We start from the raw sequence: 61774 nt of genomic DNA on the forward strand, positions 1-61774 counted from the left end.
GCTTCAAATATTGATGTCAGCAGGAGATGGCCCATTTCACAAGGAAGTTACCGGGGAAAAGAAACCTAAAAGAAATTGTGCAATTTTGAGACCAATATTTTCTGGTAGCGAAGAATGTGCATTGATCATATCTGGCAGGCAGAAACCAGAGACAGCTAGAACTGATAACAACAGCAAATCAGATGATATATGTTTATTCATGAGTCAAGATATATAAAGATTAGCAGGCCACTCAGCACCATTTATGTTGAAAATATCACTGTTGAAAAACTATCTAATTCGACTCCCATTTACCTTGGCTGAGTCTGAGTTTTTTCCTACCAAGTCAATCAAAACTCATTTGACTTAATGAAAAATTGACTGAATCGACTCTTTTTTACCTTGGTTGAGTTCTCATCCGAGTCCAAGTTTTGAAACAATTGAAAATATTATAAAATAATAACAGGACAACCCCAAAACTCCTCTCGAGTAGAGACCATGACCTGTATGACATGTCCTTTTGTTTTAATGCAAGCCATTAAAAGTCCCCATGAGACTGAGCCCCTTCATCTATTTGGTCTCTAATATTCCACAGTAAGTGGTTCTGGGATCATAGGAACGCTGCACGAGGATATGTCGATTTGGATAAATTGATAAGGACGTCCGCCATGACAGTTGGGAACCTGAACCTTTTGACAGGATATCCAACCTACTCAGTTATGGCAGACAGAAGCTGCACACACTGTGGTCAAGTGCAAGAGTCCTCACACAATGAGACCTGGTTATGGTATGGTTTAATGTTAAATTTGCTCTTTCACACATGTGCACACACAATGAACATTATGCCTTGGACTAAAATCTTTTAAAATGAATAAAAACTAATAAAATGACTAAATTTCCACTATGAACTAAATAAGGCTGATAAGCATATCCATTTTCTTTCAAGTGCAACCCCTCAAGACGAAATATGTCTAAGTAACATCAGAGTACTTGCCATTGGGAAGCACATAAAAATCCTTGCTCACATTTTGTCAGGATGTAAGCCACCTAATTGAAACTTTTCATTTATTTGAGTTTGATTTTTCCAGATAACACATGTTTTAGAACAAAGTGATAGTCAACCTTATTGGATTCCGTTCCTACATATGACCACATTCTCTATAGGGGCCTCTTGTCTCTTCCTTCTCCGAGTTCAGGTTATGGAAGAAGGAACTGAGAAGGAGGTATCAGCAACAACTGTTTTTATTACGGACAGCTCATGATGTCCATATCGATCTATTGTACATCTCTGCATGTAGCATTGGGTACAAAAACTCTGGGTTTATACTAATTGTCACAGCACATTGCAATTGACCCAATTGAAAGTGAAAAATGGAGATTCTTTAAAATCTATCATAACCAAGTTACCTCAACGATTGATACTGCCACTGTTCAATATTCCACTTTTGCGCCTAGTCACACATTGTATTCTTTGTCTCACAATAATGCATAGAATTCTAAGGCAGATTTTCTATCAATGGGACCTCTAGCCCAATTTGCGTCTCTGGAGAGGCATATATCATGATGAGTTTTTCTTATAAACTAGTTACATCACTACTTGATCCTTTCAAATATCCAAGGATTCTTTAATAGCTTCCAATTGACGAGTTCTACGCATGATGCATAACTGAAACTTCATTTACGGAAATAAATGGAGTGTTCAGTCTTATGAAAATAGGATATTGAAAACCTTTACCTCATTTTATCTACTTGAATCTTCTGCAAACCTATTATCCACTCACTTTACAGTTTTCCACTGTTAGGTATCTCGAGATTTTTGCTCTTTTGTTTTCCTTTTATGAATTAGTTTCAACAATTTTCTACTTTTGGACCAGTTCAATACAAAATAAATATCAGAGCAAATTGAGGTGTTCAATAGAAAAGTCTGCTACAACTTTCCTTTGATATTTTGATCATATCATTGATGTCATGGAGGATTTTCTTCTCTCCAATCTTGACTACGTTAACTCAACCAATAGATCTAACCTACTCTTCTCTGCTTGCTCGGTGAATGTTTTGGTAGAAGACATGATTTATTGGAACCGGGGTTTATTTGTTTTTAAGTGGGTACGTAAATGAACAAGAAATTCCTTTACCTGTCTAATATCTAACGGATCAAGTGAAATCCAATCCACGAAATAATTTGAACTAGGGGCAGCATCATTGTGGTTTCATCTCAAAAACTTTGCTTTTTTTTATGAATTAGTTTCAAGTTTCAACAATTTTATACTTTGGTCCACTTCAATACCCAAGAAATATCTAAGCAAACCATGGTCTTCCAGGGTAAACTCCTGCTACAACCTTCGATTGATACTTTTATGCAATATTTGCCTTGACTATGATTATAATATCATCGATGCCATGAAGAATTTGCTTCTCTCCCATGCTCACTACATTAACTCAAGCTAAAAGATGTAACCCAATGTTTTTCATACTTTCCAGTAAATCATTCTACTTACTTTTATGTTAGGAACACTTAGGGGCCGTTTGGATACAAGGATTTTAGAATCCAGGTTTTTAGCTTGAAAACAGTGTAAATGAGGGTTCATGATCAAGCTGTTGTATGCTGTCCTGACAGCGTTTCTAGGATTTTAAGTGAGAAATTCGGGTTTTAAAAATCTCTCCCACATCCAGAGATTTCTAAAACCTGGAAATATGGGAGGATCTTCTACTCTCTTGCCGACGGAAAGAACGGCGAGAAGTAAAAAACAAGTCAAAAACGACGGCTGGTCTGCTTTTTCTCTTGTCTCTTAGCTACAATTTTGAAGAAATCCCGGATGCTAAAATCCGCGTATCCAAACGGCCCCTTAGTGTGTTCTTGAAAATCCTTGCACGGAAGTCTGTCCCCTATTTGCTACTATTTATGCTGCTTATTTCTTAGCACAATTCGGCTTTTTTCTCTTACCTAATACAAGTAGCTACATATCCTTATGGACCCATCTATTTTTTGCATCCTAATCATGATGGTTTCAAATTTCGGTTTCGGAATGCTATTCTGTCCTCACCGAAACTGAAATTTCGGCCGAAATCGGACGAAACTATTAAAATTAATATTTTATTCCATACCAAATTTCGGCTGAAATTTCAGTAGTTTCGGTCGAAATTTGGGCTAAACATTAAATAATTAAAAAAATTGAATTTTTTGGGGAATTTCCTTAAATTTCAGACGAAATTTCGAGATTTCTGTCAAAATAAAGTAACGTTTCGGGTATCCTCAATTTCGGTTTCGGGGATGACTGAAACCCAAAATTTCGGTTCTTAAATTTCGGATTTCGGTCGAAATTTAAAACCATGATCTTAATGAATGAATGAATGAACTATGAAAAGCATGTAATGTCTTCTTTTTACCTTTTAACTTGATCTTATTCATAGTCTTTTCATCATGCTCACTCCTGATTCATGCACAACTAGAATTCCAAGCCACTAACACCTAGCTGACACAGAGTCAGGAACATCAAAAGCTCTGTTTGACTGAATAGGAACATCTGTTTTCTGAGGAAGGATTTTCTGCAGAAGACATTTAATCCATACTTTATGGGATGGAAGATGGATTTTTGTAGTCATGATAATTGGTGATCCTGAATTGGTTACCTGCTTGTGCCGAGAAGGAGAATAAAACTACCAACTAATGGAGTCACCATGAGATACTAGGCAGATTAAAGAAGATCAAATGGGTTAAATCAACATTCTCGCAAGAAATGAACAGAAAATTAAGAACTTGTACAAGTCGTCACAAATTCTGCAGCCGATATTTGTAAACGATGAACATTATAAGAATACCACATCATTCCCTCTTGAGTCAAGCGCAAAATTTTATTTGCATTCTCTGAATTCTCACTGGTTACCACCAACCACTATGCATGACTAAAGTAAGTACTATGGATAAACATCATCACTTAAATATGTATGAGAATTCAAAGTACAAAAGCAGGACATGATTCATTAAATTATTAAGAACAACAACTTTCACTTTAGAAAAGACAGTAGAACAATATGAGGAAGAAACTATGTAAACAAGGCTACTTCTGTACTAAACTGGAATTCACATCAGAAAATTACAAAGATGAAAAGCCCCATGTAAGCTACAGTTAAGGATACAATCTTACAGAAACATTATATAGCATTAGGTCAACTTTCAAAGCCATTATTCATATACGAATTTCGCAATCACGGCCAGAAAAAATACCTAGAAACTTTATCCTAGGACCAGGTAGAGGATATCAGGTGTCTGTAAATACAAAATGGAACCATTTGAACTAACAGAACATAGTCTAGAAATTAAAAGATATCGCATTGACATAGATATAGCCGACAAGCATAATGATTTTGAGTGAAAGATCTGAGCATTGCAGTTATATAACAATAAAGAAAAATCATATTCATGGAGAAATCCAAGTATGATAAGAGCAGCAACAATACAACAGATGAGATCCAAACCAGCTATAACTACGGGGCAGCAAAATTATTCATAATTGCGAATATGATTGAACATCTTCCAGTTGTATACAGGTCTACAGACAGGTTTAGAAGCCAGAACTAGCCAATAGTTATATTCTTATTGAAGAAAATTATCCATTGAAATATCAAGCTCTTCTAGTATCAATTTTGCATACAAGGAAGTACACAAGGAGCCTTCACAATTTACTAGAGACAGCAAGGAACTTGGTATGACGGCCCTGAGCAATAATCTTCCCAGTCTTCTTTTTCCTCAGCTCAACACTGACAACTCCAACTGCCTTTCCAACCCGTAAAACCTTGGCTTCGATCTCGATCTCTTCCTGAATCAAGTACCATAACACATGTTTCACATCAAAGAAATTCCCAAATTAGTAAATATAAACCCTACATAATGCCTAAGCCCAAATTTTGAGAAGTAAAAAGAAAAAGACTAATATGAAGAATTTAACCAAATTCATCCCACCTTCAAGCTGAAAAATAACCATCAGTGATGCAATTCAAGAAACACCCATAGAAAAGCAAGGATGGGTAAATAAATGTATTAGTAAAATTCAATTTAAGAGTTTCTTAACCCAATCCAACCCACACCCCAAAATCATCAATAAGCAGCTGAATGAGTAATCCAACACAAACCCTAAACCCTTAAGAAAGAACACATAAACAATAATAAACCCTTTCAAGGAAATACTCAATTCCCACCCAATTCTCTCAAAACCCAACACAGATAAACAATTAATAGCTCAAGCAGCCATTAAAAAAAAACAAAAACTTCTGAAAAATCCATCAAATAGCATCACAAAAGAGAAAATATCTAAAAACAAAGAACACTTAAATGACAAATTCTGCAAACAAAATTAATAGAAACAGGGGGAAATGATACCCACACTTTCTTAAAGGTTGTCACAATTTCTCAGAAAGAATCAACCAAATTGAAAATAAATTATAAAAAGGGAAATGATCAAAACCCACATCGAGAAAAGCAGCATCCAAGTAAGAAACACTGATTTCAATTGAAACACCAGATGTCTGAGATCCAACGGTGAAGATTGCTGCCGATCCAATCAAATCTACCAATGATGCTGTTGCCCCACCATGCATAAAATTACCAGTATTCTACAAAAAAAAAAAAAATCAAAGCATAATCAAATCTACAGAAAACCCAACAAAAACAACAAATTATAGAAATGGGTTTCTTTTAGAAACCCATTAAAATCCACTTATAGAAATGTGTTTCTAAAAAGAGAAACCCATTAAAAAAAATGTTAATCTTTACCAATAAACGAGGAGGAACTTTCATTGAGCAGAGAATTCGACCAGGCTCGATGAGATCAACATGAATTCCATGAATGATAAAAGGGTCATAAAATTTTTCAGGAAGAGAATCGACTGAAGGAGGGACACTCTTCTCACCAGCAGTCTCCAAAGATTTTTTTATTGACTTCAAATCCATTTTTTGCTCAATCCCTCCCTTGTTCCCCTTCTCTTCTTTCAGATTTCTTTATGTAGAGTCCCTTCTCTCTAAATTCATGATTCTGATCCTATTTGGGAAGGGAAATGTTATCAGCACCACTGTATTTTGATGAGGGCACTCCTCACTTTATTAAAAGTATGGTATGGCCCGCACCATAAGATGATCCAAACCGTCCATTACACGGGCCACAGCATAAATAGGTTGTGCCCCAAAAATTATTACCATACGTTGATCCTAACCCTCTGATCGATAGAGGGTTAGGATCAAAACTTTAGCATTCAGATCGGAGGGTTAGGATCAACCTATGGAAATGATTTTTGAGGCACAACCTTTTTAGGCTGTGGTCCATCTAATGGACGGTTTAGATCATCCTATGGTGAGGGCCATACCCTACTTTTAATAAAGTGAGGAGTGTCCTGATCAAAATACAATAGTGCGGATAACATTTCCCGGGAAAGGGAAGGCTTTATGTTGTGAAATTATTATGATGCCCCATTTTCAAATTGTCCACAGCTAGAAGGACACTGGTTTTCTGATTCCATGTTAGAAAATATTTACAAAATTACTATATCAAAAAGTACGGTATGGCCCGCACCATAGGATGATCCAAACCGTCCATTAGATTGGCCAAAGCCTAGATAGGTTGGGCCCCAGAAGTTATTTCCATAGGTTGATTCTAACCCTCCGATTTATCGAGGGTTAGGATCAAGCCTCTAATATTCAGTCCCTCTATAGATCGGAGGGTTAGTATCAACCTATGGAAATGATTTTTGGGGCACAACTTTATTTAGGCTGTGGCCCATTTAATGGACGGTTTGGATCATCCTATGGGATGATACAGGCCATACTGTACCTTTTAATAAAGTGAGGAGTGCAATCATCAAAATACGGGAGTGCTGATATCATTTCACTATATTGCCTTATATTGCCAAAGCAAATCCTAGGTATTTGGTTGATGCGCGTCATAATTCCAGAAAATGAAGATTTTTTATTGATTCTGTGGGGCAAAACATAGACTTGAATATGAATGCGGCCAAAATAAAAATAAAAAGGAGTCAACTAGGGGGAGTCCAAGAAGATGAGGCAGAGGGAGTTTTGAAAATATGGGAAAAACTTAAAGCTTGAGACTTAAGAGAGATATTGACCACATAGAAACATGGGTCGGTGTTTAAGAATTAACTCCTTTGACCTTTTACCGAAAAATGGTCAGGTCTGGGTTGAGTCCAATACATTTTTTTAGCCACAGCTCAACCCCAACCCCTCTATCAGAGAATTGATATAAACAAATCAATCAATGTTGAGGTCTGAGGTTCAAAAGAAATGAACAGATAGAATCAATGTTTTCAAGGTCCTGATATATCAGCTATATCGGACCAGTTATACACCCATGGATACAGTGAAGTTTAAATATCGATATATCTCGGCCAAGATATCGCATTGTTTAAAACCATGGATACAGCGAAGTTTCCTCAGATTCATGTTCGAGCTTCAGATTTTGAGAGATTTTTTAATTTATTAACATGTCCATGATTCAGATAAATTTGGATATCTCATTGACACCTTGTGAGATTCTAAGACTTTAAACTGGCATTAAATGGTTCTTGTGAAGTTTTCCTTGGATTCATTTGGGAGCTTCATATTCCTAGACAGATTTTGTAGTCCACAAAGAAGTTCATTTATCAGATGACTACTATCATTATATATGTAATATGTTAGAAGGAATGTGAGGCAAGCCCCCTTGTAATAGGGAATAATTCTGCAAGTAAATTTTGAAAATGTTCGACAAGAGTTTGATAAAAATAAATAAAAGGGAAGGATAATACGCACCCCTTTTAACGCGAATTGTGGGCAAACTTCAACGCTTTTTCGTGCTAAAATGGGTGTGAATTATCCTACAGTGGGTGCGAATAAATCATCGCATAAATAAAATTACATGTGTTTTTCAATTTACAACACGTATATTTACTATGTATCGAAGGGTGGTTAACTCCACGCAAATGTTAGATCAGGATGAGAGTTTATTTTTTCAATAATTTCGAATTTATCACGAGAATTGCAAATATTATACGAGAAATTTGTAAATTAAATATGAAATTTATCTCTAATTCAAGATGAAAAAGATTTGTGTTTAATTCATAGAATTATCATTTAATCTGACAAGAACTTTTCATTCATTTAGGATTTTTAAGTTAAAAAATTAGAAAATTTCAAGAATTATTTAATTATTCAGAGAATTTAGAATGCCTAATTTCTTGATGGAAAGCAGGTCAAAAAGTTAAAGTAGAAGGGCAATGAAGTTAGAAGACTTTGCTCATTTTTTCATCGACTCTGTTTGATTGCATCACTTTCCTAAGAAATAACCTAGAAAGTACGTGGGTCGCCTCATAGTGGGCGGACTTTCATAAAGAAAATAAACAAGAATGTGAGACCAAGCTCAATCATTCCATGAGATAATCGTTGAAAAAGAAAGAGGAAAATTAGACTCAGACTCTACGGGTCGTCTTGACCCACCCTTCGCCCATTTTCCAGGTTCTTTCCTAGAAAAATGGTGTAACCGAACACAGCTTTGTGGATTTGAACTTTAAGCATTGGAGGGCAAAAACATCTAAATATGGTGTCACTTTCTAGATGAGTAGGTAACTGGTAGTATCAGGATCAACAGAGATAGTCAAATTCCAAGGTCCCGTAGGGGGACATATATGTGCAATCAATGTTGTGTTTTTTTAACTTTATAATTAAAATACGGTGTACCAGATATCTGTAAAACGTAGATAATGCGTTGATGAAACATTTTCGATGCGGCGAGATGAGGCACTTACTAAGTCGCTCTCTTTAAGGTGAAATTGAACAGACTTCAGGTTGCCGATGCTTGCCGATGCTACAAATGAATCCGATCACAGACATGACATATTCATGAGTGCAACTTGAGCCGATTTGAAGCGAATCCTAGCCTAACCCGCATTACTCAACCCAACTTTAGCCGGGGTTGAAGAGGCTCGACCCTAATTCAACACATCCGATTTTCCAAATCGGGCTGGGCTAGGCAGGGTCAGGTGCGGGTTAGGTTTGATGGGGCCCAAGGCAACACACACACACACACAAAGAAATAAAAAGAAAAAAAATGTACTCTTAAGATTTTGAAAATTGCAATAAAATCATGATAAAATTAAGGGGGCGAGATGGGGTTCAATTTATGGATTTAAATTTCAGTTTCAGTTTCGGCGAAAAAAAGTATTATTTTATTATCTCCAAAATTTCAGAATAATACTATATTAAATAAAATAAAATAAAAACAAATTCTGAAATTTAGGAAATTTTGGCCAAAATTTGACAAATCTGAGAAATTTGGTTTCGGTCCCAACTGAAATCCGAAATTTTGGATTTCAGCCGAAATTTAAAACCATGGTTAAAGTCTCAAATCGCCCCCAAGACATCAGTCCAAACCCACCCCAATGTTAAATCGGGTTATCTTTATCCAGCCCTGATCCAACCCAACCTAAAGAAATACAACCAAAGCCGAGCCGAACTCGAAACCGGGATGAAGCAACTTTAGCACTCCCTCCTACAGGTAAAATCTCATCTTTTTTCTTTGTTGTCACCCCTTTGGAAGATTTATCTTCATATAATAGTACTCTTCTTCATCTTACTTCGAGATGAAAATCTTAAAGAGCGCAATTTAATAATGGCACGAACCTCCATACATGACAGCAAAAATCTCTGGACTGAAACTGAAATACAAGTTCTCATGATAATAACCACAACAACAGGAAAAATTTGCAATCTGAAGCCACACCATGCCCAGTAGCACCAAAAGCTTATCTCTTCTCAACTCCCTCAATTAAGACTGTCCGTTAGTTCACTTCCCAAAGAAAAAGAAATATCAGCAGGGTCTTCGTTGTTGTGGACCAGAGAAACATGCGCTCCACTTGTTAAGGAATTAGAAACCATACAAAAGTAACTGGATCCAACCAAGTTCAACAGTAAGTGGACATGGTTTTGTGTCCAGTTTGGTTAAGTTGCCTCATGTTTGTAAAAAGCACTAGGTTTGATCTCCGTATATCCCAAAACTTTAAATTTTAGAATTCATATTTTTGTCACAGCCCTCATATCACAATCCTCATGGGTACTCTTCACCGGCGTTGAGAACAAGTCCGAAATTGGTTTAGTAAGAGATTAGAGCACACAAATTAGAGTGGTAGGTTCTTGAGTACTATTAGTGCTTTGTTAAAGCATGCTCAACTGCATATAAATCTAGAAACATCTTGTTTTAGCCACAACAAAATGATGGATTTTACCAAATGGTGAGCTTCAACCTAATCACTTGTGATTGGTTTTGATCTGTTTAAGATTAGTTTCAGAGGCAAGAAATCGAAATATCATACCATTCAAAAAATACCACAAAATTATCACACAAAAATCATGAAAATTCATGATATTATTTGTTGTCCGAACTTTTTCTTAATTTTATATTTTTATATATTTTATTTTGCAGCTTTTTCTCGATATGAACACAAAAATAACATCCGAGATACACCCTTTTTGATAAATTCCTGAGACAAATATTTGTGACTGGTTCTAAGACTCGAGCAATCTAATCTTTTCACGTAGAGGGTATGCCTTCTTGAAGCTCCTACAAAGCTAAAATGCATCATGGGATAAGAAAATGAGAATCAACAAAATCTAAGAAAATTGATACTCTAAGGGATAACACAAGATCGGGAAAGCTAATAGTATTTTAAACTTGATTACACATACTGTTGTGGATACATTGCTTTCTAGGAAAACAAAAAACAGAGAGGCATTTGCGTAAGAACATGACAGCAGCCTCTGTGGAACCAGAATATTGTTCAATTTGCCGTGTTGGAATGACCAAAGTGTAACTGAATTATACAAGAGTGTCAAATAGCCGACAAAATTTCACCAACAAAATAAAAGGGACTCCTGGTTACCATGGGAACAGATACCCAATAATGGAAGCCAAATGAAAACAAAAAATATCACGACAGAATACAGAACAATTTTGTATAGGCAACCAGGAGCTTCCAGCCCTCCCAAAAGAAAAGCAAAATTGCATGACAAATCAATGCCAAAAATTACACATGCTGGGATGGAAAGACAAGAAATATAAAGAATGCAGAACATCGGCCTGACCTGGTTTGTTGGCACCAAGCGCAAATGGCTGATGAGCCTTCATCAGAGATAGGGGGCGGTTCACCGGGTCAGAGACAACATAACCTTTCGCAGCGCCTGAACTGCAGTATACACATAATACTGGCAGAAGGGTTCATAATCTCCAGAAAATAGCTTGATTAAGTTGGTACGAATAAATGTAACCAAGCCCAAAACACAAACAAGTAGAAAGAGGGCAATCTTTTAATCCAAACCCATAATTCACCCTGTTTCTTGAATAGGATTCGGATTCTTCTCCTCCGACCTGTGATGGAACAGTTTCGCTATAGACCGTCTTTCACAGTCCTACAATACAAAGAAACGAGAACAAAAGGAGTCGTTAAATAATAAACTTCTTTCTGTTTGGTTATTCACTGCTTTTATTATTGTTGTCATGTCATCACAAGGATTATCACCTTGAACATATGGAGATGAAAAGGTTTCCCAGGATTCATCCTTCTCAGCTTCAAGTACGTATATGCAAAACTCAGCTGGTCACGAGGGGTAAACCGTTCGACCTCATTGAACCAAAGACAAGAGAACAAGTTTGACATTGGAGTGTGTGCTCTCACAATGAAAGACCCTTCTGGAACATCTGTTGACAACATAACAGAATTAGAGGCACAAATAAATTCTTCAAAGCTACGAGAATCGCATGATATTAGAAATTTGGGATTTGCTAGGCAATTTCGCGGAAAGCCATTTTGTGGCTGGCTTCTGCATGATAGAACAGCCACTTCAGGTGAATTAAATAAATAAGACAAACATTGCCATAAAAAGACAACCTGTGTGGTTGTTCTCACGTGCAAAAGCCAGCCATGAAATGGCTTTCTGCGAAATTGCCTAGAAAATCCCTAGAAATTTCAATAAGATCCGTACAGCTAGGCAGAAGTTTGTTGGGATCCGAAGCATTGAATCTTTTCAGTCCATCAGCCTGGTAGAAAGCAAACTGTTGGTCTATAATTGTATGGTTGAACTTGTTCAGCTTCTTGTTTTGCATCACCTCTTCCCACACACAGTGCCGATCATAGTGATTGGAGATTGCATATTCAGCACCATGGCGCCAAAGGAAGTATTCCAAGAGGAGGAGAGGGTCTCTTTGGAGTCGCAATTTACCATCCAGCCAGATTGAATATCTGAAGAAAACTTTATTTGGTTATTACTTCATAATCTAGAGGATGTTTGTTTGGAGAATTCACCTACCTACTGAAAGAATAAAAGATTTTCGCTTGGGAACATCTTAGATGATTTACACATCTTATTTTAGTTAAATCAGGAAGTACAGTGCACATGAAACAGATTTCAGCATTTTTTTATTTTGAAATCCTAATGAAAAAATAAATTCAGTTCCAAGGCCTTTTAGAGGGTTGGGAGCATTTTGGAAGATTAAAGAACCTACTTTTAGTGAAATCAGGAAGTCCAGTGCATAGGGAACTGTTTTTCTTGGTTTTCATCTTGAATTCCTTAATAAAAAAGCAATACGGGGTTCCAAACCTTGAAAAAGGTCAGACAGTTCCTCAAAAGCAATACTCACTCATGTCATTCACAATTGACAAAACACCACCATGTATGTGAGATGTCAAATGCAATTCTCAAAGCAAAAAGCAGATAAAAAGAACAAAGCCTTCAAACAAGTGTACATGTCAAGAACGAAGATGTGCAATTAATTTAGTGGGATATTTCTGACAACAACAAATGGTGAATATGAAATCAGTGTTCTTAATTACCAGATGTGAGGGTAAGGTTTCTTAGAGCTCTAGTGGCTTCTTAATCAATATTATGTGTCAAGTGGTAGGGAATTAGAGTTCATAATATGTACAGAAGTATTGAAATCATATTTATGTGATGCAACACCGTGAAGAGAAATTGAGGAAATGGGAGAGAAAAGACGAAAGGGGATAGAATTAGAAGAATAGGGGAAGAAGAGACGAAAATAACATGTAGAAGAGACGAATTTAGGGAGAAGTAGAAGAAGAAGAGAATAATAGACGAATTTAGGGAGAGAAGAGAAGAATATGAGAAGAGGAGAAGAAGAAGAAAACAGTAGAGGGGAGAATCAATCTTTATTAATCATCAAAAGTTACAAAATAAATTGTAAGGAGGCCTATATATAGGCAAATAAACAACCTAAAAGATAGAAACCTACTAAAATAAGAATTCCTAAAAACAATATGGAAAATAAAATCCTAAAAACTAATAACATGGAAATAAAATACTAGAAACTAAATAATGCGGAAATAAATCCTAATATCTGCATCATTCTCCCCTGCTTGAAAAAGAACTCGCCCTCGAGTTCTAGTCCACATGGGTCAAAGATGTAAACAATCTGCTGAAGTAATAGAATACGTAATCCGGCGGAAGCAATCATCATGTCTAACGCTCGAGACAATCGAGAGAAGCATCTGCAAGGGCGGCGGAAGAAGAGGAAAGAAAGGGCCCATGTAGACTCGTGCAAATAGAATCTGTGCTGGAGAAGGAAACTAGTTAGGAAGATCGCAACGTACTCCTCCTGGATCGGTGGGATCGGCATAACATCAATGGGCAGTACCAATCCATAACTAGCCTCAACAAGGTCATCATCTACTGGTATCACATCGGGCGCAATGGAATCAACAACAAAATCATCTGCTAGAATCGTATCCAGTATAGTGATATCAGACGGGCAATCCTCTTGATCAATCTGCATAACAAGTACCTCAGTGTCAGGACAAATCTCGACAATCTGCTCAACTGGCCCAAATATGGTGCAATCCTCCGTAATATATTCTTGATCATCTGTCTCAAGTAATGGCTCATCAAGCAAGGCACTCGCCTCTGACTCATGGTGGTACTCGGTCGACTCTGTCAATGGATCAACCTCATGCGGCTCTGCCAAAATATCTATCTCGACTGTAGAAGTGGCAAAATCTCTCTCTAGATGCTCGGCAATCGATGCGGCAGAAATTTCAGAAGCATTATGTGCAACGATGTCGATATCATCAATCAAATGAGTCTCTAACTCTGGATCGTCCATCTCAGAGCCTGAATCTGAATATGATAGAATCAAAGGCTCAACGTCGATGATCTCATCAATACTAGCATCGTGCTCTGTAAGAATAGCAGCAAGGTGCCTGAATCTGAATATGATGGAATCAAAGGCTCAACGTCGATGATCTCATCAATACTAGCATCGTGCTCTGTAAGAATAGCAGCAAGGTTAGGTGGGATGGATGAAGTAGTGAAGCGGCTCTGCAAATATGACTCGTGCATGTGACACTCGAAATATCGGTTTTCAGCTGCAATTTCAACGTCTCGTGCACGACGTGCTGCGACTTGTCGTTCACGGCGAGCTGCTTCTTCTCGTCGAGTGGCTTTTTCGCGTATCAATCTTTGGTCATACGTTGCTCGCTCACGTTTCAATCTTTGTTGATTTTGATAGTGGTATGTAAACTCATAACGAACATCCTCTCATCGACGAAATGGAGGCTTACACGAAATGGAGGCTTACAAAACTCACGACGCTCATTAATGAAGAAATTCCAATTCGACTTGGCTTCGCGGCACACTGTATCAGTGACTTTCGAATTTTTATTTGATGATCATTACCACAGTACCTATGGTATGCATTAAGTGCATGGATCCAGTCTAAACATGCATTCTCGACATCTCCATAAGCATAGGTACAATCATCAAAATCATAGAAATATGGAACCTGTGGTGCAGAAGAATATCGAGGGTCATATCTATCATAATATGGAGCAGCTGGCGGAGCCATAGGGATCTGTGGCGAAAACTGAAATCAACGGTCTGATCTATCTGACATGTCGAAAGAAGCACAACGCCTGTCTCAGATCTCAAATCGGATGACAGAACGGTGATGATCAGAAGGAAGGGCGCGATGAGATGGCTCTTGAAACTGTCCTGAAGACTGCTGTCCGCTGCTGAAAAATAGGCCGGATGCGCTCTAAAAGTTGTCACTAACAACTTTCGCGTTGAGGTCGAAATCCAATTTTGAGCAGAAGTAGCCCAAACAAGGAGAGAGAAAAACTAATGGAGAGAGGAGACAGGAGAGAGGAGACAGAAACAAAGAGCTGAATTTATTTTTATTTTTTTGCTGGGTGCCGAAAGGTAAAGTGGGGGTAGATAAGGTAAATACTATTTTATAAGGGGATTGTCCTAAAAGAAAATAAGGGGGTCGAAATCTAGTATTATTCATATGTGGGGGGTGCCCAAAGGAAGAAAGGAGGGTGTGAATATAGAAGTCTTTCTTGTTACCTGCAATTGGAGGTTTCCAGGTCAAAACAACTTAAGTTACAAGTTGTAAGTGGTAACTTGCTGTGCAAGCAATAATCCACCGGATGACTACTCTTTCAATAGTTACCTATTAGTCTTTTACTAACTATTTCGATAAGGTAACTTGCCTTTCCCTTTTTCTTGATGAATGACACGTATTGGCAGAAAACAAATAAACCCTTATCTATGGTAACTTTCCTTTTTTCTCTTTCTCGCATATGGGTAAGATACGATTCTTAATATCTTCAAAACTGGAAATTCCTTGAGTTTCCTTGTGCCTCATGAAATCTAGGTGTCCCTCCTCACGATTGCTGAAAAATTTCGCCGGAGAAGATGGGTACTGCCAGCGTCAAATTCCTGCTCCTCCTCCGGAATTGTTGGGTTGAAGGAAGTATTTTTCTGTGTTGCTGGTCTGCTGCAACTGGGGTTGTTTGTATGATGGAAAGTGGTGATGGGTGGCTGTTTTTGTGTGGCAGCAGGTGACTGGTTTTAGGGGGGATTAGGTGAAATCAATAGAAAAGTGCAGGGGGCTGATGTGGGGCTGGAATCCCAAGCCTAATCACTAGGGTGTCGGGTTAGGCTTTCAAGTGTTGGAGGTGGTGGTTAAAGGGGACTGGTTTCAGTTTTCAAGAAGGGAGTTAGGGGTTGATGGTGGTTGGTGGAAGGAAGTTTGCAAACAGCAAGGGTTCGGATACGGGAAAGGTGGAACAGCAGGGGTTTAAACTGGTTTTTTTTTTTTATGAAGATGGGGTTTTGTAGCGACTGATTGTTGGAGATTGTTCAAGTGGCTGAAAATCAGGTTTGTGAAGGGTGTTAGGTTGAGATGGGTTTGGATTATAGGTTTGAACAACAAGGATGGTGGCTGAGATGAAGGTTAGGGTTTCAAGAGGTTGAAGACAATCGAGTTGATTGGGTGAGTCAACTCAGCAGCACGAAAAACACCTTCTTCGCAGATTTTCTTTGCAGATTTTCGGCGAAACACGAGAATCTTCGGATTGAGAAGACTTGGAAAAAATCGCTAGAACTCTTGGATCTTTAGCTCTGATACCAAATTGATGCAGCACCGTGAAGAGAAATTGAGGAAAGGAGAGAGAAATAGACGAAATGGGATATAATTAGAAGAATAGGGGAAGAAGAGACGAAAATAACATGAAGAAGAGACGAATTTAGGGAGAAGAAGAAGAGAAGAATATGAGAAGAGGAGAAGAAGAAGAAAACAGTAGAGGGGAGAATCAATCTTTATTAATCATCAAAAGTTACAAAATAAATTGTAAGGAGGCATATAGGCAAATAAACAACCTAAAAGACAGAAACCTACTAAAATAAGAATTCCTAAAAACAATATGGAAAATAAAATCCTAGAAACTAATAACATGGAAATAAAATACTAGAAACTAAATAATGCGGAAATAAATCCTAATATCTGCATCATTATGTCAAATGTTCCATCTGCAGGTTATCAGGGAGTCGGGATGTTGTTGCATCCAGAATATAGCTCCTTCAAAAGTATGTTCACTTGGTTGGAAATACATTAAACACAAACCAAGAATAGATCGAATGGTAAAAACCCCTTTCTATCTTTTGATTAATTGCTCCTCCAATCAGGGATAAAAAAAATTCCACCAACCTTTGCAAAGAAGTTTGGTTTCTTATTCAGATTGACAGATAAGACTAACAACTTCAGCACTTGTTCATGAAGGATAAAAGTAACTCTATGCTCTCCTCACGGGCCTGTGTACTTTTAAGGATTCTTTGGAGGAGAGGTTTTTCATGGAGGGAGACTTGGCAAATATGATTGCTTGTAAGCTTTCAAGGGGCCTAATGGGTAAGGTTATATGTAGTTGCAGTCTTAATCTTGAGCGATTCGCCGGGCATTATCTAGCCTTAGTTGAGTGTGGATTCTCTGCCCAGGAGGTTTTTCAATCGCTAGGACTTTTCAATATCTATTGTCGAAGGTCCTTGATCTTGCTAGGTCCAAGGTGATAGCCCTGTCGAATCCCAATGGCCTTCCCCCAGATCCCATTTCAGGTCTTTGGGGCGCGTAGAGGTGAGTGATGCTTTTTTGAGAAGACTGGAATTCGGAGCAAGAAAACTCCCAGGAAGGCTGCCTATAGATTTTAATAAGCATATCCTCTCACATCAAAATGGTAGCGACTGGAGGTGCTCGTATTGTGGATATAAAAACTTCGGCATGCGCAACTCTTGTAGGAAGTGCTCTGAATCAAAAGAAGGAAATTGCGGTGGCGAAGGACTAGATCCCGAAGGTTGGAAAGTTTCAGCGTGCGGAGAATAAGGACGGTCCTCCGGGGATCATTGTGCCTTTGGATCTGGTGGAGAATCGAAAGCGGACCCTTAATTGTTGTCTTGTTGGCAGTCTGAAAAATAGCGCATGGCTATTGTAAGAGGTCTGAGGCTGGGCTAAACGATTCTGGGCCCTTCCCCAGCTTAAGAAACCGTTCTCCATTGGCCCATCGGCCATCTTGTTTTGTTTAGAATCTGAATCCCAAGCTGCATCAATCCTGAGGCGCGGAGGAGATGCCCTGGGTGGGTACCTTTCATCTCTTCAATCCTGGTACCTTGCTTTCGATACTGGTGCTAGGGCTATAAGAATTAGATTTTACGATATCCCACTCCATGCCTGGTCTGTTTCTACTGTGGAAGCCTTGGGTCAGCACTTTGGACAGGTTTTGGAGGTTCAGCTTTTTGGGAACCATGACCATTGTTTGACTTTTGCCTCAACCAAGATAAGGCGTCACAGTGGAATTCCTTGCCCCCATATATCAATCTTATGGTAGATTCCGATATCTATCTTGTGGGTGTTAAGGTGGTAGCTGAGGAGAATATTATTAATGAGAACTTGTAGGTGGTGGGAGAGCTTAGTGCCAAGGAAAATTCTGTCTCGCATGAGGGGCCTAGAATTTTTGCTTCCGATAAAGAGTCACCGGAGAAAAACATTTCCCTCGAAAAGGTAGGAATCTCTAAGGAAATTTATGAGGGCAAAATTGTCAGTGACAGGGAGCTGTTAGAAGGGCCCTCAAAGATTTTTGAATCACATTTTGAATTGCCTTTTGAAAAGTTGTCCTGGGTGGTAGAGAGTAGAAAGACATCTTTGTGTGGGCAGATGGGAAGGCGTGGAAAAGTGGCAAATCTGAAATCAGTAAATGCCGAAACACCTGGCCTTAAGGGGAAGGCTTTTCGAAAAGATATCACTGACAATATTGATTTGCAGTCAGTGGAAGACAAAAAGGTTGTAAAAATTAAAAAAACAAATTTAATAATGAGAACAAAAGGAATAAAGAAAAATTGAGGAAATCGAAAGCTTTTAGGGTTCATGACCAAGGAAATCGTGTCAATCTCCCTTGGAAGAGTAAGCGGCTCCGTGTTGGAAAGAGAGGCCCCATGCCTCAAGTCTCGCGGCCCGAGGCACATGTATTGGCCACTAGAGGTGGCCTCTTTTTTTTTTCTTTTTTTAAAGTTATAACCTTTTGACTGCCCCTTTAAAAGCAAAACGACAAGCTACTTCGCTGCCTATAGAGGAGAGTAAAGAGGAGAGTAGAAAGAAAAATTCTATATCCAAAATACATCACTTGTGGGAAGACTTTGACAATTTATCCATTCCCACCATGACCGAGAAAGGAGGGTGCTCAAATAGGAAAAGGAAGTGAGATCAGGTCTTTTCGATCAGAGTAGGAGATCTGGAGCTGTTGAAGGAGTTGGAATACGCTGAGCAAATGGCTTCAGATGAGTTTTTAATACCAAAAGAAATCTCAATGGGGCACTGGAAAAAGCAATGGAAACAATTTAAAAATGATGCAAAGGATAATGCAGAGGACCTTTTTAGGCTAACTGGGAAAAAACTGCCAAGGAATTATTTATTCCTCTCTATAAGCTTCCTCATTTCAAGTGGATGAGGAAAGGCGGGATCGGCGTCATCGTTGGGAAGAGGAGAAGGCGGCTGAGATAAAAGGTTGGAACAGTTGGTGGTGAGTCCGGATAAGGAATCTAAGCTTTCTCGAGATTTGTTGAACCTGGAATTTAGCCAGTTGGTTTGAGAGTGTCTGGATAAGGTAGAAGAAATCAAAGGTAAAGGCAAAGCTGTGGAAGAGAGTTCAGGGCAGCTGTGGAAAGAGGGTATATTTATGAAGAGATTGATGAAATGATGTCCATAGGACGATGTTCGGACAACAAAGAGTATGTTTGTGGCAATGGTGGAAAAGGATTTAAAGGAAAAAAGGGAGAAAGACCAAGGAAAAGGAAATTGGGGTGCGAGTGGCCATGCCTCCAGGCATAATTGTCAACCCATGACTCGACTCGTGACTCGATTTCTTAATTTTATGACTCGTGACTCGACTCGACTCGTGACTCGTAAGAGTTTTTAAAAAGAGTAGAAATTTAGTTGGAAAAAATATCATTATATCTCAAAAGATGAAGCACGTAAAAACAAATATAACCCAATTGTACATAGATAAAGCACTGAGCCAAAAATATCCATCTATCCATAACATTGTTACCTGGAACGGGGTTCGTTTCGGTACGCGGTACGGGAACGGGTACGGGATACGATGGTAGCCTGGTACGGGGTATGATGAGGGTATTCTATGTTGGTTCGCTATTCGAGGTCACGATCAGTTTGGAGAGCTAATTCGGACTCACACACACACACACACTCTCTCTCTACACACACACACTATAATTTCATATATTTTTAAAAGAATATCATTCCATAGTATACACTACATACATTTAATACACAAAATATAAAAACCTCATTTATGTCATACATATTTTTTCAAAAAGAAAGTTCTTGTTGGCATATATGAATATCCTTCCATAGTCCATACATACTACTTCCATTTAATAAACAAAATTAAAAAAAACCTCATGTATGCCCTACATTTTTTTTTTCAAAAATAAAGCTCTAGTTCCAATCCAACCCAAAATATATAAAATTTGTAGCTCTCTCCCCACCTCTCCCTTAGTCTATATGCATCTCTCTCTTTCTCTCCCGCGGGTCGTCATTTTTGGCGATCCGGGTCGCTAGCAAACCACATTTGGGATCATGTGACCCCGGATCGCGAGTCGGAGGGTAGATGGTGAATCCGGTAACTATGATCCATAATATATACTAAGCATGTAACTTTTGAAATGCCATTCACCTTTTCTAGAAAAAGTTTTTCCTGGAAAGTATTTTCCCCTACATCATGTTTTGATCTTTTGATGGGGTGGCGTGGGGCCCATACCCAAGAATAGCATGGGTAGGGTCCACTATTTTACCCTTGATCCGGTGAGCCCACCAACTTTATCCAAACCCATGCATACACCATGGGACCAACTTTTTTATTTTTTAATGGTTTGGACTAATTATTTTACTCCTCATGCTATGATGGGGTGGGGTCCAATATTCAATGACCATGCCTAGGATTGGTGGGGCCCACTGTCTCTACCCAAACCAATGCAGAAAGTGGGGCCCACCATTTTACCCATAATGTTATGGACGAGGTGGTGTCCACCATCCCTACCCAAACCTATGCATTTGACTGGAGCCCGCCATTTTACATCTCATGTTTTGATGGCGTGGGTCCCACCATTTTACTAGTAAATAACTACATGCTTGTAACTTGCATGAACGAAAATAATTAAGTTTTAAGTTCCTGCTTCCAAGTTTTCAACCATCAAAGCAAGAAAGCCCAGGCCCAACTACTCGATTCGACTCTTAAAAGTCATAGTTTTTTTACTCAACTCGGAGCGACTCGTGAGAGTCACCAGATGACTTGTAAGAGTTTTCGACAAAGGCGACTCGCATGGGCAACTCGACTCGAAAGCCCGGTGACTCAACTCGACTCGAGAGTTGACTCGTACGACTCGTAAGAGTTTGACAACTATGCCTCCAGGTAATTAGAGCGTAGATCTCTTTGGTGTAAATAAACTTCTCGTAGGTTTTTTTGTGGAGTTTGGGTCTAAGTTTGTTTTTGTTTTCTCTCTTAGTTGCTTTAGTGGGTTAGTACTTTTCTTTCTTGTGTAGTGGGGTACAGAAGTTTTTTGGGGTAATAGGTCTCAGTTCAAAGATCGGGAGTCTACTTTGGATGCTGGGCACTGGTATTTTGCAATCCCCATGGTTGTAGTGGATAGTTGAGGGTTCTCCTTGGTTCTTTACATCTTTCTGCTACTTGATTTTTAGAGTATGGGATTCTAACGGTTAGACTTGGCATGGTATGCAATTGGGATAATACTAAAGCTATATCCGAGTGTGCTTGAGGAACTTTGTTCCTCGCTACTTTGGGAACAGTTCCCTGGATATTTTTATCCTGTGTCTGAGTTTGGAAAATAGAAAGGTGCACAAATGACACGATGAAGATGCATGACTTGTCTCGGGTCACTTTTATCCTTTTTTCCGTTGTACGGTGCAGTCTAGGGTGCTAGAACACTTGGTATAAAAATGGTGGGATGGATACTCATTTATATCTGGTTTAGTTCGAGTCTGAAGGTTGTAACCTGTGGAATGAAGCATTGAGGCAGGTTTGGTTTTTGTAGTTGTTCTTAAGATCTCCATGGGAAGATCGCAAAGGTTTAGAAATGACCATTGTTTATTGGATTCAGTAAGGGGTGGATTGGTGTCATTATAGATCTATAGCAGTGGAAGCATCTCTGGATAATTCACGGAATTCTTGAATTATGGTGCTGATAGAGCTTTTTGGGTTGGAGGATTATTGTAATGTATAAAGATAATGTCAACCTATAACATCTACAGCTAACAGTGGCCCTGTGGATACTTCTCTTTTGTTTGTCCTTATTTCTATATAAGGCAATCTTTGCCCACAGAGGTTGGATTGTAATTTTTTTTTTGAAAGGTATTGTGATGTAATTTTATCTTTTCTTTAATAAAATCATTGCCTTTTTTCAATTACCTATATAAAATAATAAATTTTTTTGAAAGATAACATATTTCATTGATACTATGAAGATTACATTGGGGACCAGTAGTCTCAGCCTGCATTACATAGAACCTGTATTCATTAAAACAACCACAAGAATAATGTCTAGGTAGAGTTCCACCAGAAGTCAAATGCACTGCTCCACAACTAACAAATTCCACTTGAATAGATTCTTTGGAAATCAATACGCACTCCCTGATACAGTACAACTCAGCGACCTCTCAAGATAGGATCCTTTAATCTCGTAATCCAGCTTCCATTCCAGCCTCCTTCAATCTTTCTATTTTCTCCTCTGCAACTCTGGCTTGCATTGCAAGGAACATTTCTCTAGTCTTTCCTAGGTCCTCTTGGTAAGAGATCCCAAAAACATCTCCAATTGTTAAGAAGTCATTAAAACCCTCCAACTCTAGGTGCCCAGGTTCCTCTATAGTCGACGATATCAATACGCCCTTTCCTTTATCATTTCTACTGGACTCATTAGACGCGTCATTGTTCGTTGACCATCTTCCACTTCTGAATTACCTCGCCTCAGACCCGAGCCAGCACCCAGGTTCTCATGCCTATTTTCCAGAATTAAGATCGCCAAATGTTTCTCTTCCTCCCACAAACGCCTTCGGGTTCGCCTTTCCTTTTCTAAAATCTTATTGAAAATGGGCAAATTACAAAGGGCGTGTGTAGTTCTTCCTCACTGTTCATGGTGGACTAGGAAGGAGACAATCCCGATCTTCGACTGACTTCTGCTCTTTCTTTCATCCACTGCTTCTTAAGAGGAGAAAGTAACACCTCACCAGGAGCAGGCGATTCCTTCCTCGCGAGCTTTTCATTATATTTAAGATTTTTTAGGAAGTCAAGGTCTCCATCCACCAGGGTAATTTCACCCATGGTTGCACTAATTGTATCCTCAACTCGATCTTTACCAGACATACTTGAACTAGGCGAGTTTTACAGAATTCGTAGGTATTGGTGATTTTCGGACTCCAATTTTTTCTTTCTTTCTTTTTTCGATGCATATACTTAATCTTCCTGTTAAGTATTGATAGGCCGCCACGGGTGGCCAGGATGCGAGCGTCCTGCCCGAGACCTCTTCTAAATTTACCTTTACCCAAATGTGTGAGCTTTTCATCGACACTCTTGCCTGCCTTGAGGAACCTATTTTTTAATTTTAGAGCCTTCAGCTCTTTCGCTGACTTTAACCTAAAAGAATCCATAATATCTTTTCTACCTGCCTTTCCTTTTGTGCCACGTGGATATGAAATTAGTGCTTTTGATGCAATCCTTACATTAGGCAGAGACACAACTCCCCTCAGCGTAGCCTCCCTACTTTCTAACGAGACAAGGGCGATCTCAGAGAGGACAGGCGGGTAGGTGTGCAATTCAAAATTTGAAATGGGGTCCACCACCTGATCCGATCCTCGCCCAATGGCCACTGCCACCTTTTCCAATGGATAGACCGCCGCCGGTGAGCCTTTATCGATGGGAATCTGATCGGGTCCCTAAAAAAGGGGCAAATTGTCTTTACTACTCGATTCTTCCACCACCAACATTGTCAGAGAATTTATACTATCCTCAAATACCATCTTAACTCCCACCAAATAAATGCTGGAATTTACCCTTAAATTAATGGATGGAGGGATGGATTTCCACAAGGGGGAAATAACCAGGGCAGAGACAAAGGCCAACTAATGAGTGTGATTCCCAAAAAGCTGGGTCTCAACGACCTGACCCAAATGTAGACCCAGGATCTCCACCGTGGCAGAAGACCATGCATGAAGTGGAATATCATAAAATCGCAACCGAACAGTTCTAGCCCCCGTATTGTATGCCGGGAACTAGGGCTGAAGGGAAGAAAGGTATCCCCCAAAAGCCTCACCTCCTCGTCGAAGAATAGAGGTAGCCAAGGCCTTAGAGTTAAAGCGAAATAGGATGTCTACTGTGCTAATAGCGAAACATTTTTGCAAATCCAGGAGACCCCAAAGCTTTTTGGCCCAATCCCAAACATCTTTTAAGAGCCAGGAGCCAGATTTCAAACTCCCAATAAGACAGCTCTTAAGATTTCTTTTTCTTTCTTCCACTACGGAAGCTGGAACGTCCAAACATCGAACCTCGTCGTGAGTGGCGACTTGGACCTTTTTGGGTCTCCACACTAAGTTAAGATTCTCTCTATTTCTAGGCTCCAAGCATTTTTTGCATATGGTGTGTGAGCCAAAAATTTTATAGTTGCATTGTAAGCATTCCAGTCACTCCCACTCGAGAATGGCCTACGATTAGACTCCACTGCTCTGCGACCAGGTGTCTTCCTAGCCCCAAAATCCAACCTCCTTCCCCTGGTATCCCAGTCTTCCATACTTCCCAAAGAGCCCTCATGCGATCTAGGTGGGAGCCATTGGGACCTTGCCAAATTAGCTTCTTGCCCAAACGAAAACAGGGATCTTCGGCAGCACGGGTTAAAAATCCCAAGGGATTCGAACACTTCCATATCAGAGTAGCCTCCATCTAGGCATGATAGAAAAGGCTCTGATAGCCGCTAAAGGTTAAGTCCACATACACAGAAAAATTCTGACGGTTGCTGAAACTCAGAGACTCCCGGAGGGATATTCCGGCGGCCTCTGAAGACGTCCCTGAAGAGTCATGATCTATTCACATCTTCGTTTTCTAGCAAGGAGTTTTAACTTGTCGAACACCTTCAGATTTTGTAAGTCTGTGAAGACATTGGTTTCTGTTTAAAAGGGCTATATAAAACAATCTTTGCCCACAGATGTTGTGATATAATTTTGATGGCTCTAGCATGGGGAATCCCGAGCCGGGTGGGTATGGTGGAGTCTTGAGAATGAACTTGGGGAGGTCATCTGGGCCTTTGCAGGTCCCATAGAGGTAGAGAATGCTACAGAGGCAAAGCTGCGTGTATTTCACCAAGGTATGAAACTGTTGGTGAGAGATCGACTTAATCATGTGGTGGTAGAAGGGGACCCCTTGAATGATATACGGTGGCTCGAAGGTTCGCACAATCACCCTTGGAGATTTGTTAGGTTTTTCGATGAGATGCTAGATTGGGTGGGTATCTCCTCGATTGTGTTTCAGCACGTTCGTCAATCCGCCAACACAGTGCGGATAGCTTAGCTAGAGAAGGGGTTTTGAAAGAGGTGTTGGTGTTGTTTCACTCTCTTCCTCCCTAATGTCTTTTTTCTTTGTAGTAGTGATTAGCTCTGTTCTCATATGTTTTCTGACATGTATGTATTTTGACCATCTCGGTCCCCCTTCGGTTGCAATAAAATTGGTTATCATTCCAAAAAAAAAATCATTACCTTTTTTTTCAGAAAAAGATATTCCACATGCAATGAGACAAATATTGGTAAAAGTAATGTGGCTACTTGCAATAAGAAATTTAGTGGATCCATGGCATACCAAAATGTAAGGTAAAGGTGATTTGATGTAAGAAACAAGCATTTATAACACATGATAATCTTATTTGGAAAGAGAAAAAATATTGTTATTAGTAATAAAAAATAGAACCACCTAATGTTGATGAGGCTATGCTTTTGCGTACCAAACTGAAAACATCAATTTACAAAGCAACCACATCACTTGTTCTTACCTTGCTGAAGGAAAAAGTCGATGTGCCAAAAGCTTTGGTACTTTCCCCACTCTCCGCATGTCAGTATAAGGTATATTCTTTACTACAACAATTTTCCACAAACCAATATACCCCATTCTATCTGGTTTTTGGCCTTCTGATGACAATGTTTGCAACGCATTCTCATCGATAAACATAACAAAACAAACATTTTTCCTTGACGAATGTGTGACCTGCAATGAATATAATACTGAAAATTAAGCAACAATATAAGATTTTTCTGTCAGAGTTCCTAGAAGAATAATAATCAAAACAAATTTCAAAACCCAAGTTTGCCATTCATTAAGATTGAAAACAAGATACATGCTTCTTAAATATTGAATAATGACGAATCCAACCGAATGGATGGTTCAAATTTCAAATCAACTTCCATGCAACATCAAAACCTTCAAAGGACAAGAAATCTTGATGTGCATACGTCAACAATCTTGGAAGTTGAGTTGAGTTGAGATAGACCTTCAACAGATGTATTGGGGAATAAGTCCTTTGATTGAAATATGTTTACATGCTCGTCTAAGAACGAGGGTACACCTATTGCCTATGCTGTTAAGAACACGGCAAACAAAGATCCAATAGAAAAATATTAACTAATTACAAATGGGAGAAAGCGTATTTTTTTATTAAACTAAAAGTGAGTTTAATCCTGATGCAGAAGACACACACACACAAAGATATATATATATATATATATATATATATATATATATATATATATATATATATATTTACAGTGTGTGTGTGTGTGTGTGAGAGAGAGAGAGAGAGAGAGAGAGAGAGAGAGAGAGAGAGAGCTTTTAGCATGTGGAAATGACCTAACTAATGCCCAATATTTTGCACACGCAAGTAATACTACCTCCGAGCAAGCATATCGATGGGAATGCTTCTTTGCATGCTTTCATGGAAGTGGTGGTTGTTAAAAGGACATATTACCAAAAATGACAAAAGGGAACAAAATGGTCTTAGCATGTGTAGATGTAGAAATGACCAAACTAATGTCTCAAACAGTTTGCAAACACATGTTTTGCTACCCACCAAGCTATGAAGCACAGATATGGGTACGGGGTGCGGGTACGTGGATACATGATTTTTTATTTTTTATTTTAAAGGATACGGGTACGTTGGGGGTACGGTGAATATAATATATATTTTATATTTTATTATATATTTATAAAAAATTAAATAGTGAAATTTAACTGTCGGTCTCCTCTCGTCTCCCAACTATGATTTTCTCGATCACCTCTGGAGAAGCGATACGGCTCCTTCTCTCGTCTCCCAATGACAATTTTGAGGAAATCCAAGATTCTAAAATCCGCATATCCAAACGGCCCCTATGATCTTATCTCCATGTTGAAGATGATCAACAGTGAGGATTTATAAAAGTAGGATACGGTACGTTGGGACTCCAAAGAGTGCGGGTGCACCCGGGTATGCCCTCATTCTCCCGATGATGTTTGGGTGTGTACCGGAGTACCCGGGCGCACCCGCACCCAATACGTACCCGGCACGGGTGCGTGGGACTACGAAGAGTACCCGTGCTTCATAGCCACCAAGCAAATGGATCTAATGGAGAGCTTCTTTGCAAGCTATTATCATCAAAAGGAAATCACAATCTATTGGAAACTCCAGTAGTGGTGGTTGTTACTCTCATGTTACATGTATGTGTGTGTGTGTGTGTGTGTGTGTGTGTGTGTGTGTGAGAGAGAGAGAGAGAGAGAGAGAGAGAGAGAGAGTGATGTTATGATGAAAGTAAAGTTAAAAAACAAGCCTGTAGTTAAAAAAGTAGGTTCGGAAGAAGAGGATCGATCAAGACCTTAAAGTAGGCACCTAAGAGACCGAAACATTATTCCAGATTCAAAAGTGGGCCATATTTGTCACAAAATTGGTTGGGATGGATTATAATGATTCATGTTAAATTTTTTGTGTTTTCTCTTATTTCTTCAATTAAGGTGCAAATGCATCAACTAATAGTCAATTTGATGCATTTGCACACAGACTAGTGAATGAAATTTCACATTTTATGGATTTATGGTTTTAAAATTTTGACATTTTATATTTTTGAAGTTAAAAACTTAAGCTTCTAATTTTGTATATGTGAGATCTTCTTGAACAATCTACAGATTGAAGAAGTCAGACTCTATCATTATGAAAATTACTTATTTTAATTACAAAATTCTTTACAAGAATAAGAAAAAAAATATTTTCAAAACCAAAACTAATCATATATGCATTTTTTTTAATGATATATATGCATGTTAGCTTCTAATTTTTTTTATATGTGAAATCTTCTTGTCCGGTCTGCCTATAGATGGAGTTTTTTTTTCTTCTTTTAAAAAAAAATTAATTAATTGTTTTATTTATTTATGTTAAAGTACCCTTTAAAAAATAAGGAAAAATATATTTCCAAAACGAAATCATTATATTTGCTAATGCGCATGTTACCTTCTAATTTGTTTTTACAAAAAGAAATTATTCTATGTGCACGTAAGCTTCTAATTTCTTTTGTACATGAGATTGTCTTACTTGATCCCATTGATGGGGTTGGATCATTTTCCATTTTTGAAATTTAATTGTTTTATTTATTTTTGCTAGAAAATCCTTTAAATAGAGAAAATATATAATTCCTAAAGAATTATCATATATGCACGTTAGCTTCTAATTTTTTTATATAAATGATGCCCAATCTAATTATTTTATTGACAGACTCGTGTTTTTTATTTTAAAATTAAGTATTTTATTTAGTCCTTAAAATCAGAAAATAATTAGTTTTTCATACTTAAAATATTAGAAAATAATAAATATTTTTAAAAATAATAATAAAGCATTATGGACAAGGAATATAAATAGAATAATCCATACTAGTATTATTATACAGTCTATTTTATAATAATTCATTCTGTTGTTTTATTACACATTGTATTTTATAATATTATCACTAGGTTTTTTTTTATTGTAAACATAAACATTATTAAAACTTCAATAAAAATAACAAAAACAATGCATGTGCAAATTTAGTCATGCCATATTATACATAAAATTTATGCTTCATTTACTCACTATGTGCTATTTTTAAATTTAAAATATATTTTAAAAAAAAGAAATTTTTTTTTTTGTCATTTAGCGTATTGTGGTTCACTTATCCCACCTAACTTGAGCGCCGTAACCATACTCCTGTGTGCAGACCTAGAAGTTCTGGCTAGGTTCAGTCATGAAGCTAGTGGAGTTGGATCTAGCACCTATGTGCTCCGTCTCCAGCTCGGAATGATGAGACAAATCCGAGAACATTTTCATGCTATAGTTATTGAGAAAATCTGCCGGTCAAATCCAATCAAATCATGAACAAATAAACAGAAAATAAATACAAGAAGCAAACAACAAGATGCACGCTGAGATTTTACGTTGTTCGGCCAAGATGCCTATGTCCACGGTCGAGAACACAATCTTTCGCTATGAGAAAACAATATAAAGGATGACAATGGATTAAAACAAATCCGAACCTGCAACACCCCAACCCTTTCCTTGTCCTCTCAACCAAGACCGTACCCGATAGTAACCCAAGAAAAAACCGAAGATGTTCGGAATGCATATTGCTGTTTTTTATTGAATTAGAACCCATATTATGCTCCTAATTCTCAGTAGTCAACCTGTGAACCCTAAGTTTGCACCAAAGTAGCATCAGACACTCGATTCACATCAGAAATATTAGTTTACTATATGGATGTACATGCTTAGTTGACTACCCTTAATTAGGGGTATTTTAGTATTTGGTTATTTCTTGTATTTTCAATGCGATGCTCATAGGTAGAAAGATGAAAAAAAATACATAGTCTCCCATCTTGTCTTTTAGTATTTAATCAAAAGGTTATTACATTTCCCAAAAAGCTCTCAGGGCCCAATTAAAGAAGAAAAGACAGTTGAGTTTGTGCAAATATCAAAATATGGTTGTGTTGATAACATTTCCCTTTCATAAAATATCAAAGATCACATTAGAAGTAGCAATAACCAGGACAGAAGGTATAATTAAAATGGAAAATATAAACATATACCATCATAATAAAATAAGTACTTTATGGAAACACAAAATTCACAGTAAGTACAAAAAATATATATACGCATGAAACGGAAACGGGAAACGCATTATGAGAATTCATTCCCCAATATTTTTTCATGCGTTTCTCGTTTCCATTTCACATTTCGTTTTCCGAATTCGTTTCATATGAATTTTCAAAAGACGATATGAATGAATCGACAATATTTAATAATGGCTAAAAACTCCAAGACATACGATGATAAGGATGATACCCTTACCATTTTGTTAGTAGGTGTTCGCAAGTTATCTGAGTTCCCAAAGATACAAGAAGATACAGCTATGTGGCAACTACGCATGAATCTCACATCATCTTCTGCCAAGTCAAATCCAGTACTTGGGTATCCTTTGGGACCTTTGATAAAGCCACAATTTATTTTTTGATCACGAGCATAAAATGATTCTTCTCTTTCTTGGAGACTCTGATGCCCAGCAAATCTGGGTTCCCAATTTTCTAGTCCATTGGGCCCATATTCTACTTCTGTATACTGCAACGAGAACCTTGAAAATTTTCGGCTCTCTACAGGCTCTACAAGTTGTGTTGTAGAGTTTAAGAACTTCATCTCACAAGACGAACCTGAAGAAAATTAAACATCACAAGAATTTCAGGCAAGAAAAACATAAAATAACAAAGCATTGCTTATTGATAATATACACATGTATAAAGGTTGTCGACTCAAGCATAAAGTAACAAGCTTCAAATTTTAACACAAACTATGAAATGCAGTGATTTATTTGAATAAAATGCTAACTGGTCAAGATACTATAGATTAGACGGTTCAAAATACTATTGCAGAGTGATGAATAAGTTCCGAACAATATTGTGGGTGCTTCAAGCCATAGTTACTGAATCAGGAACTGGTCCAAGTATGAAGAGGTCACAGTTTATAGAAGAGGCTAACTAAAGAAATGCTTATTCAAGTGTTTTGAGATTTTTTCTTGGAGACCTAACTAAAGAAATACCACAACCTTTTAGCATCCAGAGTGAGTTGGAGCCCAACCTTGTGTTTATTGGTCTTGTTGTTGTTGCCTAGTTTCTGTTTTCTTTTCTTATTTAGTTTGTTTAGTTTTTGCATTGTTGCTTTCATGAGGGCTGAGACCTTCTCACTCTTGTAGTTCCCTACGAATTTTTAATATGATTTTATTACCATTAAAAAAAGTAAATGCTAAAAACATTAATCACTCGAACAAAATCTAGAGATGCTTATTCATTTTCCCCACTACAGTAATGTCATTCAGCTTATTATTATTATTATTTTGAATGGTATGTCATTCAGCTTATTAGTAGCATGCTTATTGGCTGTGATATATTTTGTCTCAGTAGTAATTCTCTAAATTATTCTTAATGAACTGTCCCTATAGGACATTTAGATCCTCTTTATTGAAGCGTGTAATTAGGGATCGAGAAGTTCTCCTCAATCCTGGATTTGCAAACCAACCAAACAAGATACAAATAGGGGTGTAAACGAGCCGAGCTTGGCCAGGCTCGGCTCGGCTCGGCTCGGCTCAGGCTCGGCTCGGGCTAGAACCAGGCTCGGGCTCGGCTCGGCTCGGTCAGGCTCGCGAGCGTTACCGAGCTTGGGTTATATTAAGTTCACACCCCTCATCTTCCCTGGACAGCCCTATATAGTGTAATTTCACTACTTTTTTTACACTGTGGGGGTGGTCCAAGTAACAAATGGGGTTCCTAAAATGAAGTGACATATTTTGCCTCCCCCTTTCACTCCCTCGACAACCCTTTTAGTGTATATATTAATATATAATATATATATTTAATATATATTTAAATATTTTAAATTCTTAACGAGCCTTAACGAGCCGAGCCCGAGCCAAAATTGACACCCTTAGATACAAATGAACAAGTAGAAGTCACCCATATGGATGATGAAACAGAAAACTCACTCGAAAATTTAGGGCGCTTCCCTCTTCTTCTCGAATCTGACTTCTTCTCGGAGCTTGCCCTTTTCATAGACTCACCATGAGAAACGCTGTGACGCCTGGATTCCTTTTTAGCATTATCAACACTTTGAGATAGCATAGAGGAACCTTTCTTGAATGTATTAGTGAAAGATTCATCAGAATTATCATCCTCCCCAATGGAACTGGAGTCTCTGATTTGATCATCAAGGGTATCCGAAGATTCTCCAGCAACCTCATCATCATCATGGTCTTTTCTTACATCTGAATAGTCCACATTTTCCTGCTCTCCACGGTTAAATTCTTCCATATGATCATCTTGAGAGTCAAAACCATCATCATACTCGTCATCAAAATCAGCTTCTTCATTTTGCAAGTCCATATCCACACCATCAACCAGGCCATGTTTGTCGCTATTTTCTTGTCTTGCTTGCCCAACATTCTTCAGAGAGGCCTCATACTCAGCTTCATAATGTTTAAGTTCATCACGTCCAGCTTCATTATACAGTCCTATGCTTCTTCTGCTCGCTCCCTGCTTCCCAAGGAACCTTTCACGACCACCCTTGAAAGATAATTGCTTGTTTCCACTCTTGTTTTCCAACCCACGATCCTTATCAGTAGATCGAACATTATTTAGCTCTGAAGCATCTTCATTGTATTCATCATCCCTTCTCCTGTCATCCCTGTCCCAATACCTCGAATCCCTACCAAGTGATACAGAACCCTGACCAAACTTAAGAACTTTAGATCCCACAGTCCGAGACCCATTAGATAGAAAATCTGTTTCACTCTTCACATCATCATCCTCCACACGAAACCTTTGGTACTCTGCACATTCCGCCACATTTACCAATCATTAAAATCTAAAATTACACTTCCAGCTGCATGTTAGACTATGAAATAAATAAAATATTATTAGCTATCAAATCTAATAGCAATAGATGGATTTACTCTACTATGACCACTTGAAAGTCCTTGCAAGATAAAAAAAAAAAAACTCAAATTCTTTATATAGGTAGCATAAGCAAAATCAACCTTTTTCGTAAAATTACATATATGAATCGAGATTCCCTCATTGATCAAAAGGCAGTTTAGTTTATACATTTCAAGCAGAAAAAAAAAATGCTTTCAAAAATCCCTCTTCCTAGGGTTCAACACAGGTAGAAAAAGACATGAAGTTCCATGAAAATGAAGGCGGATAAAGAAAAAAAAAAAAAATTCACGTGTAAATGCATGTTACCTTTCTTGTTGCCATCAGATCTAAACGAAAATTCCCAAAACAACCAAATTTCTCCCATAAACGTCTCAATTCCGAAAAGACAAAATAAAATAAAATAAAATTCCAAAGCAATGCAGATTGCAACCAATTGAATTGATAGAGTGAAGCAGGTGAAGCTACAAAAGAACACGCAAGAACAATTTCTTATTTTTAATTTATATTTTCGTCATTTTATCCGTAGCCTACTTTTTAGGCATCAAATCTTGTTCATTTAGCTTGATTTTGGTCTCATTAGAAAGGTTTTTCAATTACCTATCTAACGAGCCCAAAATCACTCCATTTCTACATGATTTGAGGAAGTCAAACGCAATTTACAGATATAGTGCATGCTATTACGATTTTCGAACTGCATCAGAGATTTAAAAAAGAAAACCCTACCTTTGTCTCTGAAGAGGTAATTGAAGGCGAAAACAGTAACAACAAGAACAAGCGCAAGAATCACAAGAACCGTACTGATCGAGATCTTCGAATTCTTTTCAGAACGAACAGATCTTCGAAATCTTCCTTGCTTGTGCGGAATCCGAATGCCGATTGAGGAGATCTGATCTGAACTCCCGTTGCCGTTGTGAAAATCATGGCCTCGGATTGCGAATCTCTCCGCTCCTGCTTGCCTATACTGAGCCATTCCAACATTGTTTTTCTCCGTCAGAGAAATCGTACAAAAGAACGAACCTCGAGCACTATAACTTGCAGAGATGTTGAAGGCAGGATTTTGAAGGTTTCTGATTTTTTACAGGTTGTTTCTTGCAGAGCTCGTTTTAGGGATTCTAGGGTTTCTGATTTGCCACCGAAGGAGATTTCTCTGTGTTATTCAGTCTCTGTTTTATAGATATGATTATGCTTCAATTTTTTGTTTTTTATTCTTATTTTTCTTTTCCTGATGAGACGAATGCGAGAAGACGAGAAACGGTGACGCAATCGGTTGCTTATATAGAACGGGCGGGTAAAATTACTAAATTACCCCTTCTATTAATGGAAAAAAGTTGTACTCGGTCGGACTAAATGGGTGGGAGGAGAATCTTGGCCGTCCACGTGGCCGATTTTTCGGAGTTATTATTGATCACATCAATTCAGAAAAAAAAAAGCTTTTAAATTGTGATTCCTTCACGAGTTAGATTGATAGTTAAAATGACAAAAATACCCTTGTAAACGATTAAATTTTCAAATAAATCTATCACCGCAAAAGCCTTCCCTGGTTGCGGGAGAGACAGAACCTCTTTATTTAAAGTCTCTTTGCCCGAGAACATGTTAATAAAAAGGGCATTTGTAAATTCGCACCCCCTTTAGGATTATTCGCCCCACTCTAAAGGAGGATATCTTATGTGGCGGACTTTAAGCTATTTAACGTGGCAGGCGTGCGAATTTATCATCGCCCTATTAAAAACTCTTTGCCACTCTTGAACCCTATTCAATGTACTGGGATCTTCAATTTATGAAAAATATCCCTCTAAATTAATCATAATTTTCCTCTAAATCCTGAAAAGAAAATTTTCTGTGAGAAATATTTTTCTTGCAATCCAAACAGGGCCTAAACAGAAAACTCAATGAAAAGAAACTAACAGCAAATTAAGGAAGAACTAAGCCCTAATATTAGCTAGAGCTATAATTAGATTTCAAATGGCAAAATCTTATTGCAATGAAGTGAGGCATGAGGGGTCCACAACAGCATTGTAGGTCCCACCTTTTATTGATTTAAGCAGGCCATTTGATAAAGTCATGCCAGTTATACAATCATAGCATCCAACAATGTGTGTTTTCTTGTCATGAAGTTTTTGACCATCCATGCTTAACAAAACCAAATACACATTATTTTAGGGCCCATTTGGATGCCAAGAAGATTCTGATTTGGATTTTTCACATTTGCAGCCCTTCTTGTGTTGCGATTTGGATCAAGATCAAATCCTTGGATTTCCAAATTAGCGACTAACAGTGAAAAAAATCAGATTTCCAAAATATGCTATGGAAATAAGTAATTGGAAATCCATAGATTTGGTAGTTTCCTTCACCCTCTTTGCTCCTCAACCTTCTCCCCTCCAGTAGGAAGTACCCCCTTCCCTCTCTATTTCTCTCAACATGAGCTGGCAGATCTATTCATTTTGTATTCAAAACTCAATTCCAAATCCAAATACAAAATATGAGGTACCCAAACATGCCCTTAATGTTTGGATTGAACAATTGGCCCGATTTTTGCCTAATAAATGATCCAAAGTGAGGCCCATCAAGTGGAAGGTTCAGATCAATTAGAGATGAGACCTTATACAAAAATTATGCAATGTAAAAAATACCTAATGCAACTACTGAATTTTTTTTATATTAGCTACAAAAAATTACTAAAATAGCCTTTTAAATTATACTAAACTTTGTTATAAAATGTTATCTTTATAATTTGGGATTTGCTAGTGTCCATTGCATAGCATCCATCGCAGATGGTCTGTTGCATGTCAGATGAGCCACCCCATGAATGAAGACAATAGTTGATGTAAAGTGAGCCTATGTGGCTGGCCTGACATGCAACAGATCATCTGCGATGGATGCTATGCAATGGATGCTAGCAAATCCCTTATAATTTACAGTAAACCGTACAAAATAAGTTGAGAAGATAAAATCCTTGTTTAGAATAAATTTTCTTATTTTTCCAGTTTTCTAACCCCATCGCATGCTCTAATTTACTCACTGCCACTCAAACCGCTCTTCTTACATCTAAATACCTCTCTCATGGTAGGTACATCAGGATTCTATGAATTTTTTTTTTCCATGGTTGCCAAACATGGCCTAAGTAAAACCCCCATTGTTTGCACCAACAACCAATGGTCATGGTTTAATCGTTGACCCCTTGTTGAGAATGACGTTAGCATTTCCCTTTTTCCAACTTTTTTGAAAGTTTGAGTGCTGCTATGAAGTCCGAGAGTGGAACATGGAGTGTAACCTAACAAATCCCCACATGTCATGGGTGGAGCAGTTTTGCCATTTTCATGGAGAAAAAAGCCAAAAATCAAGGGAAAGATTCGTAATGTATTAAGAGGCTATTTTGTCAGGTTGCACTCTAGGTCCCCAAATCTTTTACCATATCATTATTCTTTTGAATGAAGGGTGCAAATGATAAAAATGGGAGGGTGCAACATCAATTTCCTTTTCAAGAAATTTCTTGAGTGCAGCTGAAGCCATCGCTCCATCACACGAAAATCGCGTTTGCTTACTCAAAAGAAACTTTAGTAAAGAGTTATGCTAACTATCAAAACCAAGAGAGCACACAAGTCATGAACCAAAAACAAATTATGGGATTTTCAGTCACACTTGAAAGACTGTGGCAGCACATGATTTGGGCATTTTGCTCTTTAGTTTATTCGTTACAATGCTCAGCATGTTAATTCTTGTATCGTGTTGGTGTCACTAATGATTTAAGGGGTGTCTTGACAGGCGCTTTTTGCTTATAAAAACAGGGACTTCTATGCATTAATTTCCACGACAAAAAAAAAAAACGCAACATAAACATTACTGTTTTATCTTGCTCTATGTTTCTATGTTAATATTATCTTATTCTTCTTCTTTCTTAGTTTTATATATTTGCTTGGGCAATCGGAGTGTTCCTGTGGACAGTTCTGATCTGTACATTTGTGCAGTTTGAATAGATATTGATGGTGTTGTTAGACGATTCCTAGTTTTGAAGTTTCCAAAATTCATTATGGAAAATAGTGTTTCTATGTTTTAGAGTTACCGAAATTAGTGTGGCCGTTCCTTTAAGCACCCATTCCATGAATTGGCTAATCCATTAAACGTTTTGGAAGGCAAGTTGGCTCAAATAACTATTGCTAAACTTGTGCCTAAAGACCCAAACGAATTTTGTTTGATTTAGAAGTTTTACAAGAGCTTCTTAGCCTATAAATATAGACTATTGGTCTCTCTTCCTCTGACAATAAAGTGTTCTATCTCTTTCTTGAGAAAGCGCACATAAGGAGAGGTTTCCCATAAGCCTAGTGGTGAGGAAAAGGAAGAGAAGAACAAGGGGTGTTTCTAGGCCAATTCGGTGCTCAGAAAAGTGAACGTCTTCATTGGATTAAAAGCTTCAAAAGTGCGGTCATGCTTTCTTTTCTTTTTTTGAAATGGCGGAATATATTGATAAAACGGAACCGAGATGGTCCTCAGAATACAAAGGGAAAATAGAAAAAAAATAAAACCATTAAATAAATACAATTAGGGCGGTAAATAATCGAACCACTATAGACCCTGCCTAATGACCTCAGATTTAGCTAGACCATCAGCTTCTTCATTTGTTGATCTTCTAACATGGGCAAAAGAAATCTCCGATCCTGACACCCAATCCGATACCTCCTCAATAAGGCTGAGAAATCTCCATGGAGGAGGAGCTTTACCAGCAAGCCATCTAATAACATTGGAGGAATCCCCTTCCATAATCACTTTATACAAGACATATCTTTCAATGTGAAGGATACCATAATACGCAGCTTTGACTTCAGCCTCTGACGAATCAGAAATCCCATTCGGACTGGAGAAAGCCCACTCCACAACACCTGCATGATCCCTCATCAATCCACCAAAGCCTGACGAATCCAGATTTCCGAAGGATGCTCCATCCACATTTAGCTTGTAGAAACCCACGGGCGGCGGAACCCACGTTTGAATTGTCTTTGGCCTTCTTAACCCTTCCATACAGATGATATCCCATATTTCCCACAAATCATAAGCCGACACGAATATGAACATGGGAAGACTTTTCGCCCATTGAATATATATAGCAATAATCCTCTGATAAATACTGAAGGCTGAGCAGGCTTTTCCATCAAAGACCCTACCATTTCTTTCCTTCCATACCGACCACCATAGAGGTAACAGACAAATTCTCCACAACACCTTCCCTTTCTTTTTCCACGGGACAAAGTCCCAACAATCCAAAAGCATAGGGATTGATTGGGGGAAAACCCATTGGATACCAAATCTTACCAAGACTAAACCCCAAATCACCCTTACTACTTTACAATGCATGAACAAATGATTAATAGATTCTCCATCCTCTAGACATAACGGACAGTGATCAATCAACCAAAAACCCCTTCTTCTCAAAAAGTCAATGGTTTGTATGCGTCCACTACTAACAGACCACCCAAAAAATGATACTTTAGGGGAGCACTGAAAGGACCATACCTTAGCCACAACAGAATCATCACCACCCGGAACAATCTTAGCATAAATAGATTTCACAGAGAAGATTTCAGAAGAATTCCAAATCCAGATTCTTTTATCCTCACCGGATTTCTTAATATAGCATTTCTCGATCACTTCAAACAAAGAAGATAGATTCTCTAATTCTTTGTCAAAAAATTTCTTCTAAACCGCGGACACCAGATCACTTTCTGATCCACTCTTTCGAAACAGTCGCACACAAAAGCATTTTTATCTGTAGTCACTCTTAGTTAGTCCGGAAATAGTGAACCCAAGGGCTTATTTGCGCACCAAACATCATGCCGGCCAGAACCTCATACGCCTCCCAGAATACACTCTGAACTTGCAACCCTTGCTAAACACATTTCTAATACGTAGGACATTCCTCCAAATCGTAACCCCTCTTCTCTCGAAAGCACCATCCGATTCCCAGTTACCAGCAAGCACCCCGTACTTACTCCCAATTTCTAAGTGCGGTCATGATGAAAGGTATTTTTAACCCATCTCATTAGAATCGAATTTATCTTTGATTTGAACGCCCAAGATCCATAGGGATCGATTTAGTTAATGTTTGAACAACATGTGCATCTGTATCCTAGGGGTTATTGCGTTCGGATCTGCTGTACCAGAGGTTCTTTCACAGAGGCACAAATTTACCTTAAACATGTGCATCTGTATCCTAGTCAATGCCTCATCTCGCCGCATCGAAAAATGTGTTACTAATCTCATCTACTTTATGTTTTTATAGAGATCAACTACGCCATATTTTATTTTGGAGGAAAAAATCAAAAACAAAAATTTTTCGGAAGGTTTGGAAAAGAAAATTTTCCCCAAATTTTCATGCTTTTCCATTGTTTAATGACACAAGAAAAAAGTAAACTTAAAACACCAGAGATCATGTTTTATTAATTTTTTAATTGGTAAGCTGGGGTTTTGGCGGTGACCCTTATCGGTTTATTAAATTAAAGAGAAACATTTAAGAATGAAAACACAATCCCATGTTGAGTTAGAAGATGATAGACCTCTCGAAATATTAGTGCATTAAGTTCACTCATGTTTTATTAATTTAGAGTGATATCCCTAAAACTTATCAATTCTCTTTTAATTGTGGAAACAAAAAAAAAAAAAAAAAAGGAAAAACCTTTCTTCAAGCAAGGTTTTTCCTGCAATCCAAATAGGGTATTAGGGAAGATTGGAAAGAGTGTCAACCTTGTTAGATCTAATCTAGCTTTCAACACGATGGTTAAAATAAAACTTGGTAAATTTTCAAAAGAACGAGCAAGTGATCTTTAGAATATCCACTGTGATCCCTGCTTGTGTAAGGATATTTGGTCACATTCCATGATGGCAACCAGAGAGACTCACGACGACTTTGGTCACATTCCACTAACGGCTTTAATAATTTGAATTTTAAGCCTTAAATAAGGATATTTTCCCTTTTTGTCCCTCATCTTTACAATTAAAATTGAAGCCCACCATAGATGTAGTAGCAAAATAAAAAAAATGATAAGGGGACCTCATCTAAATATACAGTCTAGGGCTGGGCAAATAACTCCGTCGGGTGAATTGTCTGTCACGCACCCGTGCCCACGGAGGGTTCCACCTTTACCAAAGGCATTAGGGAATTATTTCTACATGTGGTCTCAATCTCATCATTTCTTTGAAAAAAGATACATAGTTTTTAATACTTTGATTTTAACTTCTTACCATCATTTCTTTGAAAAATGATACATGGTTTTAAAGTTTTTAGGATTAGGTTTGGAAGAATCTGTGGAGTTGGTGAAATGACCTCATGGATATTCAAAATTTTAAAAAAGGCTATTATAGTTCTCGACATAAATCAACGGCCAATAAAGAAAAGCTGTGAATATATAAAGTGTGGAATTGTGGATTGTCATTAAAGAAACATGGAGTGCTGATATCATATCCACGCATATATATATATATATATATATATATATATATATATATATATATATATTTTTTTTTTTTTGGGCAAGCTGGGGATAGGCAGGACCCCTACCAGATAGATTAATTAAGGAAAAAAATACAAGGGGGGCACAAGGGCAACATAGACAAATCAAGAACAACAAAATGAGAGATACAGACACCAAGGGATAGTCCCCATACGGATAATTAGGGTTGCAAATGAACCGAGCCAGCTCGCAAACATGTTTGGGTTCGGCTCGTTAAAAGCTCGGCTCGGGCTCGTTTGTTTACTAAATGAGCCTAAAAATTAGGCTCGCCAAATAAACGAGCCGAACTTGAGCTTTGTATAGTTCGGCTCGGAAAAGCTCGTGAGCTTTTTAGGCTCGGTTCATAAACGAGCCAAGCCGAGCTGAGATTTAAAGCTTGGATTATGTTTGCTTTTTATATAAAAACTAAAAGAATGTGAGTTATTTATCACAAATGAAAGTTTGGCCAAGTGGTTAAGGCGCTGGATTTAGTGGGGCATGGGTTCAACTCGGCTCGGCTCGTTTGTAGCCTAGGGATAATCCACGTATAGATTATCATGTATTATGTAGTTTGGTGGGCATATGGCCTTTTTTTCTTCATAATTGCATACCCCACAGCCACAATGACATGAAAAAACATGGCTTCTATTATTCATATATGCTTGGCAGGATATGTAGGGAACAACGAATACATGTCCAAAAATGCCATGCAACATGCTCTTGGTGACCATGTTTGTCGCTCATTGGTGGATGCAACGTGGTCCCATAAATTGACATATTCATATCTAGGGAAAGGATAAATTCTCCCTCTTTCTTCCCGGATCCACCCCCTTTAATTTAAAAAAGTGTAGTACATAGATAGATTAGGGGCAAGGTGGCTTGGAGAATATATCACTTCCCCAAGGCTTATTAGGTTTTCTGTGCACCTACACCAATGGCATGTGACACGTTGGGATTTTATGTGATCTTGCAAAATCATGTGGTGAGGATATTAGTGTTTCTCCCCATTGTAATAATACATTTGTCCTTCAAACTTGTCACGATTTTGTGGAAAAGAGAGAGAGGTCTGGTAAGCGGGTAAAAGTTTCCATTAAGGCTCCATTAAACCTTGAAAAACCAACAAGTTAGGGGTGCAATTCAGGTCGATTTTTAGAATTTGGGTTGAGCTTTTACTATAAAACCAACAAGTTAGGGGTGCAATTCGGGTCGATTTTTAGAATTTGGGTTGAGCTTTTACTATAAAATCCGGTTGGGTTCGCATTAATTCAAATTAAGTTCTTATAAAAAATGTTCAGCCCGATCTGACCCGACTCAAATTGCATAGCTCGCCGTTTTTTCTAAGAAATTTCTGTAAAAATGATGTGAACACACCAAGTATGTTGATGAGCTTTGATGCACTAACATTGTTAGTGGGTTTTGATTTTCAGATCCCTCACCTTAGCACAAATGAAGGCTATTTATAGTGTGATCCTGAGCCACATGTCCAGGACAGGTGGTAGCCCCTGTATGGACCAGGTCTCATACCTAGGAGGGGCAGATGGAAGTCCATGATTGGTCCAGGTGTCGCACCTAGCAGGGACAGGTGTTGGCTTTGCAGTGGTCCCTGTGAGGGCCACGTGTCAACAGCCTGTTGGTTGCTGAGTTCGGACCTCACCAGTGCTGAGTTCGGACCTCACCAGTGGTCCATACAATACTTTTTGAAAAAAGCAGGGACTGTAAGGGCTATCGCCCAAAATCATTTCCATAAGATGATCTTAGCCCTCGGATCTATAGAAGTTTCCATAATATGCACTTCTCTATAGTTGGTATTTTTTTAAAAACATGGTCGGGCCGGGTGATATCATTTCCCTATTTTTATTCAAAGAAATTGTTGCAGTGGGAGTCACCCCAACAGCGTCCGTATTGTTGAATCAGAGTTTCGATCATCCTATAATGTGGTCCATACAATACTTTTTGAAAAAAGCAGGGACTGTAAGGGCTATCGCCCAAAATCATTTCCATAAGATGATCTTAGCCCTCGGATCTATAGAAGTTTCCATAATATGCACTTCTCTATAGTTGGTATTTTTTTAAAAACATGGTCGGGCCGGGTGATATCATTTCCCTATTTTTATTCAAAGAAATTGTTGCAGTGGGAGTCACCCCAACAGCGTCCGTATTGTTGAATCAGAGTTTCGATCATCCTATAATGTGGTCCATACAATACTTTTTGAAAAAAGCAGGGACTGTAAGGGCTATCGCCCAAAATCATTTCCATAAGATGATCTTACCCCTCGGATCTATAGAAGTTTCCATAATATGCACTTCTCTATAGTTGGTATTTTTTTAAAAACATGGTCGGGCCGGGTGATATCATTTCCCTATTTTTATTCAAAGAAATTGTTGCAGTGGGAGTCACCCCAACAGCGTCCGTATTGTTGAATCAGAGTTTCGATCATCCTATAATGTGGTCCATACAATACTTTTTGAAAAAAGCAGGGACTGTAAGGGCTATCGCCCAAAATCATTTCCATAAGATGATCTTAGCCCTCGGATCTATAGAAGTTTCCATAATATGCACTTCTCTATAGTTGGTATTTTTTTAAAAACATGGTCGGGCCGGGTGATATCATTTCCCTATTTTTATTCAAAGAAATTGTTGCAGTGGGAGTCACCCCAACAGCGTCCGTATTGTTGAATCAGAGTTTCGATCATCCTATAATGTGGTCCATACAATACTTTTTGAAAAAAGCAGGGACTGTAAGGGCTATCGCCCAAAATCATTTCCATAAGATGATCTTAGCCCTCGGATCTATAGAAGTTTCCATAATATGCACTTCTCTATAGTTGGTATTTTTTTAAAAACATGGTCGGGCCGGGTGATATCATTTCCCTATTTTTATTCAAAGAAATTGTTGCAGTGGGAGTCACCCCAACAGCGTCCGTATTGTTGAATCAGAGTTTCGATCATCCTATAATGTGGTCCATACAATACTTTTTGAAAAAAGCAGGGACTGTAAGGGCTATCGCCCAAAATCATTTCCATAAGATGATCTTAGCCCTCGGATCTATAGAAGTTTCCATAATATGCACTTCTCTATAGTTGGTATTTTTTTAAAAACATGGTCGGGCCGGGTGATATCATTTCCCTATCTTTATTCAAAGAAATTGTTGCAGTGGGAGTCACCCCAACAGCGTCCGTATTGTTGAATCAGAGTTTCGATCATCCTATAATGTGGTCCATACAATACTTTTTGAAAAAAGCAGGGACTGTAAGGGCTATCGCCCAAAATCATTTCCATAAGATGATCTTAGCCCTCGGATCTATAGAAGTTTCCATAATATGCACTTCTCTATAGTTGGTATTTTTTTAAAAACATGGTCGGGCCGGGTGATATCATTTCCCTATTTTTATTCAAAGAAATTGTTGCAGTGGGAGTCACCCCAACAGCGTCCGTATTGTTGAATCAGAGTTTCGATCATCCTATAATGTGGTCCATACAATACTTTTTGAAAAAAGCAGGGACTGTAAGGGCTATCGCCCAAAATCATTTCCATAAGATGATCTTACCCCTCGGATCTATAGAAGTTTCCATAATATGCACTTCTCTATAGTTGGTATTTTTTTAAAAACATGGTCGGGCCGGGTGATATCATTTCCCTATTTTTATTCAAAGAAATTGTTGCAGTGGGAGTCACCCCAACAGCGTCCGTATTGTTGAATCAGAGTTTCGATCATCCTATAATGTGGTTCATACAATACTTTTTGAAAAAAGCAGGGACTGTAAGGGCTATCGCCCAAAATCATTTCCATAAGATGATCTTAGCCCTCGGATCTATAGAAGTTTCCATAATATGCACTTCTCTATAGTTGGTATTTTTTTAAAAACATGGTCGGGCCGGGTGATATCATTTCCCTATTTTTATTCAAAGAAATTGTTGCAGTGGGAGTCACCCCAACAGCGTCCGTATTGTTGAATCAGAGTTTCGATCATCCTATAATGTGGTCCATACAATACTTTTTGAAAAAAGCAGGGACTGTAAGGGCTATCGCCCAAAATCATTTCCATAAGATGATCTTAGCCCTCGGATCTATAGAAGTTTCCATAATATGCACTTCTCTATAGTTGGTATTTTTTTAAAAACATGGTCGGGCCGGGTGATATCATTTCCCTATTTTTATTCAAAGAAATTGTTGCAGTGGGAGTCACCCCAACAGCGTCCGTATTGTTGAATCAGAGTTTCGATCATCCTATAATGTGGTCCATACAATACTTTTTGAAAAAAGCAGGGACTGTAAGGGCTATCGCCCAAAATCATTTCCATAAGATGATCTTAGCCCTCGGATCTATAGAAGTTTCCATAATATGCACTTCTCTATAGTTGGTATTTTTTTAAAAACATGGTCGGGCCGGGTGATATCATTTCCCTATTTTTATTCAAAGAAATTGTTGCAGTGGGAGTCACCCCAACAGCGTCCGTATTGTTGATCATCCTATAATGTGGTCCATACAATACTTTTTGAAAAAAGCAGGGACTGTAAGGGCTATCGCCCAAAATCATTTCCATAAGATGATCTTAGCCCTCGGATCTATAGAAGTTTCCATAATATGCACTTCTCTATAGTTGGTATTTTTTTAAAAACATGGTCGGGCCGGGTGATATCATTTCCCTATTTTTATTCAAAGAAATTGTTGCAGTGGGAGTCACCCCAACAGCGTCCGTATTGTTGAATCAGAGTTTCGATCATCCTATAATGTGGTCCATACAATACTTTTTGAAAAAAGCAGGGACTGTAAGGGCTATCGCCCAAAATCATTTCCATAAGATGATCTTACCCCTCGGATCTATAGAAGTTTCCATAATATGCACTTCTCTATAGTTGGTATTTTTTTAAAAACATGGTCGGGCCGGGTGATATCATTTCCCTATTTTTATTCAAAGAAATTGTTGCAGTGGGAGTCACCCCAACAGCGTCCGTATTGTTGAATCAGAGTTTCGATCATCCTATAATGTGGTCCATACAATACTTTTTGAAAAAAGCAGGGACTGTAAGGGCTATCGCCCAAAATCATTTCCATAAGATGATCTTAGCCCTCGGATCTATAGAAGTTTCCATAATATGCACTTCTCTATAGTTGGTATTTTTTTAAAAACATGGTCGGGCCGGGTGATATCATTTCCCTATTTTTATTCAAAGAAATTGTTGCAGTGGGAGTCACCCCAACAGCGTCCGTATTGTTGAATCAGAGTTTCGATCATCCTATAATGTGGTCCATACAATACTTTTTGAAAAAAGCAGGGACTGTAAGGGCTATCGCCCAAAATCATTTCCATAAGATGATCTTAGCCCTCGGATCTATAGAAGTTTTCATAATATGCACTTCTCTATAGTTGGTATTTTTTTAAAAACATGGTCGGGCCGGGTGATATCATTTCCCTATTTTTATTCAAAGAAATAGTTGCAGTGGGAGTCACCCCAACAGCGTCCGTATTGTTGAATCAGAGTTTCGATCATCCTATAATGTGGTCCATACAATACTTTTTGAAAAAAGCAGGGACTGTAAGGGCTATCGCCCAAAATCATTTCCATAAGATGATCTTAGCCCTCGGATCTATAGAAGTTTCCATAATATGCACTTCTCTATAGTTGTTGTTCCCGGGGGGGGGGTATCCTAGTGCTAAGATCATCCTATGGAAATGACTTTGGGCAATAACCTATTTACGTTGTGTTCCATCACATGGACGGTTTGGATCATCCTTTAATGTGGTCTGTACAGTACTTTTTAAAAAATAAGGGACTATGAGACGCCATATAAAATCTCGTTGAATCATATCTTTGTTTGTTTTGGGAAGTGGGACCCTCTTAATCTTGCGCCACCAGAGTCAAAGCCAGTGGCCCATTTTTTTGTCCTGCTCCTGCCTTGATCTAACGGTAGCTGTTTAAAAGTACGTGGGCCCCACCTTGTGTGAAGATCCAAACCATTTATTTCACTACCAATTTACGCTGAGTCCCAACAAATGAATGGTTTCGATCTTCAACCAAGGTGGGCCCACTGTATTTTTTAAATATACATACAACTAAGTTACTTGTAAATACCAAACTAACGCTTTCATTGTACATTGGAATAGATTTAGGTAAATGATATCAGCACAACTATGTATTAATTGGCTTGTGAGAGCTTTTTTGGGGACTTTAATACCCTCTCTTTAATACTAAAAGACAAGATGAGTTAGTAAAAATATCAAAACATAGTTGTGCTGATATCTTTTCCCTAATTGGTTAGTAACGGATTTTCTTGGCAATTTTGCATAAAGCCATTTCACAGCTCACTTTTTCAGGAGAGGACAGCCACCTTGGATGAATTAAATGGATAAGACAATTAAAAAGTGAGCCGAGAAATGGCTTTATGCCAAATTGCCTAGTAATAACTATATTTTGGAGGACGATGGTATAGTTACAACTTACAAGGCAAACTTACAATGAAACTATGCTTTTGCATCAGGTTTGGATAAAAAATAGCAGCATTTGCTTCCTCCCAATGAGTTTTCATGGGCATACCATTTCTCTAAATTACAAATTGAGAGTTTTGGAACCTTTTGGTAAATTCAGTCCGAACTACATCTGAGATCAAATTCAATCCGAACTACATTTAACATTGATCTCAGCATATGAAGAAAAATAGAAATTTCCTCCCATTCGTTTAAAATTCATAGGTTGATCGTAAACGGATAGTAAGGAAGATTAATGACAATGCTTATATTGTTGATCTTCTTGACATGATCATCCCGAAGATGTTCAAAATAGCATATTTGTTTAACCACCATCCACCAGTTGTGTAGATCAATTAACTCAAGAACGAGTTCTCTTTGAGTGTGAGATTGATGTAGGATGATGTTGGCAAAACATATTTACCCAAGTGCCCTACTTGTGTTTTAGATGTTTTATTTGATATTAGTTTAGAATGTTGTTTTAGGATATACAAACTGGTCTAAGTTGTGTTAGAGAAATTTCAAAATAAGAGTTTTGAAAATAAAAAGGTTCTTAAAATGAGAGCATTTTGAAAGACGTGAAAGAGTGCTTGCGGGAGGACTAATAGTTTATTCCCACATTGGAAAATGAGAAAAGTGCAGAGGGGTTAAGAAATATCCCTGCACTCTTCCCACTTGTTTTAAATTCGAAAGATTTTTGCAAACGATGGTTTGCACGCACGGAGTGGGGATTGTTGGTTTTTTGGTGCACTTTGCACGTACACATTGTCGCGTGGAGCGATTGTGAGCTTTAATTTTTTCCAATGAGATCTGATCCATTGATCATGATCTTGATGGTCTTGATCGGTCAGTTTCATCATATAGTGTTCGGGTGAGATCAATCCCAAGCAGTTGGGATCTGGACCACAGGATCACGCCCGAGTGTGTTCCAACGGTGAGACTCAATCGGGTGTAATCAGGGTCGTAGGATATCGTGGTAATGATTGGTGCTTGATCAGGTGCAATCTGGACCACAGGATCGCAACCAATCTCATACGAGTTATTGAATCCCGGTCGGGGGTGATTCGGAGCACAAGTTGGCGAGCGATCACAGTCTAACAGTCAAATGACGGGCGGGGCTTTTATGCTAGCTAACAGTCATAATCATAGTCAATTTGGACCATAGAATCATGATCGGATGCGATCTAATGGTCATATTTCTGCCCGAACGGATCAAGTGCCCGTTGAAAATGTATTTCGAATAAGAAAGACATCATAAGGCCGATAAAAAGACCAGAAACTCACCATTTGCAGATAGAATTGAAATTCCAAGTACAGGCTTCCCATTCTAGAATTTTCAAAGCATATCTACAACCTCTTTGAAGCATTTCAATGCTCTCTTTGCTCTCTTTATTGCTATTTTATTTCTATTTATTTGTTATTCCTGCATAAACAAGAACACATATCTTGCATGCTTGAAAATCCAAAGGTGCTTTGGCTCCGTTGCCGTTTGTGCATTAAGTCAGCAAACACCAGTAGATTTTCTATTGGGCTTCATTGTATCTTGGAGGCAAATTCCACTGTACTATGTGCACATCAATTAATTAATACTTGGTGGGGTGAATATTGTCTTTAAGGAAAACAATATGCCTTGAAGCAAATCCTTTCAATTTTCTCACTGGTTTTTCAGCATCCTCAGCATCCTCGTTGTCATATTTTTCAACAAGTAGTTGGGTTGGATTATGTTTAAAAGTTTGATTCGATTACGATTATGTAGTAGTTTGGGTTTATAATATCCATGTAAAGGAAATGTAAGGCAACGAGTCTCTTTTTCATCCGACATTTTTAATAGTAGGAAATTCTTCTTTATTGAGAATTTAGATAGAAGTATAGGGCTTGTTTGGTAACCATGGAAAATTAATCCATGGAGTATTTTTGGGCCCAATCATGAAAGAGGATATGAGGAGGGAATGCGACTGACTTGAGAGGGCACGAGTGAGAGCATGAGAAATACCTAACAAACAGTGGAAAATTCATCAAATTGGTTTTTCTTTCCTGTTTCTATGGATTTTTATGCTACCCTCACTCCCACCCTCTCAAGTTCTCAGAGATTTGCCTTGAGCATCTAAGGCTAATAGCAATACCCATTTGGATTCAACTCCTTGGTCTTCATCTCCTATTATAGACTCTCCATAACCTCATAAAAATAGCAAGTAAAATTGGGAAGCACCCCTATATGGACACCCCTACAGCAGAATCGTCAAGACTGAGCTACGCAAGATTTTGCATCAAATTGATGCCCGAAAAAACTTCCTAGACAGCATCAAACTCACCACTCCTACAGAGGTTTATGTGCAAAAAGTCGAGTATGATAGGAAGCCCAAAGCCTATAGCAAATGTCAAGATATCAGCCACTCAACAACACATGCCACAAAAATCAGCAATGTCGAGAAAAAAATTCAAACTCAAGAATAGAAACCAGTGAACCAGAAGAAACCCCGATGTGGACACTGGCCCATCTAGGTAGCCCCATATTGAAGAGATGGCAAACAAAAACATGGAGCCTATATAGTGGCTTGGCAGAGATTTAGCGTGGTTGTGGACCCAAAAATATTGTGCATGTGATTATGTGGTGTAAGTGATGTGTATGGGTACGAGTGTATGTGTGGGCCATAAGTGACTTAGAGAGCTGACTCTTTTTTCGATAAATAGGGGTTAGAGGGTAGTGTTTAGTTAGTTTTTTGACATTTAAGAGTTAAGACGAAAATTTTGGGACTGAGGAGCATTCTTGGAGCATTCGAAGGAAAGAGGAGAGAAGTTCTCCAACGTAAGGACGACACAACTCTTATGAAGGCGAGTTCCGTGTGCACCTCGTTGGATGGATTGGCTGCCATTGTACCAGATTCAAATCCCAACGTGGAGATCACGAGGGTTTGTGTTCTTTTCTCTACTTTTATTGAAATCTATCCTTGAGTTCTTCCATATCATCTCTTTTTGTGTTCCAATTCTTACCTTAGATCTATAAATTTCTTGTCTTTGTTCTAGAATTTCTTTCATAGACCTTTCTTGTTTCCTTGTTGAAAATTGAATAATCATCCTATATATAATAATTGAGAATCATCGATCCTTAATTTCATGATAAATCATCCCATTTTTCTTAAATCCAAGCACAATTTTCCGAGAAATTGCATATCTGCATTTTTCTCCGTTGCTTCTTCCACTAAGCTTAAATCAAACCCCAATCTAGAGAAATCATTCCAGCCATCCCAGTTGCATCTGAAAGCAAGTAAAAGGAGTTAGAAATAAAAATCGGAATAAAAATCCGGAGAGGACGAGAAAAGATGAGGTCCATGCAGTTCCTAACCAAAAGACCCAACTAGCAAATAGATTTTCAGCCCTTGAGACTCCAGAAGAAGAAGCCCTCGTAAAAGAGACTCCACAATCAGAGGTGTTGAAAGTATCGCCTCTCATGCTATTATAGGTCTTGAAGGGAAAATTAAGGGTAGAGAAGCCTCAAAGAACAAATCATTGACGAACCACAATTACTCCGAAGGTGATCCATAGCAGAAGGTCCTAAAGAAGAATGGTCTAAGATGCTCCCAAACATCCCAACATGTTCCCATCAAGCTAGCTGATTATGTAACTCATGAGTATTGAGCAGTTTGAACTCTTAGGTTTAGTGTTATGTTTTTGTCTATCTGAACCTTTTGGATCTCCCTCTCTCAAGTGTTCCGAGTCTGGGATGGTGTCTTGTGCCCATGAATCTAACATCTTTCTCTTTATCTAATAAACCGGTAGAGGTCCCCTCCAAACCCAGCTTGCCTACCCAAAAAAAGTCTCTCCCCAATCGACAATCTCTCACAACTGATCCCACCGAGTATTTTTCTAATGGTTGCCATGTTGATCAGAATACGGTAAATATGGCTCATCAGATTTCTGTTGAACAAAGAAAAAGAAAAAGCAAACAGCGTTGGTAAAACCTTTTCTTCGATGCTTCGAGATAAGGCACGGACTAGGTCACTCTCTTTAATGTGAATTTGCGCCTTTGCGGAAACTAATTCAGGTGCAGTAGATCCAAACATAATCAACCCAGGATACAATAGCCTGACACACCATCGATCTCTAAGATACTGCACGTTCGAAGAGATTCGAACCACGCGAACACTCCGATTGCCTAACAAAATATTAAACGATAGGAAAGAAGAAGAAAGAAAACACACTCTATAATAGTAAATCGTTGCATATATTTTTCCTGGGAGCAGAATGACAAGTGGGGTCCACTTGTTTAATGACGTACCATTTTCTACTAGTTTTGATATGGTGGGCCATGCACCAAGATAAGGCCCACTTAAATGAATTTTCTGAACAATTTAACCATTTTTATAGGGAAATGATATTTTCCACCCCTTAAATGGATAAATCCCCCCCCCCCCCAAAGGTTTCTGTGAGAATGATTCACAGCTTGAGGACAAATTCACCCCCTTTAACGTTTTTCTTTTCCATTGAAACTTAACTGATAACGTTAAGGGGGGGATTTTATCTGTCCGGGGCGGGGATATCATGATGTACATGCGTGCAGCCAAATAAATAGTGGGTCCCACAAAAAATGGATTATCTGAACCATTCATCTTTTGCTCCTGCAGTAGATAGGCCTTAAAAAAAGGGGCCATAGGATGATCCCAACCCTTCGATTTGTGGGGCTTTTCAATATATTGATGTCCAAAAATTGTAGCCACAAATCGAAGCGTTAGGATCATCCTGTGGACCTCAGGGCAGCAGCCTATCTACGGCGGGGACAAAAATGAATGGCTTGGATCACCACATAAAAGTTCTCATTCAACAGCCATGAATTATAGGATTATGGTCATGCAATTGTGGCGGTTTTTGGTGTGGGGTCCATCTATAGCTAGACCTGGCATATAAATGGTTTGGTTCATTTCAGGAGTGGGCCTAGTTGTATTTTGGCCACCTCATTAGTCATTACTTTTCTTTGCATATAAATCATGCAATAACTTGGTTTTGGCTCCACTAGAGAAATTTTCCACTCTTGGATTGTTATCAACATCACAATGACAGAAAACAAACAGCTGTGATTCCAATTCATTTTTAAGCAAAAAGCTCAACTTAACCCAACCCAACCCAAATTGCACCCCTAATTTGGAGGGTTTCACTCCATTAGTAGTCAATTATAAGCAAAAGCTCAACCCAACCCGACACAAATTACACCCCTAATTTTGAGGGGTTTCATTGTCTAAGGAAGGGCCCACAAATCTGGTACCTGAAATTTATCTTACTGACCAATCAATTGACCCATTTTATCAGTGCATGGTTTTAAATATCTATATCTATTATAATATAGCAGGATGAAGGTTTCCACTATTCATGCTGACGTGGACAGCTCCCATCCAGCTTTCGATCCTACGTGGCCTCCGGCCTCCATACCAAACACCCACTAATCAAAAGAGTTAGTATCATCCTATTGGGTCTAGTTTTGGGCTACGACTTATCTACAGCAGGAACATAAAAATTGCAGGAATGGTTTAGATCATACATTCTTTTGAGTTGTGTTGCCTAAGCTTGCCTCCCTATGCTTTCCTATAATGTGTTGCTGGGCCAACAATATGAATGGTGTAGATCATTGTGTCATGTAGGATGCTCCAAATCACATGAAACGGTGCTAAGATGTCCACAATCACCATCAACCTTTGATGGCAGGGAACGGTGACAAGGCTTTACAAACTATTGCCATATCATGCAAAAAGCCCATGATGAATAAAAGAATGTATGATCTAAACCATTCCTGCAAAAAGCTTAGACAATTGATGAATAAAACTCTCAGGACAATCTAAAGGTTATTTTAAAACCGTAGCACGGTTGGTCCAACTAGTAAAGATATATGACCCGATATATCATCATATGGGAGGAGGTCCGATATGATAATAATACATAGGGAAACTAGTTGCAGTCCCGGGCGATGCACGGAGCGCTTATAGATATAAAAGTAAAGTCACGTTTGAAATTCTATTCTTGGGATAAGATATATAAAAGTAAAGTCCTTTTCATTTTCCAAAATTCTAATTATTCAATCAAAACGTCTCTTCTCACCTATCTTTTTGCGCTATTTTTTAGGATTCTAAACCTATTTTTATTTGCACTATTTTTAAGGATTTACGTTCCAAATTTTGGATATATGCATTAATTGCGCTTTGAAATTCTCTCGTATTAAGTTGAATGCGTTATGCAGAGGCGGTGCCACATGGCGCCACCCTAGCTTACTGTTGTTCAAAGATGGACCCACCATTCCAACAACGGTTTCTGTTGGGCCCACCAACTTTTCCTGTTGTGTGTGTGGAGAGAGAGAGAGAGAGAGAGAGAGAGAGAGAGAGAGAGAGAGAGAGAGAGAGAGAGAGAGAGAGAGAGACCGACCGGTCAATGGTGGGAAACGTGACAATTACGTTAAATCCTAACGTTTAACGTTAGCCAGCCGTCAAGGTGGGGAGAAAATAGCCTTCAGGGGGGGATATCAGCGCCCATAAAGTTTTACATCAAAAAATATTCGATGGAAAATAAAATTTCAGGGTCTAATAAGTTTGGAATTTCCCATAAAATCAAGGATTCGACGTTGGAGAAAATCCATGGAAAATGAGTTAAATAAATATTGGAAACTCGTTTTCAATGGAAAATCTTTTTCAATATAAATGTTCACTACATCCAAAAGCTCCTTAGTCTCTTTCTTAACATCATTGGATTCGTTGATATGAATAACATATGTGGGATGAAGAGGAGAGAGAGATGATCGGGTTGAATAAAAATTAAAAACGAATATAGATGAGGGGTATTAGGATTTTTTTTGGATTTTTTTGAATTTCTTTCTATCTATATAAAGACTCTATATTTTGTGACCGTTTTGGAATAAAACGTTGTGACGTTTGAAACGTTTGTGATGTTGGAATAAAACGGTTTGCAGAGGGGGTGCCACGTGGCACACCCTCAGCGTACCACATCCAGCTTTATATAGATAGTATAGATGGAGGCTTTATATTTTTTAAAAAATAAGAGGGCCCACATTATTCAATGATCCAAATCCTTCATTTGCAGGGCCCTGACTGGGGGGTTAGGATCATCCTACCGAGAAGATTTTTAGGGCATGGCCAATTTGCATTGGGCCCTGCAAATGAAGGATTTTGATCATTGAATAATATGGACTCCAGTGTATTTTTTTTTAAAATGTGTAGGCAAGCACCCACGATGTAAAAACTCATGTACACCAGCGTGCGTGCTCGTGCACCCGAAAAAGAAAAGTGGGGCCATTTTTAGGGCATGGAGTATCTAAGACAGACCTAAAAATGAATGGTTTAGATCATTGGCCGCTTTTCCTGTTGGAGTGCTCGAGGACCTAATAATGACTTTATTCACATTTCTTAGCAATTTCTAAGTTGTGGGACGTTTATCAATCTATTATCTATTTTCAGCATATTCGGCATGCTGGTATTTTAATATAAAAATGAAACTTTTTGGTATTTTAATATAAAAAGTGACATTTACTTGTGTTTCTAAGAGTTTGTTTTATTTACAAATATGCCACCTTGCTTTTGAAACGCTTGTTTTCACTCTTCTCTCGCATAAGTGAACAGTCGCAGAGTTGGGCAAAGACTCATGGGTACATAAAGCTTTTCACTTCTCTACCCTTATGTATGAAAAGAGGAAACAAAGTGGCCTGCGTGCATGAGCCACTAAGTGGACGCGGTGGGCTTTTTGGCTATACACCTACATGCGTGCTGCCCGGCCCGGCTTAGACGGCCATGGCGTGTGGACCGAAGCTTTTTCCCTTTCACCTAAATTCTAAATTTTTATTTTTTATTTTTGTTACTGTACGTGTACATTCACCCTTACCCTCATCGTTATAAGGGAAGAACGCAGCTGTTATTAGATGAATAACTTAGTCGTTCTTGCGGTATTTTGGGTGTGTCTTTTCCACCAGCGTCAAAATAACTTTGCCATTATTGTACGTTGTGCCCGTTTGAGAAGTGACCATTCGTGTGCTGTTTCGGTAACATACACAAAACAGATCTTTTCTTAATGGGTGCTTTGAAGGGATTTTTTTTTACACATCAAAGGGTGTATTGAACGGACACTTTGGCTTCATAATAATAATAGATGTTCATCTACCTTTTAACGACACAACAGTAACAGAGAGGAAATTGAACAGAAACCCTTTTCTTCCTATTGCCTTTCTGATTTACCCCATTTACTAGGGAAGTGATATTTACGCCCCTTTTGATAACCAGGGACACCAGCGTCAGTGTATCAATGGCAAAAGGGGGCTATATTCGATGTCTTTGTTTTGCCGTGTAATGGATTAGATGGCTATGGCCAATTTCACATATTTCAAGGAAACCTTTGTCTCATCTCTGTGGAAAATGCTCAACAAAGAATATGAACGGTTGTCAGTGATTTTTCGGAATATTATCGAGAATTTTAGGACATCTAACATCTCAAATGCCATTTATTTTGCATGGGTAAAGATGATACTTTTGAAATTAACAAATGAGTGGGAATATTTATCACTATCCTTTCTAAAAGAGCAAAATACAGGATTACAAACTTGGTTTTGCTAACGAGTGCATTGGGAATGATATTTTACAATCATTTTGCACAATATTTGATAAAAATACTCATATTTAGTGAATTTATTATCAAAATATGTGTAAAATATCATTCCCTACGCACCTTACAGGTGCCCTTAGGGCACTCGTTAGCAAAACCCTTACAAAATAAGGAGGCCATTTGGCACCATGCGATTTTGCAGCCAAATATTTTTAAGAGAGAAGAGATCGATTACTCATAGCTAGATTTGTCTTATTTAATTCATATGAGTTGGCACTTCTTTACTGAAAGAGAAGTGCTGTGATATTGCTTGCTAAATTATCTAGACTTTCACCTACCAAATATTGACAATTTGGTTCTTACTTCTTAGCATGGTTTTAAATTTCAATTTTGGAATGCGTTTCGACCCTCACCGAAACCGACATTTCGGAAAAAATGCTATATAATTAATAAATTTGAGATTTTTTAGTTGATTTCCTCAAAATTTCAGAAGGAATATAAAAAACTGAAATTTCGAAATTTCAGCCAGAATCCGATACTGTTTCGGGTTTCGCCAATTTCGGTTTCGATGCTGACTGAAATTTCAGATTTCAGTAAAAATTTAAGCAAAAAAAAAATCTTTTATGCTAGTAATCATAGAGCATGGATTCATTGAAACATGTATGATGATCAAGTGTTAGGATAATGTTGACCATCATTCATTATGACCACGATGTTCTTTAAGATATCTTTAAGCAGTTGTTTTTTGTGTGCCTAAATCTCGTGAATGAGATCTCCATTAGCTGTTCGACTTAGACACCCCAACTGACCCAATAACCAAGCACACATGATGAGGTTATCTTGCTACTCAGTCTCAAAATAAAATGGAAAAACACTTCTAAAACGGGGTCCAGTATTGAAAATAATGAAGGGGTGTTTTCACGTGTTTCTGATTTTGTGGGTATATGCACTAATTTATTTTGTCTCTTTCGTGTGTGTCACAATAGACACGGGTTCCCGATTTCCTAGCAACCCTCAAAGAAAACCTCATACATCAATAGCCTTAAATGTATCTTTCTCCTCAAATATTACACCCTCTGCATTTAATTGACTTGGAATCAACATCATATTCCGATTCCTATTTTGATTTTTCTGCCGACAGAATGAAAAAAAAAAAAAAAAAGTTGAAATAAAAACTGTAATCCAAAAAAAATTTCTATTAAAAGTTTCATTCCGACTAAACTGGCGGAATCAGAATACTACCTCTTGGGGTTGGAAATGGACATTTCCCCCTCTAATTCCACACTGGTGTCAATTCCACCCCCTTGATTATGTTCCTTTTTTTTACAACAAAATGCCAGGATTAGGCGGAATTGGAATCAAATCCCGATTCCAGCGCCCGATAGAATTGAGCTTAATTTTTTTACCATGTCTAGGATGGAATTTGGGCTCGAACCCAGTTAAATTTTTAGCAAAAGCTCAACCCAATCCGACCCAAGTTGCACCACCTAGTCACGAAGGAGAATTTGGTCATTTCATAAATAGAAATGAGGATTTGGGCTTGACCCATTGATTACGTGTTGAGCCTTACGATCAGCCCAAGAAGCTCTACACGTATAGATCGTTGTTTTTTTCGCCCTCCCCTATAAAAAGGTGTCATGAGTCTTTCCTCCTCACTCTCTCTCTCTCTCTCTCTCATGGCTAGTACAAAGGGGACATTACTATTTGCAGTTCTTCTCATCTTCCTTATAGTTGATGTGAGTCCTTGCATGAGCTTTTGGGTGTAATTTGGTGTATATGATAAGTTGTTTTTGTTCCTCTTTTTGTCTGTCCTTCCCTTTTTCCTTTTGATGTAAAATGGGTGTAAGACAAAATTTACACTCATTTTTAGTGGAATAATGGGTCTTAAATTTTTACATCAATGAAGGAGAGCCAAAATTTTACTAATTTTCCACCCCTTCTGCTATCATTTCTTGATTTTAAGGAAAATACAAACAAAAGGAGTGGCAATGCTGGGAAAAATGTGTGGAAATACCTCCCCATTTCTTAATATGTTTATGCATCTAATTTTATAATATTACAATATAGATACAGTCCAATATTTTTCTGCTCATACCAATGAAAAAAAGAAAGGTAAAAACCTAAATTTATCTCTCAATTGTACAGCCTTTTCAGTTATTAGAAGTTAGAAGGTTAAAAAGCAAAAGAAAAAGTCTTTATTTCATTAAGAAAAATAGCCTTTCTGATTCCACCATAAACTGATTTTTATTTTCTAATTTTTATCAGTTGCATGCCTACACCGGAGGAGCAGGGGCACCTGAATCAATAAGTAATATGCCCATACACTTCTCTATGTTCAAGTTTCAAATACAAGTGAATTAATTTGATTAAATGGGTTAGATATGGATACTATACACCATACTTTCTGTATATTTAACCATATATTTTGCAACTTTCAGACTGTGGTTCGGCCTGTGATTACCGTTGTAGCAAAGCTTCAAGGCACAAGATATGCATCAGGGCATGCAACACATGCTGTGAGAGGTGCCACTGTGTCCCACCTGGGACCTCAGGGAACACGGATGTATGCCCTTGCTATGCAAAGATGAAAACCCATGGTGGTAGGCTCAAGTGCCCTTGAACTCCCCTATCAGTATATATGTATGGTCAAAATAAGATTATGATATGCTGTATCCTAGATTTACACAGAGATACTGTGTATGCCTCTCTCAGTGTATTAACTCCTTGGATTATAGAACTTGAAGTTTAAAGCTAGGAGCAATATTTCTAAGAGTTCCTACCTTTTCTTTCTTTCTTTTTTGAATTGAATCGACCCTATTCAATTTTTACTTGGCACATGTTTGGCAATCATGAATTTTTTCCATGGAATATTAGTTTACCCAATAGTGGGGGAGTTCGGGAGGGGGAGAGACCAGAGAGGACATTCAATTTATGATAATATTCCACACTAATTAACCATAATCATATCATTTCCCTCTATACCGTGGAACAAAAAAAATTCCCAAGAAATAATTTTCCATCATAAATATTTTTCTTGTAATCCAAACATTTTAATTTAGAGAAGGTCTGAACTCTTAGCACAAAATTAAAAAAAATAACAAGTCCTCTAAGTTTGTTTATTACGGTAGTTCATGGATATTAAAAAAGAACGATGCTCGAGTTACTAATGGTTAGGAACATGGTTACAAAATTTGGAATGGGGAATAATCCGGCTGAGCAAATGATGGAAAGATTCTTGAAAATATTCCGGAAAAAAAAAAAAAAAAAAACACTTGCATATGTTTTTTTTATTTACAACATACATACTATTATATTAATTTGATGATCTAATCGTGGAGACTTTAAAAAAATTTCAGGAAATGTTTTGGACGATGATGTTTTCACCCCCCCCCCCCTGCAGTACGCATTCGCTCCCCTCGTTAACACTTTTTGACGTCAAATCACGTTAAAAGGGGAGCGAATGCGTACTGTCGGGGGAGTGGGGAGCGAATGCGTACTGTCGGGGGAGTGAAAATATCATTGCCCAATGTTTTTTCTACCAAAAATATTTTTCATGCGATGATCCAAACGAGGCCTAAGGGAGTGAGCATGGAAATGTTCCCTATTTTTCATGAAAAGGGTTTTGATTCCATCACTCACACAATCCCTATCCTATATATAAAGCGAGAATCATGGGTTAATTTCTTCCACTCTTTTGCATTAATTCCTTCTACGCCATGTACATCTTTTGTTCAAACTTCCAGCCGCCTCCAACTTTCATTGTCCAATCGATCTCGTCATTTCACTCCTACCATGCCCCTGGTTGTCGATCCAAGCCAAACAAGCCAAACACCATTCTGCTAATATTTTGCCCTCGAGAAGCATCCAAAAAAAGCGGACATCTTTATCTGTTGGTTCCCCTCTTTCGCTAAAATTCATCGGATGTCCACTTTTTAAATTCCATCGACCTTCCCTCTATATCCCCTTTCATTGTTGTTTTTCTCATGTCAGCTTCTCCCGAGCCCTTGTAAATACTTTCAAAAAAAAAAACGCCAGTTGTGACCTACTTCATTGCTTTTTCATATTTGGTTGAGATGAGAGAAAGATCAAATAAAGATGTGGGCCCACAATACCTACATATTTGTACGTCCACTCACAAGTACTTTACGGGTTATCCCATAGGATGATCCAAACTGTCCATTTGATAGGCCACAAGGTAGATAGGTTGTGTGCCAAACATCATTTCCACTGGATGATCCCAACCCTTCGATCTATAGAGGTTTCCAAAATATGCGCTTCATCTATAGATTGTAGGGCTAGGATCATCATATGGAAATGAATTTTTGGGAACAATCAATTTATATTGTGGCCCATTAGGGCGTACTATATGGACTTACACTATAGGCTGTGTGCCAAAAGCCATTTCCATAGGATGATCTCAACCCAGTGATCACGTTCACCTCAAATCGCTTCGAACCCTTCTCTCTTCTTGTCGTTTTCTGCTTCACCTGCTGGAGTTCTTTGGAACTCTCTCTCTCTCTCTCTCCCCGTATTCTCTTTTTTCTCATCTTTTCTCTCTTCCCGTCTCTTTCTTCATGTGTTGAATTTAAATTGGTGGCCATCTTGCTTCGCAGATGATAGAATTTATGATGTTATGATTGATGAGGAGGTTGTTGGACTTGTAGGGCCATACAGACGTAGTGCTAAAATCCTTTATGTGATGCTGGATTGGATGTTCAAAGAACAAATTAATTTTTTTATTCCTTCAAAATATTGATTATTTTGATTTTCCTTTCATTTTTTTCGAATGGCGTTTCTTTTCTTCTATAATATAGTTTTTTGCTTAAATTAACAACTTATTTTTTTTACTTTTAAAGTACTTAATTACATAATAAAATAAAAAATATTTTATATATTATTCTAATTCTGTGATAATATAAAGAACAATAATCTTTCAGTAGTAATATTTGCACTACCATGTTCTAATAATGAAACAAAATTAGCTTTTATTTCCTTTTCAACTGGCTCTAAAGAGCAATAACAGTTGACAGTTGTTTAAATAAAAAGGACAAGATTAATTAGGGCAGTTATCAAAACATAATTGTTCTAATATCAGTACTTTAATATTTACTTTTCTTGCTTTTGTGTGTTTATCTCTTTTATGTATATCTTTTTTCCCCGTGTATTCTATTTTGTTGACAATTATAATAATGAATTTTGATTATATCCCTCTCAAGGGAGCTTTGATATGTGCTTTATTTGTTTGGATGGAATAGTTTAACAACTCTATAGTATTCATTGTCTATGCTGGATGATTCTATTAATTAGTGAATTGTCCGGTTAGTGTTTTTATATTGACTGAACAGAGTTGACATTAGACATACATCTAAAATTATGTCCACAGTGTGAGCCAATAACTAAGTTCAGGTTGTGACAAAATGCCAGATGACATCAGATCACTCCCCTTTGGCCTTTAAAACCCCCCTTCAAATATTCAAATAGCAAATGCAGGTGACGCAAAGTTGAGACCAATTTTCAGTCCAAAGTGAGGAATTGTTCAAATCAATGTTCAGCAAATGATTCTGCGTGATGTATTAGTCAAATGACTCAAACCGTGTTAGTCAAAATTTATGTAATGAGCTTAATCATATATAAACTTTCATAGTTTTCATCAACATATGTAGTTTCAACAATAATTTCCATTAGAACACAGATTTGTACATGCTTTTGATAGATTTACTTTTGAGATTGCAACTGCACTTTTGTGGCTCCTCTGATGCTTTTTCTGTATCATACATTTCAAAAATTGTATAAGCTCCATATTTGTCTTTGTTGCTTAAAGATTATTATTAAATTCATATGCAGTCGATCGGAATAGTTCATTAAGACCCCGCGCGTGCGTTGCACGTGCCTTTTTACTAGTAAATATAATACCCCGAATATGGTAACAATAGCACAAAAACTTCCTAATTTTTTAATGTCCTTTTCTAATGGGTAGGCATTCATGGGTTTTGGATGCTCTCTCTCTATCTCTCTCTCTCTCGAATTGGCATTCATTTATGGGTTTTGGATGCTCTCTCTCTCTCTCTCTCTTAGTCTTTTCTAATGGGTTGGCATTCATTATGGGTTTTGGATGCTCTCTCTCTCTCCTACACAAATTATTCTGCATATCTGTCCATTTTCGTCTGTAAAAACTAATAATGCAACTCCACTCCTTGTCTTCTTCGTAATGTTGGGATGATCCTATGGATCTGATTTTTTGTGGGCGCCCTATCTATGTGAGGACCATTCAAATGAATTGTTTGGATCACCCAAACAATGTGGGCCCCACTGTATTTTAAGCTAGTGTGTAGGTAACTTACTTACACAAGTGT

The 61774-nt window shown here is 38.1% G+C and overlaps 3 protein-coding genes across 3 annotated transcripts; 1 reads left to right on the forward strand and 2 right to left on the reverse strand.

Annotated features, from left to right (window-relative positions):
• Positions 1-4469: 4469 nt before the first annotated feature.
• Positions 4470-6031, reverse strand: LOC143888289 (Thioesterase superfamily protein). Its single transcript, XM_077392664.1, has 3 exons — positions 5750-6031; positions 5446-5589; positions 4470-4796 (listed from the first exon to the last, which is right to left on the reverse strand). The coding sequence occupies exons 1-3, from the start codon at positions 5924-5926 to the stop codon at positions 4653-4655; spliced, it is 465 nt and encodes a 154-aa protein (XP_077248779.1). The 5' UTR covers positions 5927-6031; the 3' UTR covers positions 4470-4652.
• Positions 6032-10652: 4621 nt separating this feature from the next.
• Positions 10653-34116, reverse strand: LOC143888290 (uncharacterized). The gene is made up of 7 exons (XM_077392665.1): positions 33610-34116; positions 31938-32780; positions 30257-30612; positions 25913-26124; positions 11996-12252; positions 11533-11711; positions 10653-11422 (listed from the first exon to the last, which is right to left on the reverse strand). The coding sequence occupies exons 1-7, from the start codon at positions 33854-33856 to the stop codon at positions 11339-11341; spliced, it is 2178 nt and encodes a 725-aa protein (XP_077248780.1). The 5' UTR covers positions 33857-34116; the 3' UTR covers positions 10653-11338.
• Positions 34117-57039: 22923 nt separating this feature from the next.
• Positions 57040-58256, forward strand: LOC143887374 (cypmaclein-like). Its single transcript, XM_077391471.1, has 3 exons — positions 57040-57157; positions 57687-57729; positions 57860-58256. Exons 1-3 carry the CDS (start codon positions 57059-57061, stop codon positions 58039-58041), a joined length of 324 nt encoding a protein of 107 aa, XP_077247586.1. The 5' UTR covers positions 57040-57058; the 3' UTR covers positions 58042-58256.
• The last annotated feature ends 3518 nt before the right edge of the window (positions 58257-61774 follow it).

Source organism: Tasmannia lanceolata, unplaced genomic scaffold (genome assembly GCF_043159265.1).
Source record: "Tasmannia lanceolata isolate RefF3 unplaced genomic scaffold, GAP_Taslan_0.1 ptg000012l, whole genome shotgun sequence".
Classification (NCBI taxonomy): Eukaryota; Viridiplantae; Streptophyta; class Magnoliopsida; order Canellales; family Winteraceae; genus Tasmannia; species Tasmannia lanceolata.

Coding starts and splice junctions, on each gene's coding strand:
- LOC143888289 (XM_077392664.1), bottom strand. CDS start 5,926: ATGGATTTGAAGTCAATAAAAAAATCTTTGGAGACTGCTGGTGAGAAG. Junction 5,590..5,749: donor AAGTTCCTCCTCGTTTATTG/GTAAAGATTAAC, acceptor TTTTTTTTGTAG/AATACTGGTAATTTTATGCA. Junction 4,797..5,445: donor TGGATGCTGCTTTTCTCGAT/GTGGGTTTTGAT, acceptor TACTTGATTCAG/GAAGAGATCGAGATCGAAGC.
- LOC143888290 (XM_077392665.1), bottom strand. CDS start 33,856: ATGGCTCAGTATAGGCAAGCAGGAGCGGAGAGATTCGCAATCCGAGGC. Junction 12,253..25,912: donor CGACTTTTTCCTTCAGCAAG/GTAAGAACAAGT, acceptor AGTTTTCTTCAG/ATATTCAATCTGGCTGGATG. Junction 11,712..11,995: donor CAACAAACTTCTGCCTAGCT/GTACGGATCTTA, acceptor TGTTGTCAACAG/ATGTTCCAGAAGGGTCTTTC.
- LOC143887374 (XM_077391471.1), top strand. CDS start 57,059: ATGAGTCTTTCCTCCTCACTCTCTCTCTCTCTCTCTCTCATGGCTAGT. Junction 57,158..57,686: donor TCATCTTCCTTATAGTTGAT/GTGAGTCCTTGC, acceptor AATTTTTATCAG/TTGCATGCCTACACCGGAGG. Junction 57,730..57,859: donor AGGGGCACCTGAATCAATAA/GTAATATGCCCA, acceptor TGCAACTTTCAG/ACTGTGGTTCGGCCTGTGAT.